This window comes from Atractosteus spatula, chromosome 20 (genome assembly GCF_055471065.1).
Source record: "Atractosteus spatula isolate fAtrSpa1 chromosome 20, fAtrSpa1.hap1, whole genome shotgun sequence".
Taxonomy (NCBI): domain Eukaryota; kingdom Metazoa; phylum Chordata; class Actinopteri; order Semionotiformes; family Lepisosteidae; genus Atractosteus; species Atractosteus spatula.
In genome coordinates this window covers 6,492,956-6,563,374 of record NC_142725.1, presented here as the reverse complement: position 1 = coordinate 6,563,374, position 70,419 = coordinate 6,492,956, and the positions used below count along the sequence as shown (strand labels likewise).

General features: G+C 47.2%; 4 protein-coding genes across 5 annotated transcripts in view; 2 read left to right on the top strand and 2 right to left on the bottom strand.

The window, feature by feature from the left end:
* Positions 1–19,172, top strand: part of rimkla (ribosomal modification protein rimK like family member A) — a 28,798-nt gene extending 9,626 nt beyond the window's left edge. Inside the window, exons 2-5 of the mRNA XM_088938070.1 lie at positions 6,058–6,288; positions 7,513–7,599; positions 13,127–13,330; positions 14,220–19,172. Coding sequence (XP_088794196.1) covers positions 6,058–6,288; positions 7,513–7,599; positions 13,127–13,330; positions 14,220–14,692 — 995 coding nt within the window. The 3' untranslated portion in view covers positions 14,693–19,172. The remainder of the gene's footprint in view (positions 1–6,057; positions 6,289–7,512; positions 7,600–13,126; positions 13,331–14,219) is intronic.
* Positions 19,173–29,358: 10,186 nt separating this feature from the next.
* zmynd12 (zinc finger, MYND-type containing 12) lies at positions 29,359–42,457 on the bottom strand. Its single transcript, XM_088937945.1, has 8 exons — positions 42,137–42,457; positions 37,067–37,208; positions 35,601–35,772; positions 34,701–34,870; positions 33,494–33,616; positions 32,337–32,433; positions 31,481–31,626; positions 29,359–29,588 (listed from the first exon to the last, which is right to left on the bottom strand). The coding sequence occupies exons 1-8, from the start codon at positions 42,244–42,246 to the stop codon at positions 29,478–29,480; spliced, it is 1,071 nt and encodes a 356-aa protein (XP_088794071.1). The 5' UTR covers positions 42,247–42,457; the 3' UTR covers positions 29,359–29,477.
* On the top strand, positions 42,454–48,574 carry ppcs (phosphopantothenoylcysteine synthetase). 2 transcript variants are annotated; one of them, XM_088937944.1, is made up of 4 exons: positions 42,454–42,518; positions 44,123–44,680; positions 45,106–45,209; positions 46,392–48,574. In XM_088937944.1, the coding sequence occupies exons 2-4, from the start codon at positions 44,134–44,136 to the stop codon at positions 46,713–46,715; spliced, it is 975 nt and encodes a 324-aa protein (XP_088794070.1). In that variant the 5' UTR covers positions 42,454–42,518; positions 44,123–44,133; the 3' UTR covers positions 46,716–48,574. The 2 variants fall into 2 exon arrangements, with proteins under 2 accessions (XP_088794070.1, XP_088794069.1); XM_088937943.1 differs by lacking the exon at positions 42,454–42,518 and adding an exon at positions 43,047–43,102.
* On the bottom strand, positions 48,567–67,105 carry utp3 (UTP3 small subunit processome component). The gene is made up of 16 exons (XM_088937942.1): positions 67,047–67,105; positions 65,915–66,002; positions 63,979–64,035; positions 61,688–61,744; positions 59,965–60,067; positions 58,266–58,334; positions 56,912–57,033; positions 56,361–56,513; positions 55,145–55,216; positions 54,402–54,442; positions 53,713–53,809; positions 52,739–52,870; positions 50,738–50,877; positions 50,198–50,258; positions 49,756–49,863; positions 48,567–49,017 (listed from the first exon to the last, which is right to left on the bottom strand). The coding sequence occupies exons 1-16, from the start codon at positions 67,061–67,063 to the stop codon at positions 48,928–48,930; spliced, it is 1,407 nt and encodes a 468-aa protein (XP_088794068.1). The 5' UTR covers positions 67,064–67,105; the 3' UTR covers positions 48,567–48,927.
* Positions 67,106–70,419: the final 3,314 nt, after the last annotated feature.

Below are 70,419 nucleotides of genomic sequence, written 5' to 3'. Positions count from 1 at the left end.
CTGGTTGTGTGCTGCTGTTGTGTGTGTGTGTGTTGCTGTGTGTGTGTGTTGCTGGTTGTGTGCTGCTGTTGTGTGTGTGTGTGTTGCTGGTTGTGTGCTGCTGCTGTGTGTGTGTGTGTTGCTGGTTGTGTGCTGCTGCTGCTGTGTGTGTGTGTTGCTGGTTGTGTGTTGCTGGTTGTGTGCTGCTGTTGTGTGTGTGTGTGTTGCTGGTTGTGTGCTGCTGCTGCTGTGTGTGTGTGTTGCTGGTTGTGTGCTGCTGCTGTGTGTGTGTGTGTTGCTGGTTGTGTGCTGCTGCTGTGTGTGTGTGCTGCTGCTGCTGTGTGTTGCTGGTTGTGTGCTGCTGCTGCTGCTGTGTGTTGCTGGTTGTGCACTGTGTGTGTGTGCTGTTTGTGCTGTATGTGTGTTGGGTGTGCTCTGTCTGCATCAGTGCTCAGCACAGTGGTTAAATAGCCTTGTTCCTGAATCGGGCATGATCATGGTTCAGCGAGGCTTAAATGCTTTGTTTTCTGATCAATCAGTATTTTTCCTCGGGACTCGATACACGGTTTAGCCGTTGCTGTGGGGCTCGAGCCCTCTGCAGAAGGGTGTGAAATAACCCTCTATCGGCGTCTCGGAGACAGCCGAGTTGGGCGCAGGAATCGAGGTGACTCTCCAGGCGCGCGCTCCCCAGAAACACCCGCGCAGCCACACCCCTGCAGCTCTGCTCCTGGCGCATCGGAAGGCTGCCAGCGGGTTTGGCTGGGGCGCCACAGGAGTGAGCCTGGGGCCGCGGAAGTGTCAGGACCTGGAATCGGGGTGCAGCGTCTCCGGCTCAGCGGCTGCGCGCCCTGCGGTGATCCGTGTGCTGTGGGCAGGGGTTTCATGCCGGGCCCGGCGCTGGAATGGAATCAGCACGGGCTCATGGTGACGTCGCAGCGGAATGTGGGGAATGCTGGACTGGGAATGAGAAGGGGAGTCCCCATTCAGCATCCCCAGATCTCGTGAGCTTTTCCAGGGAGAAAGAGCTCTCCGAATCCCAGGGCCTTGACACCTGCTATTTACACGGGCTCCATTCTGAGCTGAGATCTCGCTGGTTTAATACCTTGCCTCGTTGCTGGAGAAGAAGAAAGAGCAGCTGGAAATAGAGACGCGGTATTTCAGCGCCAGGGGTAGAGGTGCTCGATGGAAAGTGTGATTGTCTCTTCCGAACTCCGCTGCGCTGGCCCACACCTTGTGAGTGTCCGCTCTCGCCACCAGCGCACTCTCCTGTCCATCTCCTGAGACAGGGTACGCCTGCGCTGGTCCTTTCAGAGCTGTGGTTAGCATTCCACTTGGTGTGATTAAGATGCGCACAGGCTCCAGAGACAGGCCTGCTCTGATGTTGCGATGTTGTTTCTTGGTATTTGCATCCATTCATCACTGATGACTAATCGAATCCTCTGAATTGCACCTCTCTGGTGTGTCATAAATAACGAGTATAGTGCACACTAAGGCAGACTGGGGGCGATTTCCTCATAGCAAGAGGAGGTTGTAAAACCTACTCAATTCACCACAGACTGCTGAGCCCTTGAAATAGGACAGGGTACCTCTGGTTTGTGGATGAGGGCAGAAAAGTCTTGAGTTGTCATGCTGTTTCCTTCAAACGTTTTAACCTGAAGGTGTTATGGTAGTGTGGGCTGGGGAACATTCTGTGTGGAGTCTGCACGTTCCCCTCGTGTTTGCGTGCAGTCCCTACGGGTGCTTCAGTTTCCTCCCACCCTGCAAAAGCCATTCAGTTAAAACGGTGTCTGGTTTGTTCCGGTCTGTTGTCAGAAGGTCCAGCGCCAGGCAGACATTCAAGAGTTAAAGCCTGTTCTCTCTGAAGGCAGGAGGTCTCGACTCCACATATCTGTAGAGCTGCTTGTCTGAAATGCAGGATGTTAGAGTAGACGTTCGCTTTTTTTTTTTCGTTTCCTGGACTGTCCGTGGCTCGGTGATCCGTGCAGAACACGTTTGATTGTCTCCGGACTGGAAGGATCTCCCCGTTTCTTCCTGGGGCGCTCTCCCAGTCGGCCTCAAGACAACAGCACAGACCCACCCTGATCCCCGTCCTCTCAGATGTGGCTCTGTCCTTTGTCGTCCCCTACATCGCCATCTTCGAGGAGAGCTCAGTGGAGCCCTGACGGCTGACCCCGTGCTTCTGGTTTCTCAATTAAATTCAGCATTTTGTTCTTGCTTATTGATCACGCCTGTTAATTGCAGGAGCCAGGCAGCAGCAGACTGCAGCTGTCGGGCAGGTCTTTGTGTTGTAATAGACTCACAGAGAGAGGCTGGAGAGCCTTCTCCAAACAAAAGCTTTAAAATATTTTTCCTGCTTTCCTCTCGAGTCAGTCACGTGATTTAAAAACCAGATGTGTGTTAAAAGGTTCAAGAATCTAATATCTTCGGGCCAGGAAAGGCCTGTGCGTTTGGATCTAGCACAGGTCTCACTTTACTGGGATGATCTAAGGGTCCTTGATTATAGTGACGCGCAGGGTTTACAAGTTCGGCGTTATAGATTCTTTGAGTCGTTTGCCGTTCAGACAGCAGCTCTCCAGATGGGTGAAAATGTTTTGTGAGAAAATGCAGTGATATTGGGGCCTGGCTGGGTGGTTATTTTGGATGCCGACTGACACGGCACATTCCAGCCATTCTCCGGCTGTGACCTCAAGCCCAAACGCGCCCGCTGCTCTGGACACGGATGAGAATCGCACCCCCGGCTTACTGGCCATGGGGAGAGAAACAATAGACGAGAGGAAGTAGGAGCCATGTAGAAATCATAACAATAGCGTGCTGCTCCAGAACTGAGGAGGGCCAGACCTTGTTTTGAAAGGTCTGATCTGGGATCAGAGATTAGAGGTTCTATCCTACTGACATTCTGTCAAAGGCAGCTTAAAACTGGGCGATGTCAACATTTCACCCAGGGTTGTGGATATCCATTTTTTAACTGCTTCTTCTAATTCAGGGGGCGCAAGGCAGGATACACCCTGGGCTGGACGCCAGTCCGTCACAGGGCACACACAGCCACAAACACAAACACTCGCATCAGGGCCAGTTTCCCCAGAGGCCGTTTCACCCGGAGGACAACCATGTGAACCAGGGGAGAACATGCGAACCCCACACAGACAGCACCCTGGGAATCGAACCCGAGACCCTAGCGGATAAGGAAGAAGACGTGCATGAAAACCAGCCCGTGCTTGTGAGAATGCCGCCGGCGGGGCCTGGTTATGGGAGAGCTGCGCACGTGCCCCGCTGCACGCAGATCCCCGGCTGGCACAGCAGGCGACTGGAATTGCTGACGTTTTCCAGATGGTTATTTTCATCTAAGAAATCGGAAATCGTTACTTATCCTGTCATCTGCCCCCCCCCATATCTGTTCCAATCTGGGTCTCTCAAATTAATAACTTAATATAGCCCAAAGTACGAAAAACGTGCACCCTACATCACGCCACAGGAGAAATGGTTCGGGGGGCCAGTTAATGGTTCATGGTTCTGTTCTCGAGGTGTCAGCCATTGTGCTTCTCTCTGAGATCCAGTGATTTTCTCAGCTCATAATCCTAGAAAGACACAGCTGTGAGAATCGGAAGATCTATTGCCCTTTTGCTTACTTACCCCCCCCTCTTGGTATGTCCGGGGGGGGGATTGTAGTTCCAGGGTGGGAGCTTGACTTGAGAGATCTCCAGGGTTGGAGTACAGGGGGTGTCTTGACTGATGTCCCAGAGGAACAGGGAGTCTGTGAGGCGCTGTGGCAGCTTGGGCACCTGTCAAGGCTGGCACAGGTACCAGCTCAAAAGCAGCACCTGCAGGCTGTCCTACTGGGGTTTGATGTCTGTGATTAAGGTAAAACCTGCAGTAGGCCAGCCAAGCTAATGAAGTAGCCAGTGTTGCCCTTCAGGACGCAGGGCCCATCGGTGTGTTCAAATGTGGTGACCATTAAGGCACAAGAACAAGGATTTTTACATTTCTGACAGCCTAATTGCAGAAAACCATCGTTGTTGTCGTTTTGGTCTTGAACACTTTGCACGGGACTTGAACCTCTCTCCTGTGCCCAGAGGCACCCTCACAGAGTTGCTACATGGCCTCGCTGCTGCTGCCAGGCTGTCTGATGCAGCAGGTGTCCAAACCTCTGACTTTGTTGAAAATGATTAACTTTGGAAAACGTGTTCATATATTGATGTTTGGTGAGTCAAAGGAAATTGGCACAGACTACTAAAAAGGTGGAATTGCACAGAACAAAGATAAAACCAACCTCTTTTCTTACAAAAAAAACTAATTAAGGACTTGCACAGACATTATTTTTTTAAATCCGCTGGCTAGGAGTAATTAAGCATTAAAATTAATTAAGCAGATTTTCAACTGTAATTGCTGTTTCATTGTCCTCACTTTCTTGTACGTTTCATCACCTGTCCCTTGGAATTGCCCAGATACCGTGTGGCACCCAGTTTTGTCCAGCTCTCCTGTCCAGTCTGGGGTTGTCCACAGCGAAGCGAAGCGCCGTTAAGCAGATGTGGAAAGACAGAAACTGCTTTCATTCAGCCTGATGGGAGTGTTGTGTCTCTTCTGTCCAATCCACTGGCTCATTCTCCAGTGTGCGGCGCAGCAGCACTGACGGCATCTACCACGGTCCTGGGGCACAGCGCACCACTGCCAGCCTGTACACAGGGCCCTGGGGCACAGCGCACCACTGCCAGCCTGTACACAGGGCCCTGGGGCACAGCGCACCACTGCCAGCCTGTACACAGGGCCCTGGGGCACCACTGCCAGCCTGTACACAGGGCCCTTGGGCACAGCGCACCACTGCCAGCCTGTACACAGGGCCCTGGGGCACCACTGCCAGCCTGTACACAGGGCCCTTGGGCACAGCGCACCACTGCCAGCCTGTACACAGGGCCCTTGGGCACAGCGCACCACTGCCAGCCTGTACACAGGGCCCTGGGGCACAGCGCACCACTGCCAGCCTGTACACAGGGCCCTGGGGCACCACTGCCAGCCTGTACACAGGGCCCTTGGGCACAGCGCACCACTGCCAGCCTGTACACAGGGCCCTGGAACCCAGAGAACACTGTGCTTGGTCATCTTTTCCGTGGCGAAGCTCTGTTCCCTTCCTCGGCAGCAGACAAGGTCTGTTTGGAGTTACTGAGGGCACTGAATACATCATAACTTAGCAATGAGTGGTGCTCTGGAGTTCATTATCCTCAACGGACCTGTGGCAGGCCGAGACGGCGCAGCCGAAAAGACTTATCGGGACTCCAGAGCGGAGCGAACTCCGCTTGGACGGAGACCAGATTCCGGAGCAGCGCGAGCTGGCTGAGGAGAGGTTTCCAGAGCGGCGCTCCGGGCCGGTGTGGAGCGGGGAGACTGGGGATAGCTGAACAACATGCACTTCCTGAATCCAAAGCTTTCACAATGAAATCGGACACTGAGGCCGTGAATATTAATTAGACAAACAAAAAAAACAGCCAGGGGATTTGGTGCTGCAGCTCATCACAATCATTAAATGACTTTATTGGCAGAACGTCAAATGCTTTCAGTGTGGAAGCACGGATGTGGAAAGGTGCCGAATGGTCATCTAATCAGATCCGTGCATTTGTCATGCAGTGCGAACGGGAATGTGCTGAGCCAGTGACAGTGAGGGTTAAATTCCACGTTATTAGCTGGAACGCTAGCAAAAAAAAGCAGTGGGTCATCATTCAGGATAGCAGGCTGCTGCCAGAGGCGGGCCAGTAATTACCTTGCATTCCCTACACAGGCTGAAAATGCTGAAAAGCTCTTTTCCATGCAATTAAAAGAGACTGATTGTGTTGGGGGGAAATGCACCAGTGAAAAGGCAGATCTCAGGCTTTGCAGCATCAGGGGAAGGAGCCTGTGGGTGTGTATCTGAGATGGAGATCTCTGTGGGCTGCCTGGCCTGGACATGCTTGATCGGAGGCAGCCAGCGAGTCTGTATTGGTGCAAGACCGTAAAATGGCAGGAGCTCGCCGGCTCGCCTGTGGTCCTGTCCTGCCAGTGCAAACAGACTGACCGTGCCCCGTCCCTCTCTCTCTCTCTCTCTCCCTCCAGGGCTGCGTGTGGAGCAAGAGCTGGTGACCTCGTACCCGCAGGTGGCCGTGGTGCGGGTGCCCACCCCCTGGGTGCAGTCGGACAGCGACATCACCGTGCTGCGCCACCTGGAGAAGCTGGGCTGCCGGCTGGTGAACCGGCCCCAGGCCATCCTGAACTGCGTCAACAAGTTCTGGACCTTCCAGGAGCTGGCGGGCCACGGCGTGCCCCTGCCCGACACCTTCTCCTACGGTGAGCACCGAACCCTCCTGGCCCCAGACACTGCTCTTTTCCTGAAATAGCACTAGAGCGTATGTGGCTGTTTGTAAAGGAACGCCAAAAAACAAAATCCCAACACGTCATCTTAAATGTTTTGACTTGGAGGTCACTACATGACGGAATTGATTGCACTGCTGTGAAATGCACTGCTCGCGACTTGAAATCTTCCAGATTTTTTTTTACCCTGAATATCCTGCACAGCATACGCACGTGACAGCAGGTCTTCAATCAGTGAGGAGCACAGTGAGGAGCACGTCCTGGCTTAATAAATAAAAGAAGCTCCGTTCCTTTCCTGTGCTGTAAGCGGGGTCTGGCAGCAGTGCTGGGCTTGCAGAGCGCATGACTGTGATCTTGATAAAGTGCACTGAGGGGGCAGGCTTGCAGCTGTGTGCATACCACTGAGACTGCCTACACATACGACTCCAGAAAATCCTAGTGGAATAAGAATCGCTGATTAACGCCGCAATGAAGTTTGCAGCCTCCGTGACCTATTTATGCTGTGATTTGGATGGTGGTTTCTGGGAGGTATATGTAATGATACTGACAGGGGTGATTCACACTTAACCCTGAAGGACAGCTGCAGGAGTTTGTGCTGAGTAATCAGAACTGTGGGAGGATGCGCAGAGGTGCAGTTATCAGGCTTTACTTCCAGATTGCTTAACAGATTCAAGACTTCTTCTCCCTCGGTTTGATATTCAGCCGACTGCTTTACTGCAACAGCCCAGACAGCTGGATCACTGGGACATCAAGGCACTGATTGTCCCCCAGTGACTTGCTTTTACCTTGCAGCAAAGCCAGTCAAAATAACAGTTTCATGCAGCTGTCCCAGTGACACTCCGATCAGGTCTCAGCAGACCTCTGGAGAGCTGCCGGTTGCCCCTTGTGGCATCACCTTTGCACCAGTGTGAACCCAGTCTGTGAAGAGCAGCTTGTGAGGTACCCAGCTGTTCAGCCAAGAGCATTCGATTAAAGCTTAATGTTCACCTGTTACTGTGATGTGCTGACGTCTAGTTCACAGTTATTGAAATCCTTAATTGTGACTGATCTTTTTCCCATGTTTTCCATAAGCGTCTGAATTGTCCTCGGTGTCTTTCCGTGGTAGAATATTCCCGGGCTTGTGAGCGAGCCCCCGGAATGCCTTGCTCCTCGAAATGTAGGGGCGATGGGCGCTGACGCCCTGTCTTCTTGTGTGCTCAGGGGGCCACGACAACTTCCGCAAGATGATTGACGAGGCCGAGCCGCTGGGGTACCCGGTAGTGGTGAAGAACGCGCGTGGACACAGAGGTGTGTGGTACTTTCTCTCTCTCTCTCCCTGCCAGGCCACCTCCTCCTCCACTGCGCCTAATCCCACAGGCTACACTAACCGCAGTGCTCATTTAGTCCCTGTGAGAAACCCCGCTCTGCTCTGCAGATCACAACAGTATCCTGGCATCAGGGCTCCTTGCCCCTCTGGGTTGTCTTTTCCCCAGGGGTCCAATTTACGTTTCTGTCCAGAAAAACAGCAGAACGTGGACCAGGGACATAAGTGTAAGTGCATTTAAAACCAAAAAAAACAGCAGGCACTTTGCACAAAGGGTTGTGGGAGTGTGGAACAAGTCACCCAGCTGTGTGATTGAACACAGCACCCTGGCTTTTCTCAGGACATGGCTGGCTGAGATCCTGGGAGCAATAGGTTTTCTCTAATTGATAACCTTTTACTGCATTCAGTCCTGAGTTTTAGAAAAACTCTAGTTATTTCCGATAGCTTCAGCACACAGAACGTTTGTGTAGTTTCTTCTCTGCTTGTTTTTTTAAAAATTTGCTCCCTTATTTCTGACTATTGAGCTCTTAATTGGTGATGAATTAAACGCTTTTCCTCCTGCTTATGTGCAATATTTCAGCTCACACTTCCTTGCATGTTAAGGAGGGGAGTTTTTAAACTCACAAATTGGCACAGGGTTTGTACCACTTACAAATCTCATTAACCTTTTTATGAGCTGAAAGTCCTCAAATAGAAACTTGGGCTAAATGAGCTTGTGATTAAAAAAAGCAGTAAGAACCGGAGGTCAGAGGGGCCAGGACTGCGAACCCAAAGCTGGTTGTTAATGATGTTTGTAATGCGAGCAAAACAATCTTAAAAATATGAATGAACTGTTCAGTATGTCTGCAATTCTTAAGACACCTTGAGTTTCCACCAGAATACATAGGTGCTTTATATTATTAAGAGCACTGGTTTATCAGTGTAAACCAGTACTCTTAAACCAGTGACCCGTCCTGTCCACAGCTGCAGAAATATTCCAGCATAAGATAAGCTATAAGATATGGTATATCCCATGATTCCTGAGAACTGCAAAGTAGTAGCACACCAGACCTTTTCCTCAGTGTGCTGTTGTTGAGAGAGAAGGCTATTTTGGGTGAGTTTACGAGATGCATAACTGCTCATGCTGAAGGCAACAGCAGACCCGGCTGATGTGGCAATTCAAACATTGAGGATTGACAGGCAGTGCTTGAGAGAAAACGAAACCTGGACGTACAATTTAGGCCACAAGAAGCTACGGAGCTGCTACCCACATGGTGCAAACGGCGTTTGGCTCTGTGGTCCCATTCTCTACGGACATCTATGAACGTTTGATGGAATCGATACTGCCTTGTTGGAGCTCTGATTGTTGCTTAAGGTTGACACTCTTGCTAATTGAGGCATTTTCTAATATTGTGAATGGACAGTATGTTTGTTTGTCAATGGGGTTAGATGAATTAGTGCCTATTTATTAATTGAAGAGACCTATAACAAAAAATGTAGCTCTCATCCTTTTGCTAGAATGAATTAAAAGGCCTTATACAGCCTGCTTGGCAGAGCTAACTGAGGAACAGATGAGCCCTGGTCCTCAGTCTTTTCATATCTTCAGGCAGAATTCGTCTCTGCGGCAGGGGCCTGCTGCTCCCCTGGGAGTAACAGGGATCGATCTCCAGAGACTGATTATTGATGAGCTCTGACAATAGCTGATGCAGGCCTGAGGCCGGCTGCCCACTGCGGCTGCAGTGTTGTCGCAGAGAGCCGCCTGCACCGGGCGCAGATAAACGCAGGGCTCTCTGCAGATGCCGGCTGGCGCCGATAGTGCCGTTTTGTTGGACGCTGGCCGAGATCAATGCCCCGCGCGTAATGAAAAGCCCTTTCTCTGAACGGCGCGCGCCGGACTGCCTCGGTGGTTTTAACAAACGGACAGCTTTTCTCAACAAGCGCACACTTGTTATCCCCAGCGGCAGGAGACGCCAGGTCCTCTCCCTGAGACTGCCTGTTCGCACGCCAGTCAAATATGAGCACGCAGCTCGAACAAGCCAGTAGAGGACTATCGCAGAGAAACGAGGACTGTGATAAAGATGCTATTTATAGTGGAAGTTGCCGTTCGCGGTGTCAGTGCCCCCGTCAGCGCACGCTGTGGCCCTGTCCTCACTTTCCCCTCGAGTGCAGTGTGGCGGTCACCGCCTGGGGTGGGTATCTGAGGGCAGTGCAGGCTTGTCCCCGTTTGTTGGCAGGCAGACAGGCCAAGAGGCTTTTGTTCTCCTGGCGTTCTCTGTTTTTCTGTGCCAGGGCCCTGATCAGCCCAGCTGAAGAAGCCAGCCAGCCAGCTGGTTGCTGGACAGGGTCCCACCAGTGCTGGGAGCTGGGAGCAGGGTTAAGGCCGTCCACATCCTCTCAGATCCTAGCTTACAAGACCAGACTCACCAGGGCTCGTTCAGTATGAAACATGAACCGTTGCACCTCGTGAAATATTCGCACTGATGTGAGTCAATATGTGTGGAGGATAATAATAATAATTGCTTACACTTATATAGCGCTTTTCTGGACACTCCACTCAAAGCGATTTACAGGTAATGGGGATCCCCTCCACCACCACCAGTGTGCTGCCCCACCTGGATGATGCGACGGCAGCCATAGTGCGCCAGTACTCTCCCCACACACCAGCTCTCAGTGGGGAGGAGATAGCTGATGTCCCAGTGCAGTCCAGCGAGGGTTTGAAGCGAGTTTTAATTTGTTCCGAAAAGGGCAGGCCATTTTCTGGAGAGAACCCAGGGGGGACTCGGAGAGCACGCATCCTCCCGGAATCCCGGAATTCGGTCTTTTTTCAGGAAGGTGTACAGTCTGACAGCCCGCCCTGGCCACTCTAGTGCTGCCGTGAAGGGGTGATTAGAAGCGATCATTGCATAGGATTCAGAACCTAGACAAGGCTCTTTCCACACATGGCTCAGTGGCTGTTTTCAACAAGGTCAGCCCTGCCTTTCAGTTATTCTTAATATGTCACATCAGACAGATGCCTGTCTCCCTAAATTTAGAATGAACCCCAGGTTTTACATACGCCTCGTTTACACCCGGGCAATTACCAATGAGAAAACGGAACTCATTTTTAGTTATAAAGACAGATTTAATGCAACTCTTTAATGTTCTTGGGCAGCACGGTGACACAGTGGTTAGTATTGCTGTGGTCATGGGTTCAATGCCTGGAATGCTGTCTGTGGAGTTCTCCCTGTGTTCACCTGGGTTTCCTCCGGGTGCTCCGGTTTCCTCTCACAGTCCAAAGACGTACTGGTACATAAATTGGGTTCAGGGAAGATTGGCCCCGGTGTGAGTGTGTGCCTGTTTGTGTCCGTGTGTGTGCTCTGCTACGGACTGGCATCCCGTGTAGGCTGACTGTGCCTTACACTTGTTGAGGCTCTGGCTCCTCCATGACCCTGTATTGGATAAAGCTGATATCAAATGGATGCAATGCTCTCTAAAATTGTTTCATTCTGGAAAATGAATGATTTTAACGTGGAATGATGCAGTGTGTTTGTACTGTTGTGGCGAGGGGACTGCATCTGTTCATAGCAGGGAGCAGTTCTTCTAACTGGGGCGATGACCTGCCTGTAGGACACTTTCCAAACCGCACAGCAAGCAAAAAGGAGACCTCTGCTGACACGTCACAGGTTGTCCTTGCCGAGTCCTAATTTCAGGCGGGGACAGTTCCGAGTCCTGGTCTGAGCTGGATCAAAACCTCGCCCCACCCAGCAATCACAAATTCCCCAGCCAGCGCTCGATGACTGCTTTGCGTTTTGAGCTGCTTCTTCCTTTCTGCCTGCTGGCAGCCCGCCGTGGAGCGCTGGGCCTGCAATTTGCGGCTGTGGGGGGGGGGGGGGTTTGTGATTTTAACCGCGACTGTGTTTCACGCGAAAATACCGTTGAATCGCTGCCACTGCAGTGAAGATTTTGAAGTATTTTAGAAACAACATAAAAGCAGTCACATATTATGATATTATATATGTTATGAAGTGGTGGTGTTGTGAGCACTTATGTAACCTTGTAACCTCCCTTATAAATGTTTCCCTTGGTAAATGTAGCTCAGAGTTTTCACTTCTGCTTTGACTGTGGGTGTGCTGTGGTTTCACTACCTCCTCACTGTGCCTCTTCACAATCCTGTACTCAGGATTGTGGGAACTCTCATACACCACGCTAACATTTCTAAGGCCTGTTTACTACAGCACAGCATGGTGTAATTATAGTCAAGTGTAGTAAAACACAGTGAAGGGGTGTTCTAACCCCTTGTGAAACCCAGGCAGAAGAGCAATAGCATTGTTACGTTTGCTGAGGTCAACTTTAACAAGGCCAGACTGTGGCTCTGTTGCCTAATCCTCACCAGGACGGCCTCCGCGCCTCTGATCATCAGTAAACTCGGCTGTTTTTTTTAAGATTAGATTAAAATAGGGTCTGCTAACCTGGAGCCCGGACTGGTTTGAATGCTGACCACACAAAGAGAATGCATTTGCTTTTGTTAGTTCACTGCAAACAAACTCCTGGTGCCTGGCTGTGTGAGAGAACAGATGAACTTGTGGCGAAGCACGATGAAGCAGTTTCATTAGGCATGAATCAGAAATAGGTCCGATAACGCCCCACACACCCCCAGCTGAGAGATCTCCTGAAGAATAGGAAGCTCAGCTGAGGGACTTTCAAAGACAAGAGAAGCGCAGGTCAAGTGCCTGTGGTCCTGGGCGTGAGTCAGATGAACTCCTTGGCCCGTATGAATTCTTGCTGTTTTAGCTTTGCCCTCGTACCAGACTGCCAGTGCTGGGTGTGTTCACCTGCAGTGCACTGGAGCCTTTTGGGACTTCTAGTTGTTTAAGTTCTGAGATTTCTCATCCAAAAGATCAATTCGATTTTTGTTTTGTTTAGCAACCCCTTGCCTCGCCCCCCTGCAGGAAATCGTGAGCGCTGTTATCTGCTCATTTACTGCTCCTCTCTGACAGATCACACACAACAGGCTCCTGATGGGCATTTCTCCAGATAGCTGGTCTAGGCTGCAGATTAAACTTGTACGTGACCACTCTGTATATATTTTGGGCTGCCCAGCGGACAGAGAAATAAAATGAAATGAAAGAGCTGGACCTGACTTGTCCTTACAGTCTAGAGTCCCTTTAAGCCAAGGATGCTGGCCTGAGCTGCAGTATTCAGTTCCCAGGAATTATAGAGCCATGGTTGTTGTTGGATTAAAAGGCAAATAAAGTAAATGCATACCTAGTCCTAATAAATCTCATAATGTTCTTTGATTAATTTGCTATTGATTTTTGCGAAACACTAATTAAACTACTTTCATCGGCACAAATCCGCCCAAACAGATGTAGTTTGTGCAGCTTGTAGGGGGTCCAGGCTCAGAACAGAAAGCCCCCAGAACTGTCCGCTCTTCCGACAGGCAGTGGGAATAATGTACGGAGCAGTGCGTTCATGTACACCCCCCCCCCCCGGGTCCAGAGCGCTGGCGCCGTGGCGGAGGGTGTGACGGGCCTCGTCTCCGCCTCTCCGCAGGGAAGGCCGTGTTCCTGGCGCGGGACAAGCACCACCTGTCCGACCTGTGCCACCTGATCCGGCACGAGGCGCCCTACCTCTTCCAGGAGTACGTGAAGGAGTCCCACGGGCGGGACGTGCGCGTGGTGCTGGTGGGGGGGCGTGTCATCGGCTCCATGCTGCGCTGCTCCACCGACGGCCGGATGCAGAGCAACTGCTCCCTAGGTGAGTCCCCTGCGGAGATGATAATAATAATAATAATAATAATAATTGCTTACACTTCTATAGCGCTTTTCTGGACACTCCACTCAAAGCGCTTTACAGGTAATGGGGATCCCCTCCACCACCACCAATGTGCACCATCCACCTGGATGATGCGATGGCAGCCATAGTGCACCAGTATGCTCCCCACACACCAGCTCTCAGTGGGGAGGAGAGCAGAGTGATGAAGCCAGTTCAGAGATGGGGATTATTAGGAGGCCATGATTGGTAAGGGCCAATGGGAAATTTGGCCAGGACACCGGGGTGACACCCCTACTCTTTTCGAGAAACACCCTGGGATTTTTAATGACCACAGAGAGTCAGGACCTCAGTTTTATGTCTCATCTGAAGGACAGCGCCTGTTTACAGTATAGTGTCCCCATCACTATACTGGGGCATTAGGACCCATACAGACCGCAGGGTGAGCGCCCCCTGCTGGCCCCACTAACACCTCTTCCAGCAGCAACCTTTTTTCCCAGGAGGTCTCCCATCCAGGTACTGGCCAGGCTCACACCTGCTGAGCTCCAGTGGGGCTGCCAGCTGTGAGTTGTGAGTTGCAGGGTGATACAGCTGCTATATATGACAATATAACTGTCACTGCATGTCTGCCTCAAGTAGTTATTACAACTAACTTCCTGACAGTATATTATTTTATACTGAAAAGCTAAAATTGAAATTAAAATACTTTTTTTTTTTAAACTGAAAAGCAAAAGCCAAGCTGTCTTCAGGCTCACAGCAGAGAGAAGGAAGAGACAGTAGACTGGTTCACGAGGTGATTCAGTCAGGAGCCGGTGGCACAGACCCAACCGCGCAGAGCGCCGGGAGCGACTGACGGCGACTCTTGTCCCGACAGGTGGCGTGGGCATGATGTGCCCGCTGAGCGAGCAGGGCAAGCAGCTGGCGGTGCAGGTGTCCAACATCCTGGGCATGGACGTGTGTGGCATCGACCTGCTGCAGCTGGCGGACGGCTCCTTCGTGGTGTGCGAGGCCAACGCCAACGTGGGCTTCATCGCCTTCGACCAGGCCTGCGGGATGGACGTGGCGGGCATCGTGGCCGACTACGCCCTCTCGCTGCTGCCCAGCCGCCTCACCCGCAAGATGTCCCTGCTCTCGGTGGTGTCCAGCGCCAGCGAGACCAGCAGCGAGCCCGAGGTGTGCCCGCCGCCCAGCACCATCCCAGAGGCCGTGTGCACCATGAGCGTGGGCTCCACCTCCAGCGAGAGCGACCCCGAGCTGGCCGAGACCCGCGACGCCCCTCCGCCCCCCGACCCCGCCTACAACATCAACAAACTCCTCGCCAACGAGATCAAACTATTGACTGAGTGAGCCGGGCACTGCCCGAGCCCACAGAGCCCTGGCACACTGACACACACACACACACACACACACACACACACACACACACACACGCGCGCTTACATACAGACGACACACACGCAGACATAACCCAGGCTAGCGCACACGTACATGCCGAGATTCATGCCCACACACGCACAAACGCATGCGCCTTTCCATGCTAGTCCATTGACAAACATCCACACGGAGGACTGACAGGCTGCTCCCCTAGTTGACCTGCTGTCTGCCCTGTGAAGGAGAGTTTACAGAGCAGCCTGGCACTAGCAAGGCGAGTGCTTAAGTGCATGGTGACAGAATCATCATTTGACCGCCTGAGAGCGAAGGCAAACTGGCAGCAGATTTGCAGTGCGTTTTAATTGGTTTAGCCCAGTAAAATGCACCTGGTACCTGGTACTATGCACACTTTTATGAAAGGTCAACTGCAGAACCGCAACTAAAGATACTCACCTGACTACTGACGTACTGACGGATAACTGAAATGGTTTAGGTGAACTGGATTGTTTTTAACTTTTTTTTATTCTGTGGGGGGGTGGGGTGGTAGTGGTGTTTTGTAGGAGAAATGAACTTGAGGAGATTTTGAGAGCAGTTTGAGTGCAGAGTCGCCTGCCAGGTTTTACAGCTCAGCTCTCTGCTACAGCAAGTCTGGCTCTGGTATCTAAACGTCATCCTGGGCTTTTGGCTGAAGGAGTCTGACTGCTGCCAACGGAAACAGCAGCCAGAACAGCTGTAGCACAGAAAGCACCTGCTCTCCAGCCATTAGGAGGCGAAAGGAAGAGAGAATAAACATTTTCAGCAACACATACCTTACACAGTGCGACTGACCACTTACACGACCCTGACACTGAAGTGTCTTTCCCCAGACTCTTTTGTACTCAAACACTAATTTTATCAAGATAAATGTGAAGCAGTTTAAGTAGCATCAGCAACCAGTGGTGTCATTTGGGGTGTAAGAAAGCAGCAGATGGTTATTTGTACTCAGCTGACTGACAATAAACAGGATTGGGACCGGTGACTTCCAAGTTATTGTTCACCGGTGTGGCTATGAGCATCAGATCTCACCTTTCACTGGGCCTTTTACGCACTTTAAGAAAAACGGTTTACAGGTTTCCCAGACAGCGTGGAGGTGTGAGGAGTGCACTCTGATCGAGCTGCCGGGGGTGGACGCAGAGCTGTCCCGCTGTGCGCAGCGAGGACGGGCCTGGGCCGCTCACCTCCGGCAGTCTCCCGGACCAGCCCCGTCCGCCCGCCGTCTCGCGATTCCCCACCCCTTTCCCCCAGCGGTCAGAGTGACTGAGAGGTGAACCGCGCGTGCCCGAGGAGTGAGCGCGTTGGGTTTGCAGACCTGCGACTTTTCTTCCACTCTGGTCTCCCACCCCCATGGGTGGGCACGGGTGGGTTGGGTTGGTTTCAGCTGCATTAGGGGGATTTCCTGCATGAAAGCTTCATCTTGCATGACCGTGACCCCCCGGGGGTCCGCAGACCTCCACGAACCGTCAGTGTCAGTGTGGATGCAGACCTGCTTCTCTGTTGGCTGGCGATGAGCACAGCCCACCTCTCGAGCCACTCATGAGACATGAGCAGTGAGGGGAATTCCCCAGTCTGATGCTCTAACTATGGCAGGATCACCCTGACCCTGCAAAATGATAAACGACAGGACCTGGAGTAGGTCTTGCGCCGATGACTTCAGTGTAGCATGAACCGAAGTCTGGATTCAAGCTAGTCTCATGAACCTGAACCATCCCTGCAATGCACACACGCCTGTTTTAGTGGCAGTATCTGTAAAGGGAATTCCTGCTCATGCAGACTCTTAACCTCATACAACACTCTGGGAAGCAGCCTGGACCTCAGTCCCCTTCGTCAAGGCATGAGCAACATATCCATTCGTAGCTAGAGATCTGCCTAAAATGTGTATTGACAAAAAAATCCACTTTTTAAACTATGAAAAACACACAGTGTACCAAGAAGGTTAACATGCTCTTTCTTCTTTGCTTGTTTTATAATGTTCAGTGTTTTTTTTTTAATTTATTGTATACTTTTTTTTAAAGGAAAACCTTCGTTTGTGTGCACTAATGTGTCTCAATGAAGTGAGACCGCTGTGAAGCTTGGTCTTTGTGAGAAATCTTCCTAACAGCCTGGAATCCACCAGGAGTCTACACAAGGTGATAACTGTGAGCTCGCCAGTGGGTTGCTTTCTGGGTTAACTAGTGATCCCACTGGAGAGAGAAAAGGTGTCAGTGGTCAGTGCTGTACCAGCAAAAATAGTTATTGTGTAGATGGATTATATCTTGAAGAGGACTGTGAAATTAGTGGCTCACCAGAAGTCTGTGGGATGTGTAGATAACAGCTCTCTCTGTTAGCTGAATAGTGCCAATTGTGTGCATTTTCCTGCTCTTAACCTTCTTAATCCATTTCTGTGACTAAATGTGATCTGTGTGATTCTCTGTCTTTGTATCTTGCTTACACTGTGACCAGGCATGCAGACTGCTCGATTCAGAATCGCTCTGTCTCCGATACATCGGGGAGCAGGGATATTGGAAGCCCATTAGTGAGGCACTGCGGTCTGAAGCACGTGCGTCACCGAGCCATTTCCCACACGATCTGCTTTTCTTCAGCAAAGCGACATTTTAGGAGCTGTTTTTTTCTTGAATGACTAGTTTATGTGGCTGCCGGTCTAAGCAGGAATACACTCAGAGGCTCAAGCAGAACAGCCACCAAAATACAGCAGAGAATACTCAACAAGAGGATGATCAAAAGGCAGAATAACAGGATACATCCGTTCAGCATTCTTTTATATAACACTACATGCATAACTGATCACAACCACTCTGAGTCCGGTTCGTTTAGACAGATCCCAAAATACGCAGTTATGAAGAGTCTCATGCTGTGATAGTTCTGTCACATGAACGATGCCCATATTGTTGCACTGATCTCCTGGTAGAATGGTCTTTTGGAAGAAAGTGCATTTCTTCGCTATCAGCAATCAGAGTAACCAGATCTTTGTTTTTTAGTCGAAAATGTCTGTCTTAAATTCTGCTCCCCATTATGAAGCTCTGAAAAACTGAAAACTGCACCTCACCTTCAAAGACACATACAAGGGAATTCTTGCAACATCTGAGTTTACCAAAAGCTACCCAGTGGTCATATTTACTACTTACAGGCTTTTGTGAACTCTGAACTCAAAATGCCAAAAAACACAAAACATTTTCATTTTCATTTTCAGTATTGTGCATTAACAATGGAAACTATTGCATGTCATTTTTTTAAATAATTAGTCCTTCACGGTTTTGAGTAGCCTTGAGATATTTGAGATGGAATATTTCCATTAGTCTAAAATAGCAAGGACACGCTGTGGAGGTCACAAGCTTCACAATGAAATGACTTGCATGAGCCTTGTCATTTGAAGGTTGAACAATTTGAACAATGGAAGGTTCACGCCAGTCTTAAGACAAGTTTCTCCTTTCAGTGTTCAAATTCCAAGTACTAGAATACTGGACATGTCACTGCTGTTGTCTTGCGCCTTGATTTCGAGAAGCAAGCAGCCACCACACCTCTTCCTAGCTGTGTTGAGGGACAGCAGTTATTGGTTTCTAACACTTCACACAGATTGGAACAGTGGCTTTTCCAAAAGTTCACCAGTTCCGGATCTCAGTAGCTGAGTTTAGATTTAAACCAGCTTGGCAATTGAAACTTGTTATCGAACTGCTTCTGGTCTTTCTCACTAAGGTTTACAGAACAGACGTCTTTATAGATTCAATTCTGTCTTTTCGAATATTTATGCAGTTCGACGGTTACACTGCAATGCCATTAAAAAGCAGTGTAAATGAAATAGCACTTTAGATATCTCTTTATGTGAGGATTCCATTTAACAGAATCCCGCCCCCTCAAAAATGCATTGGAATGTAATATCATTTCATTTAGCGCATAGTGATACTTTAAAGCAAGGAAGACGGCAATCAATAAAATTCAAACGCCTTCCTATCCGTGAATCTGTTTGAAGTGTGTTAATGCATTTTCATGTGCTCATCTCTTGCAACTGTTGTCTGGCAAGGTGGTTTTTTTTTAAAAAAAAAAACTGGTTGAGTTCCAATATCCACGTTTCCTTCACCCATCCTCTGGGAAACAGGATCTTTTCGACAGGAATGTCTCAAAAACTCCGAGAGCACGAGATCCCACACGACGGGCTAAACCCTTTTCAATCCATTATGAGACCATTCGAATCCCCTCTGGACAGTATGGCTTAAAACGGGTGACCTGTTGCCTGGGGCTCCAGTCATCTCATGGGTCAAGCAGTTTTAAAGATGGTTTTGGACTGGTGAGAAAAGTATACTGAGTGACAACTTTCAAATTCCATTTTTTTTGTGTTCTTTTATCATTTCTGTTGTGTTGGATGATGTAAATAAACCCTGTTTTTTTAGGTTAAATAAAACAAGTCATTATAACGGAATACAAAGTAAAGCGTGTCTTGTCTTTTTTTTTTAGCTCCTGTTAGTGACCACAGTTATTTTCTTCTTCTGCACTGGCCTCTCAAGAGGCCTGCTTTACAGGCAGGCCACTGTGCCAATTTCCCAGGCAGCTGTTGGCTTTGGGGTTATGCCACTGATTTGCTGTTATTGTCACATTTGTTAAACCTCAGACACAGCAGCCAGTATTCACATGATGCTGGATATGAACAACTTCCAAACTACTTCAGTGACGGATAAATAAAACCAACACAGAGTAGGTTACTGTAAAGCAATTCAAATCAAAATCAGCTCCTGTTTTTCTGTTTTATGTGCACAGATGATTACAACTAATTTTCGGATCATGGTAAATCAATAGGTGTAAAATGTCTCCAATCTGTCACATCTGACTCGCTTGAGTTATTGAGGCACAGCACTGAATGATGTGTATTTCTGTTGAATACCAGGAAGAACTCAAGCTTTGATGATCATAATAAATGAGCAAAACATGTTTTTAACAGCCTTCACAATGACAGGCTATGAGCTAGTCTCCTGTCCCTGCATCCTGGACAGCACTGCTCCTCCCCTGTAACGCCAGGACACAGCGCTGAGCGCTGAAGCAAACTTGGCCCTTAAGTGGTGCCTTTGCTTCTGTTGTTTTCTGTGTAATTCCTGTGAAGCTGCTCGTTGGCAGACCTCACCCTCCTTCACGTGCGTCTTATTAACTTGGGCTCGAAACCAAGGAGCTGCCGTGTCTACCACGGGCCATGGGCCTGACGGTGGTGTTTGCCTGTAATCTCGAACCTCTAATCTCGCCGCAGTCTCCAATCTCTATCTCACCTATAATCTCGAACCTCTAATCTCGCCGCAGTCTCCAATCTCTGTCTCACCTGTAATCTCGAACCTCTAATGTCACTGCAGTCTCCAATCTCTATCTCACCTGTAACCTCTAATCTCACTGCAGTCTCCAATCTCTATTTTACCTGTAAACTCTAATCTCACTGCAGTCTCCAATCTCTATTTTACCTGTAACCTCTAATCTCACTGCAGTCTCCAATCTCTGTCTCACCTGTAATCTCGAACCTCTAATGTCACTGCAGTCTCCAATCTCTATTTTACCTGTAACCTCTAATCTCGCCGCAGTCTCCAATCTCTGTCTCACCTGTAACCTCTAATCTCGCTGCAGTCTCCAATCTCTATCTCACCTGTAACCTCTAATCTCACTGCAGTCTCCAATCTCTATCTCACCTATAATCTTGAACCTCTAATCTCACTGCAGTCTCCAATCTCTATCTCGCCTATAATCTCGAACCTCTAATCTCACCGCAGTCTCCAATCTCTATCTCGCCTATAATCTTGAACCTCTAATCTCACTGCAGTCTCCAATCTCTGTCTCACCTGTAATCTCGAACCTCTAATCTCACCGCAGTCTCCAATCTCTATCTCGCCTATAATCTCGAACCTCTAATCTCACTGCAATCTCCAATCTCTGTCTCACCTATAATCTCAAACCTCTAATCTCGCTGAAGTCTCCCATCACTATCTCACCTGTAATTGTGAAACTCTAATCTCACCGCAGTCTCCAATCTCTATCTCGCCTGTAACCTCTAATCTCACTGCAGTCTCCAATCTCTGTCTCACCTGTAATCTCTAATCTCACCGCAGTCTCCAATCTCTATTTTACCTGTAACCTCTAATCTCGCTGCAGTCTCCAATCTCTGTCTCACCTGTAATCTCAAACCTCTAATCTCACTGCAGTCTCCAATCTCTATCTCACCTGTAACCTCTAATCTCACTGCAGTCTCCAATCTCTATCTCACCTGTAACCTCTAATCTCGCCGCAGTCTCCAATCTCTGTCTCACCTGTAATCTCAAACCTCTAATCTCGCTGCAGTCTCCAATCTCTATCTCACCTGTAACCTCTAATCTCGCTGCAGTCTCCAATCTCTGTCTCACCTGTAATCTCAAACCTCTAATCTCACTGCAGTCTCCAATCTCTGTCTCACCTATAATCTCAAACCTCTAATCTCACCGCAGTCTCCAATCTCTATCTCACCTGTAACCTCTAATCTCGCCGCAGTCTCCAATCTCTGTCTCACCTGTAATCTCAAACCTCTAATCTCACTGCAGTCTCCAATCTCTATCTCACCTGTAACCTCTAATCTCGCTGAAGTCTCCAATCTCTATCTCACCTGTAACCTCTAATCTCGCTGCAGTCTCCAATCTGTCTCACCTGTAATCTCAAACTTCTAATCTCACTGCAGTCTCCAATCTCTGTCTCACCTATAATCTCAAACCTCTAATCTCACTGCAGTTTCCAATCTCTATCTCACCTGTAACCTCTAATCTCACTGCAGTCTCCAATCTCTATCTCACCTGTAACCTCTAATCTCGCTGCAGTCTCCAATCTCTATCTCACCTGTAACCTCTAATCTCACTGCAGTCTCCAATCTCTATTTCACCTATAATCTTGAACCTCTAATCTCACTGCAGTCTCCAATCTCTATCTCACCTGTAATCTTGAACCTCTAATCTCACTGCAGTCTCCAATCTCTATCTCACCTATAATCTCAAACCTCTAATCTCGCTGAAATCTCCCATCACTATCTCACCTGTAATTGTGAAACTCTAATCTCACCGCAGTCTCCAATCTCTATCTCGCCTGTAACCTCTAATCTCACTGCAGTCTCCAATCTCTATCTCACCTGTAACCTCTAATCTCACCGCAGTCTCCAATCTCTGTCTCACCTGTAACCTCTAATCTCGCTGCAGTCTCCAATCTCTATCTCACCTGTAACCTCTAATCTCGCTGCAGTCTCCAATCTCTATCTCACCTATAATCTCGAACCTCTAATCTCGCTGCAGTCTCCAATCTCTATCTCACCTCTAACCTCTAATCTCGCTGCAGTCTCCAATCTCTGTCTCACTTGTAATCTCAAACGTCTAATCTCGCTGCAGTCTCCAATCTCTATCTCACCTGTAACCTCTAATCTCGCTGCAGTCTCCAATCTCTATCTCACCTGTAATTGTGAAACTCTAATCTCACCGCAGTCTCCAATCTCTATCTCGCCTGTAACCTCTAATCTCACTGCAATCTCCCATCTCTATCTCACCTATAACCTCTAATCTCACTGCAGTCTCCAATCTCTATCTCACCTATAATCTCGAACCTCTAATCTCGCTGCAGTCTCCAATCTCTATCTCGCCTGTAACCTCTAATCTCACTGCAGTCTCCAATCTCTGTCTCACCTGTAATCTCTAATCTCACTGCAGTCTCCAATCTCTGTCTCACCTGTAATCTCAAACCTCTAATCTCACCGCAGTATCCAATCTCTGTCTCACCTATAATCTCAAACCTCTAATCTCACTGCAGTCTCCAATCTCTATCTCACCTGTAACCTCTAATCTCGCTGCAGTCTCCAATCTCTGTCTCACCTGTAATCTCAAACCTCTAATCTCACCGCAGTCTCCAATCTCTATCTCACCTGTAACCTCTAATCTCGCTGCAGTCTCCAATCTCTGTCTCACCTGTAATCTCAAACCTCTAATCTCACTGCAGTCTCCAATCTCTGTCTCACCTATAATCTCAAACCTCTAATCTCACCGCAGTCTCCAATCTCTATCTCACCTGTAACCTCTAATCTCGCCGCAGTCTCCAATCTCTGTCTCACCTGTAATCTCAAACCTCTAATCTCACTGCAGTCTCCAATCTCTATCTCACCTGTAACCTCTAATCTCGCTGAAGTCTCCAATCTCTATCTCACCTGTAACCTCTAATCTCGCCGCAGTCTCTAATCTCTGTCTCACCTGTAATCTCAAACTTCTAATCTCACTGCAATCTCCCATCTCTATCTCACCTATAACCTCTAATCTCACTGCAGTCTCCAATCTCTATCTCACCTATAATCTCGAACCTCTAATCTCGCTGCAGTCTCCAATCTCTATCTCACCTGTAACCTCTAATCTCGCTGCAGTCTCCAATCTCTATCTCACCTGTAATTGTGAAACTCTAATCTCACCGCAGTCTCCAATCTCTATCTCGCCTGTAACCTCTAATCTCACTGCAGTCTCCAATCTCTGTCTCACCTGTAATCTCTAATCTCACTGCAGTCTCCAATCTCTATCTCACCTATAATCTCGAACCTCTAATCTCGCTGCAGTTTCCAATCTCTGTCTCACCTGTAATCTCAAACCTCTAATCTCACCGCAGTCTCCAATCTCTGTCTCACCTATAATCTCAAACCTCTAATCTCACCGCAGTCTCCAATCTCTATCTCACCTGTAACCTCTAATCTCACTGCAGTCTCCAATCTCTATCTCACCTCTAACCTCTAATCTCGCCGCAGTCTCCAATCTCTATCTCACCTATAATCTTGAACCTCTAATCTCACTGCAGTCTCCAATCTCTGTCTCACCTGTAATCTTGAACCTCTAATCTCACTGCAGTCTCCAATCTCTGTCTCACCTGTAATCTCAAACGTTTAATCTCGCTGCAGTCTCCAATCTCTATCTCACCTGTAACCTCTAATCTCACTGCAGTCTCCAATCTCTATCTCACCTATAATCTTGAACCTCTAATCTCACTGCAGTCTCCAATCTCTGTCTCACCTGTAATCTCGAACCTCTAATCTCACCGCAGTCTCCAATCTCTATCTCGCCTATAATCTCGAACCTCTAATCTCACTGCAATCTCCAATCTCTGTCTCACCTATAATCTCAAACCTCTAATCTCGCTGAAGTCTCCCATCACTATCTCACCTGTAATTGTGAAACTCTAATCTCACCGCAGTCTCCAATCTCTATCTCGCCTGTAACCTCTAATCTCACTGCAGTCTCCAATCTCTGTCTCACCTGTAATCTCTAATCTCACTGCAGTCTCCAATCTCTGTCTCACCTGTAACCTCTAATCTCGCCGCAGTCTCCAATCTCTATCTCACCTGCAATCTCCACTCTCTGTCTCACCTGTAATTTCTAATCTTACTGCAATCTCCAATCTATCTCACCTGTAATTTCTAATCTCACAGCAATAATGGGGACTCCCCTCCACCACCGTTGTGTAGCTATGATTGGTAAAGGAAATTTGGCCAGGATGCCAGGGTAATGCCCCTACTCTTTTCAAGAAACACCCTGGGATTTTAAAAGACCACAGAGAGTCAGGACCTCAGTTTTAAGTCTCATCCGAAGGACCGCGCCTTGTGTGCCCGTCACTATACTGGGGCATTAGGCCCACACAGACGGCAGGGTGAATGCCCCCTGCTGGCCCCACTAACACCTCTTCCAGCAGCAACCTTAGTTTTTCCCAGGAGGTCTCCCATCCAGGTACTGACCAGGCTCACACCTGCTGAGCTCCAGTGGGCTGCCAGCTGGGAGCTGCAGGGTGATTGTCTACAGGGCAGCAGGGACTGACAGCCGAGGTGTCATTCCTATTGGAAGGGCAGTGGCCTGACCGCAGGTTTCTGGTTACAGGTGTTTTGCCAGTGCCCTGGAGCCCGTGCAATGACATCGATAAAACAGGAGAGTGAGTCTGAGCGCGCTGCATTGGAAGCGATCGGTAAGGGATTGTAAAAGGACATTTCGTATCAGCTCAGTGATTATAATTAAACACAGTGAACATGAGAAACCAACCTGTTCTCATCCATCCATTTTTTAACCACGAGCAATTTGTTAAACAAATACACCGTCAGTAAAATCAGAAGCATTGAAATCAGATGCTAATTTAAAGCAAGAGTCAAGAGTCTTTTAAAAATGTTTTATACCTGCATTCGTTTTTGTTGGCAGGAGCCTTTTTTTGTAAATTGGTGGTTCACTGATCGTTATATAACTCATATTTGACTTTTTTAAAGAACGTAGTAAGAAATTAGCCATTATAATTGATAAGATTTTACTGTGCATCACTCGGGCGCTCAGTAGGTACACTATGTGCAACATACAGGGAAACTCAGTCAAATTGAGTTGGCTTTATTTCGCCTGGTTTGTCTTTTTAGATTAACGAATTATCATGAATATCTATATCTTAAGATATTATATCTAGCTAGATATGATATATATATCTATCTTTAGATATGTTTAATATATACACAAACATGTTGAGCTGACTTTTAGAACAACCTGTGACCTATAAAAAGGCAATACGGCCTATTTCTTTTATTAATGCATTCATTATTCATTATGGGTCATTAGGAGAGACATTGTTGTGCTTCACCCTTGATAAAAAATTGGGTTCAGGTCAACCATATTTCTCTGGTTTTGCACAAAAAACCCACAACATGGCACAACTATTTTCTCCTTTAGCTCAAGTGGGGATCTGCGTCAGCATGTGTAGGCTGCAAAGGAACAAGTAAAGGTGTATTCTAACACGTGTTTCTTTTCAGCATGGAATCAACCTTTACTTGTTCAGTGCAGTTTTTGAGCTTTTTTTTTAAATAGACAAACCATCTCATTTGCATGTGATAAATCCGCCACCTTAGAACTTGACAGATGTTCTGCAAAAACAAGGTTTCACAGCCAGAAACATTCAACAATAATAAAAGCTGTTTAATCGGGTGATGCACTTTTATCTCCAGCCAATAAGTACAATGACAGTTATAATGTAGCACACAACGAGAATATGTTGTTCCTGCTACTACAAATATTGTGCCAAAATGGATTTCTTACCTAAACAAAATGACCAACGCAGGTGCAGTCAGAACAGTGTGAGCAGATAAACTGTTTCGGGCTCTCAGTTTCCTATTTAATCGTTACTCATGACGGGACAGGAAGGTGAAACCAGATAGTTTTGGGGTTTTGGGGTTGACCCCTGGTGACTTCTGTGGGGAGTCAAAGTCGCAGTTAATGTAATTAGCAGGTTAAATGTGCACATTCTGACCGGACATTGCAGTCCAGTAGACTTGAACAGAACCTGGAGATTGTACGAAGTTACTCAGAGCCAGATACACTTCCTCCCTGCTGCTAAAGGCACAGCTTTCCTGAGGATCAGTACCTGCACACAGTGCCCTTGAACAGAAGTCGATGATTATTGAAATGGGGCAGAGTTGTGTGCTGGCGCAGCTCTCAGCATTGCTGCCTGACTGGGTTCAGTTCCAGACTTGGGCTTCTGTCTGTGTGGAGTCTGTATGTTCTCCCCATGTTTGTGTGGGTTTCCTCTGGGTGCTCCAGTTTCCTCCCACAGACCTTCATACTGGTTAACTGGCTTCTGGGAAAACTGGCCCTGGTGCGAGTGTGTGTGCCTGTGTCTGTGAGTCTGTCTGCCATGATGATGAATTGGAAGAAAGGGTTAGGGGATGGATGGATGGACTATTGTGATGAGCACACTCCTTAGGTGTACACGCAGTGCTTCATTTGCAAATCACACCGTGCCTGAGCTCAGTGTGACCCGGACAGAGTGGGCACGTCAAGGGTACTGGCGATAACAGAGCGCTTAACACGCCTGCAACGCATTTTCATCCATCACCGTCAGTGACACGATTGCAAGGCAACGTAATAATTTGAGATGAGTAATTTCACAAACCATAATGCCTACTCTATTTCTGAACCATGTCCACTACGATTGACCTGCCTTCGGGTCCACAGAGCTCCAAAAGTGACTGTGATCGCCCACTAGCCTGTACCTTTTACATGATGGGGCTCAGCGCAGTGAGCCGGTTGCAGCAGTGACGTCACATACTCGACACCTAGACTGCGCAGAATTCGGCAGGGAGGTGCAACAGTACTGCCGAGGCGCGTTTTGTTTCTCAAACGAGTAGCCTCATTTTTAGGCAGGTTTTAGGAGCGACTGTTACATTATTCACGCACTGACATTCTGAACACAGACAGTCTGAGATAAGCAATGTAGCGGGCCTGCTCTGGGCGGAACATTTTAATGAGGAACTGGACCCACGTCAGCTCCACATGCAACTCCTCACAGAAGGTGTCTCGGCCCACAGTCGAACCCAGGACCCCAGCGCTCTGAGACAACGGTGCTAACAGGGCTGTCACCGCGCCGCCCGAAACATACGCCAATAATTAGAAATGGCAGAACCACGAGAACAGACATAAATTAATCGACGGTGCACCGCACAGACAGTGCGGAAATAATATTTAGAGACGTTAAACCATAATTAAGTAGCAGCCAGTGTGGATTAGCGAAGAAACCCAACTAGGCAGAGCTGATTACAGGAAGCAGAAACACGGCTTTTGCGGTGGATGATGATGGAGTCTGTCGGCTAGTGCCACACAGAGCAGTCCAATGCCGTATCCCCAGATAGTCTGCACCCCCCCCCCTCTCAAAACCTTTCCGGGACACTTCAGCCAGCTCCTGCAGGGCTGTTGCAGCCTTTGCTTAGCTCGACCTGGAGAAGAAGGAGCCCCTTGTCTGTGTGTGTTTATATCGGTTTCTCGGCGTATTTAATGCGTTCGCTAGGGATTCCAGTCATTTAAGAACATGACCTCCACCATGTGAAGGAAAGTTTAAGTTATCTTTACACAAGACAGGGGAACCCGAAAGAAAGCACACGAAGGCTTTTCTTCATTTCGTTTCACATTTGGAGCCTGAGAAAAACCGTGCGCCCCCCGAGACAGCGGCGCGTGCGCATTTCGGGGTTACCGATTCCCAGGGGATACTGAGCTGGAAAAGACACCCCGATACACCGATAGTACAGCCTGCTCTGAGCATAGACACGGGGGTCCTTTTAAAACCCCGGGCCTGCAGATGGTTCTGCTGGTTCTGCTTGGGTAGTTGCTTTTCCAGAACGGCGTTTGCCTCAGAGAGAGAAGTGTTTTGCTTTTGTCGTTTTCTTTGTTCAATGCTCGGTTGCGCGTATCAACACCGTGTTGGCGATAAAGGTGGTACTGACCTGCTTTGGTTTTGCTGCCGATTTTGAAACGTGTTTTAACGCATTGTGGTGCGCGTCCTGTAACCTCAGGGACATCAGCAGCTGGCGACTGATGCAGAGGCTGGCCAGCCGATACGCTTGTAATCAGGCCATCCAGTGGTCGATTGGACCGGGCCGGGTGGTACTTCCTGCCCCTCCCAGGCGACTGAATGGGTCAGAGACCGTCCAGCAGGTACCCCCCTCCCCCACTCTACGGCCTGATCGTCATTTTATTATCTGCACCGTTGTTATTGTGGTGATTGCAGTCAATCGTGTAGGTTGTTGAAAATGAAGAGGTACTGTATTGTAATAATCAACGAGACCCATTTTTTCCTTGTTCTTTTCCTAGTCTTTGTCTGCTTCTGTACAACGATGGCATGACTTTCTTGGCCAGGTCGTGGGTGTAAATGAGAAACTGGCCTAAAGTGATTGACGCAGTTAAACGGAGGATTCTGACTGTTTTTAGAAGTTACAGTCCCTGCGGTTTGGGGGCTGGCGGCAGGGATATTCCTCATCTGCCCCCCAGTGCCCCACTTTTCATTATTATGTTTGAGACAAGGAATATTGTTTTTCAGCAGCAACAGCAGGAAATCTTGTGTGGCAGCCTAGTTTTTTGACCTTGTAGTATTCTTGTTGCTGGATGCATTTCACACAGACTCTGCAGCACAGGGGGCTCATAAGAGAGCCGATTAAAACCACTGTGGAGCTGAAGATTTATGACCTGTAAAGGAGAGCCTGTATTCCTTTCACTCTTAAAAAAACGTCTCTGCTGAAGTCCGATAACATAGTGCCTTACTATTCTTTCTTTCAACAAGACTGATCTATCAAAACCGACACTTATTCGACTAAACACGGACGTTGTCAGTAATGCACACAATTGCAGATAAGCAATTCTTAATCCATAGTACTGAAAGACTTTGAAGTGCAGAGAGATCATGAATTGAATTTGGTAAAGCTTGCATTACTTGGGTGTCAGGAAAAATGAAGTTTGTACCCCCAGTTGTGTTTCTGCGCCCATCCGTGTTTTATCCAACAGGTGCAGGGTACAACCTGGACAGGTTGCCAGTCCATCACAGACAGACATCAGGGCCAATTTTCACAGAAGCCAATGAACTCATCCGCTTGTCTTCAGACTGTGGGAGGAAACCGATGTGAACAAGGGGAGAACATTCAAACTCCACACAGACAGCACCCCAGGTCCAGAATTGAACCCAGGGCCCCAGAGCTGAGAGGCAGCACTGCTGACCACTGTGCCACCCGTCAATGTGTCACTCAACTCAATATTTAACGTTATCTACAACACTCACCATAAGACCCAGCAAAATTCTTCACACAGAAGACGGTTGACAAAATAAAGGTGGAAGACGAGGTTTTTATTTTGAATGTGCCCCTCCAGTTGCTGGCCGGGGTAGTTAGGGTTGGCACAGTGGGGCGGTGTGGTTTGGCACAGCGGGGCCCTGTCGTCGCTCAGGCGCTCCTGGACTCAGCCAGCTGTAGGAGACGCTCGATGGGTTCCGTCAGGCCGCAGTCTGGCACCAGCTGGCTGCAGCGGAGAGCTTTCCTGCCAAACTCCACCACCTGGCAGAAGAGCAAACCCAAACGTCAGGCCTGGAACCCGTCTGTGTAACACGGCCCTCGTCTTCGCATGAAGACGCCCGCCTGAGGCGTTCGGTAAAGAACACGGCAGGCACCTAGTCCGCCGGCTTCCAGTCAGAAGAGCCTGTAGGCCTGAAAATCTGAACCTACGTTTCCACCGCAGTGACTGACAATTTCAGTACATTCTGGATGCTCTCCAGTGAGGTTCCTGGTGAAACCTTTTCCTCTCTCTTGTTTAGAACCAGGGAGGGTTTTCAAGTCACCCAACGTGTTAAGATCAGGACATGAGCAAACAATCTCCTTTTAGTCACTGATTCCCTTTCTGACAGACTGGCACAGAGAATCTTAAAATTTGGTTTGCCAAGGTCTGTTTCTCTTTTTCAGCTTAAATTACCCAGAAAATGCTGTGTGCTCCTGAAAGTAATGGGATGATATTTCCTCACTAGCACTAGTGTCTCCACTAATCCATACCCAATATTATATAATTGAAACAGACACCCTGCTGTGCTTGCTATAGACGTACATTACATATAAAAATACCAAGAACCTCAGCAATGAAGCCTAGTTATAACTGCTGGCTCAGGTATAGGCCGCTGATTAATCCTGGTGAGAGATACCCTAATTTGTATTTATTTATTGAAACACAATAATTTGTGTTTATTTATCCCGAGTCTGCAATCATCAGAAAATGGTTCCAGATAGATTCTTTAGCTTTACCCGACAGAGTTAGTTTTTCAAAGGAAGCTTGATCTGTTATTAGATTCAGCCAGTGAGTCTGGGACACATTTCCCCTACATTTCTAATTCATTCATGCAACTGAGGTTCCAGTGCAGACGATAGGACCAGCCCACCATAAGAGAGAGCTGATTTGTTACCTTTTCAACAGAATTGATCTCATGAAGGATGGTGCCAGAAATCGAGAATATAGCTGAATATAGCTGTCCAAGACAATCTTGACAGATTTCTGAGTCCGTCTGGCTCACTGTGAATGTCTTTCGCTATAGTACAATCTGTTCTATGCAGGACTTTAGCATTGCCAGTTCTCCTGAAGGTGTATGTGCAAACTGATTTCCATGGCTGAAGATGAGGATTGTATCTAAGATTCTTATCCCACTTCTCCTTTGGTAATGTATATCTATTTTGTGCCTGAGGAATAATTAATATACTATAGATGTAATGCATCACAGAATTGAAGAGGTCTTAATTGTTATTCATTGCATCCTTTCACCACAGATACTGGAATGAAGAACGTTTTTCCCTTGAACATTCCTGCAAGATAAATGTTCTTCATCAAACAAGTAATTTTAATTGAGTGATGCCTGACAGGCTATTCTTGTTCCAGAACATAAATATTAATGGCTGATTTCTAACATGTATTAGGGTTGTTCCATACTGGGGACAGAGTGCGGGGAAGAATTTTGTATTTCAGCATCTCATTTACTTTGCACCCGGCTTTGAATGTCTCCGTTATGCATGAATTATTAAAGCCGGTGTGTTTTTATACTGGTGCTTATGTGGGGAAGGTCTTAAGTTAATTCCAGAAATGACAGGGTTCTTTGGGGAAGATGGAGTGTAGTTCTGCCTCGGTCTAAGGTTGGTGCTCCAGCAGCAGAATCTGAATCCCTGAATCTCTGATTCACGCACTGCAGCCCTGGTGAAAAATGATTTAAAGTCCTCTCTGTCTGCAGTGCAGCCCTGGAAGTGTAACAAAGAGCTGGCAGGAACCCAGGAAGTGTCCGGCCCCAAATACTTCAACCTGTCAGCCCTGCAAGCCCCATTAGTCTCTGCGGCTTTAGTCATTAGCGCTAATCCCTTGCCAAGACAGCGCAAGAAAGCGCCTCAAGCTCTGTGCGCTCCCATGTGCGGTGTCCTACCTTCGGTGCGTCGGTGCCCAGGAAGTGCAGCAGGGCCAGGGCGTGGGCGGCGTGGGCGGTCTGGGTGGGGTCCGGCCGGGGGGCTTGCTCGCGGATGTCAAGGATAGCGCCCAGGACCTGCTGGGCCTCAGCCTGCTGCGCCTCGCCTGGGACAGAGGAGGGGGGGTGGAGACGTGACCCTGCTGGGGTTTAAAAGCCGAGGCGAGGTGAGCTTGCAGCAGAGGAAATAAATCAGGCCAGCTGTGCTTGCTTGTTAAACCGCAGGCAGCTCGAAGTCGAGTTTTCTAGTTGTTTTTTTTTATATAGCCCTGATCTTATTCCAACACGCACAGCCTTGCAGTAGAGGATTGGGGTTTGCTGGACACCTGGGGGGCTGCAGGGCTCCAGAGCCCAGGGGTGCTGCAGCTTCTGCCCAGGGTCACATTGTGGCCCACGTATGAGCATGAGAGAGTGGGATATGGGCACCGGTCAGGACATTTTCAATGAAAACGCAATTGCTTGTTCTAACGCAAACCTTCAGCTACTCTGTAATGTTGTTTCTTTCCCATTTTGTTCCTTATTCCAATATGGCTGGCAGGCCCACCTGTTGATGAGACCCAGGCAGTTGCCCCTCCACCTCTCTCCCAGCCGCCCTGTACCCTCCCAGTGAGACACTGGGGGAGGGGAGGTGCAGGAGATTCATTTCCCTCACATCACCCCTAGAGGGCAGCGTTCCACCGCTGGCTGGTTGCCTGTGATGCCCGTGGGCAGATCCAAGGCAGCAGCCCCGATGGGGAAACACACGTCTCGCGAAATGGGAACAGTGTGGTCCGGGATAGGGCAGGACCGAGCTGGACGCTGGAAGGCGTGTACCCACTGAGAGAGTGCTCCGGTGGGGGGTCAGCCAGCGCGCTGGAGCTGCGCTCGTGGGCCTCCAGCAGGCTGCTCAGGTGTCTGTGCCAGATCGCCGTCACCTGCAAACAGAGTCCCTCAGCGTTAGGGTGCTTTGCTCCCGGCCCACACATAGCCTACACAGCACCGGTGGTAATGGAAATAATAATAATAACAAAGCAAAACTCTTTTCTTAATGCACAGTATTCTCCTGTCGGCACGCACATGTTTCTATGGCAACTGTGTATCTGTGCAGCGCTGGCAGACTGGGTGCCTTGATGCCTGTATCTTCATTCCCCTGGGTGTCTGCATTGCTGTGCGTGAAACTGCCGATGCCTTCAAGCTCCCAATCCCACTGACAGCAGTAAGACGTATCGGAATGGTAATCCTTCGCAATACAGGGTGGTGGAACGAAAGCAGCAAATAACCTATTAAGTGGTGATTTTTTAAGAAGTATTTTTGAGGTCATCCCTGTGACTATGCACAGAGATGCCATTACACTGAAAATACACAGCAATCTGGGAGGGGGGTGGGATTTCTGACCTGCACACTTGAGTTACACAGCGATCAGGTCTGGCCCTGCCCACGCACAGCTGTGGAAAACCTGCATGAGCTGTTAAAAACAGAGGCCTGAAGACACGCAAGGGCTCAGATCAGAAGAGTTTTCTTCAGAGCTATCCGCTGTTACAAAGGATTTCGTTAGAAAAATGATTATTTTTGCCATCTGAAACCCCTCAAGAGGCCAGTGAGTTGGCATCTGAACACAGGTATGTATCTGCTAGCACAGTGAAAAGCAGCCAATTAAAAAAAAAACATATTTCCAAGCAGAATTTTTACATCTGAGAATTCAATGGCCAGTTAGTGACACAGAACATTTTTGAAATGTGTTCAGCTCAGACCCTTCAGAAAAATAGTTATCGGATATCAAGTCAAAACATCCCACGCAGCATTTACAAGGACAGAACACGCTGTGGGTTCTGCTGCAGGGCAGGGAACAAGGCTAATCAGAGCCCACAGGCAGACACACGGGAATCCTGTGGGGAGAGAGAGGCTTTGGGAATAAAGAATTATGGCTGATCAGGGGCTGGGAAGCAGTCAGACTATTTGAAACTTCTGTTACCCAGATTTTGTTCCTCCTCTCACCTCTGTGTACAGGGAGTCCGCAATGTCTATCTTGTTCTGCCGGAAAAACACATTGGCCATGTGGAAATAGCCCCCGCTGGTCACAATGTGGTCACTGCCAAACTCCTCACTAGCATAGTAAACCTGCGTGGTACAGGGGCACAGAGAGCTGGTCATGCGCAGATCACTGGACAGAAGGCACGTGGCTTGCACCCTGTGTCCACACAGTTATTAACAGCTTTACGGTTACGTTACATTAGTCAATGGGTGTCATAATCACAGAACTGTTGGTGTCTCATTTACTATACTAATGATGAACAAGACCCAGATATCTGCAGTACATGTGAATGTTGATTTTAATCAAAAGCAGGAGAAACTACAGGCCTACTTGTTTAAATCACAGGGTCCAGTAAAATCTCCAGGTGATGCTGGTTAATCAGCTTCACCTAAGCAGCTATTTTTCCTTTCATATGGAAATACTCCAGACTTGTGCTTCACCTTAGCAGATGAGCGCACATACAGAAGAGATGCCTGAATGTCTCTGAGCTCAAATGTTTCCGAGCAAGAGGAAGACTGTGTTGGCCCTCTGGGGTCTGGAGATGATTTCTCATGCGATTCCTCAAGAAATGGCTGGATGAGTCTCTGGGACTGATTAGCTACTGGCAACCAAATAAGTAAGGTTTGCCAAATGGTCTCCGTGATTTATGATCTCTTTTATCTTGTTAAATCAAAATGGTGATTATCGGTCATTTTGTTGTTTTCTGTCTCAAGCAAAGCAATTTAGTGCTAAGCAGTACTTTACCACCTTTTGGAAACTCAGTGTTTGCTGAGCTCTGAACTAATAGGGAAAGCAATGATAAAAAGGTAAGATACTTTGTGCATGAGTGTTGGTGTGGGTTTGTGTCAGGTGCTGGGGTTTCCTCTCCTCTCCCAGTCGTGCGGGATATTCTTGATGGGCCATGATGAACTGTCCCCTGCTGGAGGGGCTTCAAGGGAATTTTATATGTGGTGGTTGGTTTTCCCCAGGACGACTAACTTCTAAAAAATACAGCTGACGCCCTTGCTACAGACACTGTCAGCCCTGCTGCGTTCTGTGATGCAGGATTTAACGAGAGCACAGCCAGCACAGAACTGATTAAGCCAAATGGGCCGGGTGCTCGCCACTCATCTGTGGCCTTTCTGATGTTCTGCACGCGCAAGGCAAGGCTGCCTGCTGGCCATCACTCACGTCGCTGGCGAGGTGCTCCAGCGCCCCCTCCAGGTCTCCCTTGGCGGCGTGCAGCAAGCCCAGGCTGCGGTGCAGCGTGTGCCGGAGGCGGCGGCTGCACTCTGCTTTCTTCAGCACCGTCCACTCGGCCCGGCACAGGTACTCCTCCGCCTGGGTGAGGTTCCCCAGGCCTGCGAGGAGGAGACACACACACACGCAAACGGCCGTCAGCCACAGCCGGCCTGATCCAGACGGACCCTCCTCTACACGAACCGAGCTTTGCCGGCTCCGTTCGAACCGCCAGCTCTACAGTGGAGATGTGGGATCGAACTGCTGGCACAGGAGGAAGGGGTGGGCTTAACACTGTTAATAACAGGCAATAGGAGACAGGATACTTTCATATCTAACACGTATGCTCCCAAATAAGCAGATAAAGACCTGCAATTACATCAGGGTGTTGAATTAAATTCGCTGCCTGACTCACCAGGCACTGATTAATTAGCACATGGGCTTAATTCTGACTTGCTTGGATCTCTCCATCTGCAGCAGGCAAGGAGGGGTGGGAACTCGGGGTCTAAAGGCTGCAGCCCCTTTGATCCAGCTTCACTGACTCACCGTTTGGCAGCTCAGTGGTGTGCAGTGCTCTCCAGGGCTTCTAGGCAGATCCACCAGATTTCAAACCCACCAGGGGCAATTGTTTCATCTATCGCACCCTCATCATGATCGGCGGTGTTTTAATAATTGATGGAATAATGGCTAGCTTTTATGAGGGTGTTACTGGACTTTAAATAAAATGGCGTTTATTTTAGTAAATGCATCACATGCTGGTCTTTTCACCTTGCTCGTGTGTAAAAGGAATCAGAAGAGCTCTGTGGGCTCAGTCTGGAGTGCATGTAGACGTGAGGGAGGCACAGGGCTCACCGGTGCAGGCCTCCGCGAGCAGCAGGTAGGAGGGGACGAGCTGCAATGCGCTGGTGCCGTGGATCTCCACACAGCAGCGCAGGGAGAGCAGGGCGGCGGGCACGGCTTCCTGGTGCTTCCCCTCGAACAGCTTCTTCTGCGCCGTGGCCCGGGACAGCTCGATCAGCTGCTCCTGTCCCCCGCACAGCACACAACACGCCTTGAGCACAGCGGTCAGCACACAGGCCGCAGGCCACAAATGGGTCACAGGTTATAGGTCACACACAGGCCACAGGTCACATGCGGGCCACACACGGGACGCAGGTCATACACAGGTCACAAGTCACACCCGGGTCACAGGTCACGCACAGGTTGCAGTCACATGCAGCACAGCCTCAGACAGGACTGTCAGTATCAGAATATTATGTCCCAGAGCATAAAACTACTTAGAGAACTTCCCAATCCTTTATTATAATGTACGAATGGGTGTGTGCTGAAAACTGGCTTCCTGTGTAGAATTTGATCCTCATGGAAGTACCTTAGAATCCAGCCTTTTAAGAGCTGGGGCAGTGTGGGTACAGTCTGTGAGAGCCTGGGCAGTGTGGGTACAGTCTGTGAGAGCCTGGGCAGTGTGGGTACCCGTCTGTGCAGTATCTGGGCAATATGGGTACCTGTCTGTGCAGTGTGGGTACCTGTCTGTGCAGTGTCTGGGCAGTGCGGGTACAGTCTGTGCAGTGTCTGGGCAGTGTGGGTACAGTCTGTGCAGTGTGGGTACTTGTCTGTGCAGTGTCTGGGCAGTGTGGGTACAGTCTGTGCAGTGTCTGGGCAGTGTGGGTACAGTCTCTGCAGTGTCTGGGCAGTGTAGGTACCTGTCTGTGCAGTGTCTGGGCAGTGCGGGTACAGTCTGTGCAGTGTCTGGGCAGTGTAGGTACCTGTCTGTGCAGTGTCTGGGCAGTGTGGGTACAGTCTGTGCAGTGTCTGGGCAGTGTGGGTACAGTCTGTGCAGTGTGGGTACTTGTCTGTGCAGTGTCTGGGCAGTGTGGGTACAGTCTGTGCAGTGTCTGGGCAGTGTGGGTACAGTCTCTGCAGTGTCTGGGCAGTGTAGGTACCTGTCTGTACAGTGTCTGGGTAGTGTGGGTACAGTCTGGGCAGTGTGGGTACCCGTCAGTGCAGTGTCTGGGCAGTGTGGGTACAGTCTGGGCAGTGTCTGGGTAGTGTGGGTACAGTCTGGGCAGTGTGGGTACTTGTCTGTGCAGTGTCTGGGCAGTGTGGGTACCTCTCTGTGCAGTGTCTGGGCAGTGTGGGTACAGTCTGGGCAGTGTCTGGGTAGTGTGGGTACAGTCTAGGCAGTGTGGGTACTTGTCTGTGCAGTGTCTGGGCAGTGTGGGTACTTGTCTGTGCAGTGTCTGGGCAGTGTGGGTACCTCTCTGTGCAGTGTCTGGGCAGTGTGGGTACCTCTCTGTGCAGTGTCTGGGCGGTGTGGGTACCTGTCTCTGCAGTGTCTGGGCACGATGGTGCTCTCTCTCCACCTCCAGAGTGTGGAAGGGCACAGCGGTGCGCAGGGGGATCAGCAGCTGGCAGACCTTCTCATGGATGCCCACCCAGTCTGCTCCCTGATGATCCGAGTCGCTGCCCAGGCAGAACACAAACACGCCATGCTAGACACCTCTCTGCCAGCGTGACACAGAAAGAAACTGTGGACATTTTATTAAGACAAGAACAAGCTGCCTCTGAAAGTCTTCAGGCAGCCATGGGTGGCAAACGAAGCATTTTCAATGAGGATTATGTGGCGCACCTACAGTAAGAGCAAATCCTCACTAACAGGAAGGAAGCTATCCAGAGGTCCTCCACCAGCCACGGTAACAAGGGAGGAGCCTGTGGACAGCCCATAACGACCTGGATTAAATTACACTCATCATGGTGACCCCTGCCAAGCAGGTGTCATGGGAGGTTAGTTGGAGGCAACATGGAATGAGCTCAGACATCCGGGGCACACTATCCTCGGATTACAGCTGATCAGCTTCACCGTGGTAAAACTAAAGCATCCCATTTAGGAAGCGAGACAGGAGGGCAGATGTGTCTCAGATCTCTTTTGCTTGCAAAAGTAAAACAACTGTGCAACCTTCTCTTTTAACTGACGGTAAGGTAGAAGTCAGTGAGGCTTTGAAAGGGGACAGTTAAGATCAGATTTTTATAGAAATGAAGAAGCTCTAAACACAGACAAAGCAGAATTAATAACGAAGGTTCTGGAGAAAGACAAGTCCCCTTTCTAACCAGTTACAAGTGATCACATCACTGTAAATGCGATCGCTGCTCAGGGTCATCTGAGAGAGCAGCAGCCCCTGGGTTCATCTTCCTCAGGGGAGGGGAGAGATACCTGGTTTTTACAGACAGGTGTCACCCCTTCAGCCAAACAGGTTAAGGCCAAAGACATTCTAATCACATTTACTTAATTAAGGGTTTGTCTGGCCTGCTGAGCACAGATCTCTCTACACTGGAACGACATTAGCGTGGCATGAATATTTTACTGCGGTGTAACACACTCTTGTGTCCTGTGAAATCCAGTGCAGCTCCAGTGTTTCTCCTCACTGCTGCAGTAGATGGGGCTGAAGCAAATAACACATGAGAGCAATTTAAGCCTCTTGTCCTCTTTGAACTGCACAAACATCACAGAATGGCACTGTCAAAAATGACAGACACTCTTGTTTTTCGTCAGTTGGTGAAAGATTTTTATGTGAAGAGCTGTAGTATCGCTTGTACAAAGGCATCGGAAACAGCTGATACGTCTGCCTCCTTACAACTACATTCAAGTTGCAAATGTTTTACACAGCCAGTGTATTTTAATACGAAACCTCACAAACTATTTACGGTTTGAAATTGACTCAGCATTACTTTAAAATGTACTCGCTGGGCTGAGATCAGTCCAGTCTGTCTGTGTAAAAAATGTTTTGGCAGTGCTTAAGTCCTCTAGGAACAGTGTTAAAATGTCAACACACAAGAATTAATTTCAGTGTATGCAGAATCTTTACATATCAGGTCTCCAGAATACGTTTCTGAGCTGTTTTCAGTTTGCAGTGATTTTACAGCTTACATAATATCTCTAGTGACACAGTTACAGCAATGCCCTGAACTTTCTCACATCCAGAAGAATATTCAGCTGGGATGTAATATTTAGACAGCTATAAAGAGTGACAATATACTTTCTCATCTAGAGAGAACAGTTAAGACAGCCACTGAAGCCTTTTCAGTTTTTTTCACCATTAATACAGTAATTAGCAATGTCTGCACGAATACCCAGGGAATTTCCCAGCATTTGCAGTCTTTAGGAGCCAGCAGACTGGTCCCCAGCCTCAGACAATTCCCAAAGAGCAGCTTCAGCCTCGTCTTGGGTGAGAAAAACACCATCTATCATTCCACTCTGGAGTCAGTGGCCAGGCTGGAATCAGAAAACAGGGACTGTGGACAGACTGTGACCTGCATTTTTAAACAAACTGTGGAACAGAAAACCAATTTAACATTCTCCAACTTGCAAGGCCCTGATTGGACTAGCACTAATTTAATTAGTGAATGCCATTTAATTAAAAGAATGTCTGCCTCCGTATGACCTAAACTCTAGTTTGGGGATTTCAGAATACAGGGATATCTGTCATTCCCAATGTCATGCAGAGAACTGGGAGATAGGGACCCTTGCCCCTGATCGCTGGAACGATCTACACTGGCAGGGGCTTCTGTGAGTGCAGGTAGTTCTTAAACAGCTGAACAGGTGTTCGATAGTATTGCACTTTCTAATAAGACATCGTTGGCTCCTGCTTTCTTTACAGCACAGGAAGGGCTCTTTCTTATTTGCAGCTTCATAGATATGTGCTGACACACCTTTTATGTTTCTAACTGTAGCAATCTGCTGCTTTCAGCTGCTGCGTTTCCCTGCCCCCCCAGTTTAGACCTGATGTCTTAATTTTGTAATCCCCCCCCCACTGAGCTGTCTGTCAATCTCTATCTCCGTCCTGTGAAAGTACCAGCCTTACGGACAGAGGAGAGCACCCCACCACCTGGGCAACTCTGTGCTCTGCCAGCACCTTGTACGGAAGGAGACGGGCACAGTGTGGTCCTGGCACAGCTTGGCATGGTCTTGGCACGGCACATCTTTTTGAGATTCACCTAAACAAAATCATGTGCTTTCACAACAGGGCCAGCACACTCTTACTGTGTTGTGATTTAAAGTGGAATGCACCTCTTCTTTATTTATGCCTATCTGCTGTATTGAATTTTACAGGCAAGGATGTTGGAGCACGGTGGTACAAATGTACAGTATTCACGACAGAATGGCTACTTGTCTTTTTAAATATAGCTAATCATCCGAGACCATGCCGCAACAGAGCAGATCCTATCTTAAAATGAAGTAATTGCAAAAGCTGCTGTCGCTGCTAATTAACAGGGGCTCCGGCATCACTGGTGCAGTGGAGGTGCAGTGTGGTTTTGCTCAGCTTCACTGCGACGCTGTGCGGAAAGACCGCGTTGGGCTCCACTTGTGAAGACCGCATTATTCTAGCTGTCAGAAACACAGCACACTCCTCCCGAGCCGGGAAGCTCTCGGCCCTCTCAGATACAGCCTGCTGCTTCACCAACACCCTCAGCCAACATGGACGCCTTTCAGCCGGCAGGGGTTTAGCGCTGCTTTTGGCACGAGGAGGCGTTTATGCTGTATCTTGGCAGGAAGACAAGTCTCTATTAAAGCCAGCAGGAGAATGGGGAGCGGGGGGGGTGCTTTTGTTTTCTCAGCCTTCTGCAGACCTGAACGATGTGCACAACTTTCCATTGCATCCTAAAGCACACAGTATCCACAAGCAGCAGGGATGAATGTCAGCCAATAGACGGGTATCACACACAAGCACTGAAAGAGCAAGTGAAGACCTAGTGATAATAGCAACTGGCTATGAGGGACATGCTATATCAACAACAGAATTTACAGAACTTCTGATAGTGGGCCAGCAGCTACAATACCCTGCAACTCACAGCTGGCAATCCACTGAAGCTTAGCAGGTGTGAGCCTGGTCAGGACCTGGATGGGAGACCTCCTGGGAAAAACTAAGGCTGCTGCTGCAAGAGGTGTTAGTGGGGCCAGCAGGGGGTGCTGCGTGGGTCTTAATGCCCCAGCAGAGAGAGGGGGACACTATCCTGTAAAAAGGATCCACTTTTCAGATGAGATGAAAAACCGAGGTCCTGACTCTCCGTGGTCATTAAAAATCCCAGGGAGTTTCTTGAGAAGAGAAGGGGTGTTACTACTGCGTACTGGCCCAATTTTCCATTGGCCTTTACCATTGCCTGTAAAATTCTTTTAGGGGAGTGTCCAAAAAAGCGCTATATAAGTGTAAGGAATCATTATAATATATATTATATTATTATATATTAATACAATGGATAACATATAATAATAATAATAATAATAAGCTCCCTGTTCAGTCCAAATTACAAAGCACATTAACTCATGCAGAGGGATACAGCACTAGGATTTGAGCTGGGAGCTTCTTCCACTGAAATGTTTCTATGCCTTAAAGGGGGCAATGTAGCAGCTCACTGAAGAAAGGTCTTGGCATGTCAGACACCACAGTCTATAGGTTCACCCTCTGTTAAATCTCCTTGCGGATTTCTCCTTATATCCAAGCCGCCCAGCCTTGCTGGTGATTCTGATCCCCTGGGATCCCTCCAGAAACGGAGAGCAGGGTTCCTCTGATCAGTTACTGTAGCTCAGCACGAATGGCCTGCTCTCTTGCAACCTCTCCTCTATTCCTTGAGATTCATGTCAGCCGAATGGTGTTGCACAATCCGGCGAAACACACTGAAGTCAACCCCCTTAGCTGAAGGGAAAGAATTCCATGCTTAACTCTTGCGTTTCTCGTTGCTTAAAGGCATTTAACAGAACCGGCCACAGGACAGCCCTACTGTCCACGTCGACAGAAACTGGGCAGTTAGGAAAATCTTCAGCGAACCTGTTGTGGTAAAACAGAATAGCTAATTCCCCTCATTTATTTTCTTAAATTACACTTTATGTTGCTCTTCAATAATATAATTCTGACTTTGAACGAAAAAACAAAAGATTATGTTTCCTTCGGTCCTTTCCCGCTGTTTGAAATTTTATGGTGGTGGAAAAAAAAAGAAGAGACTTTGATAAACTGCTTTCCAGGACGTCGAACCCATTGAACCCCTGAAGTGTTTGCGAGAGAGACGCGTTTGACTTGGGCGGTGTTATAATTTAGGGAAACACTGCCGCCTAGTGTTCGCCGGAGTCATGGCACGAACAGCCCACTGGAGCGAAGAGCGAAGATACCCGCTGCACCGCCAGCAGATTTGAGAAATCCGATGGATTATTTATTTATGCACCGATTTTGCAAGCCTACGTAAAACTGAGTCTTAGATGCGTTCTAAGCTATTATTATTATTATTAAAGAGGATGAATGAAAACAGGCTGGGAGAGACTTGAAACGAGTTCGCCCCTGCTCGGTTAAAGTAGAAGGGGGTCTCCTCGCCCTCCCGGGCCCGGGACAGCGGTGCCGACTCACCAGTAGTAGGTGACCCGGCAGTGGGAGCACTGGAGGCGCGCTGGTCTCTGGCACAGCTCGCAAAGCCGCTTCACCCCTCGGGGGTTGGCCAGGGGAGTGATCTCGGACATGGCGCTGCGCTGCGCTGCGCTGCCCACCTCCTCCTCCTGCACCCCTGGACCTCCTAAACGGGCTTCTTCAGGCTGAAGACACGTCCCGCATCGAATAGCAGCAGGAGGGACCCTGTTTTCCGCGGCTTCCCGAAACACAGAAGCGGGTCTGGAAAGTTGTCCCCAGACCTCACCGCAGGAATGAGCTGGCCTCGTCCCTTCTGCTCGTTTCCAGGACGCTTGAGACCAGTTACCGAGGAAACGACCTTTGAACTCCAGAAAGTTTTCAGGTGGTGTGTAAAATGTCCGACAGCAAAGCAAAGCTCAATCTCCGCATCACAGCAGACGTTTAGCCTAAAATATATTTCTTGAAGTGCTGAGCATACTTTCAGCCTTGTAATTGTTTTGAGATTTGCCCGAAATATAGTTCAATTCAAGTAATTATAGCATGGCAACGGTTTCTGTGGAAAAATTTAAAAACCTGTGAAAAAATACTTTCTAAAATAAAAACCGGTGAACGTCAAAGGGTGTTTTGTACCATTTTCTACGTCTAAACATCAAACTGAGAGTGTCAAAGGGTGGAGAAAGGATGATAAAATAGATAAAGTAGGCCAAGAATAAGAGAAAAATACAAATAAAGTGATATCAGATTATTACTGACAATTGAAGCGATATAGACAAAGTGAATGAAAAATTTAAAAATCTTTGACATGGAATTCACTGAAAAATCGTTTTTGTTTAATAATTACAAACGGAACTAATTATTCGCGGCTGGATGTTGTCAGGGGCGGTTATAGGTGCTCCCGGAAGTTGTTGTAAATGTCAAACGGGTTGCCATAGCTCCGTGGTTTCCGGTCCGTTTTGGTCGGCTGCGGCTGTAAGTTGTGTCTTGAAAATAATAATAGTAAAAAATAACAATAATAATAATAATAATAATACAATGATATATGTATTCGACATTACTCTAAATGTTTTAGTACAACGGTTTCCTTGCTAACATGCTAACAGCAAGTTTGTTGAACTGAAATAAGTCATAGTTACATTTCTACTCACTGGCGAAATTTCATGTCTCTGGAATGGGGCGACTATTTTTCATGGCTAAAAAGACTGTTTTAACTGATAAAGCGCTTGTGCAATCTTCGACTGCCGAGCAATGGGACGGTTTCGTCCTTGGTTGCCGCAGACCAGCAGTTCGCGTTTCTACTCTGTTCAGCCGGGCGAATTCAGGACAGACGGCTGTTTTAACAAACTGTGTCTTGTGAAGCTCCAGTAAGATCAAGGTTATAACTACTGGCGCTAAATCGCGTTACTGCGACTTGAGGTGATGTTTTCCCAGTTTATTTGGAGGAAGGGACTGACTCTCGTCGGTACTGCGCGCAGATAGACTCAATAAACCACAAACAATTGCTTCATTATATTTGCTTTTTGATATTCCTTCGCAAATCTTTAATTGGGCGATTTTTACATTATTTGCTCAATCTCCTGCTTGGACCCGTGTGAAGCTGCAGGAAGACGTCTTCACACTGAACGACGCAAAACATGTTAACTGTCACCGGGTGGATATTTAAGACTACTGCTAAGTGCAGTGGTCAGGTTTCTGTTCAAAGAGCTTAAGAGGAACTTTGTGCAAAAACGTTCTGTAAAATATAAATATGCTTTTTGTTTTCATGTTTTTGTTAACGATAGTTTCACTTGCACTCCATATTGGATAAATCTATTTCTAGAGCACGAGTGCTTGGATCCAGGGGTGTGATATGTGTGAATGTGGCAGCTAGTGTCCTGCTGCAGGCTGACCCAGGCTCTGATCTGTAATGGCTTGCCCCCAGTGTGCAGACCTGTTGCCTGCAGGACTGGACCGGCTCACTGCCCTTTTCTGATCTTGCAACCCCTGCAACAGGTCAGAGGTCAATGGCAAGCCCCGGAAGCCCCTCTTCTCCCACGCCGGAGGGCCGGCTGGCCGTGGAGTTCGCCGTGCCGGCGCAGGTGGAGGCGGCGGGCCGGCAGATGGCGGCGTTCGCCCAGCGCCACGGCTCCGCCGGCCGGAGGGTGGTGCTGGTCACCTCCGGGGGCACCAAGGTCCCGCTGGAGTCCCGCACCGTGCGCTTTCTGGACAACTTCAGCAGTGGGCGACGGGGGGCTTCGTCCGCGGAATACTTCCTGGACTCGGGATACGCGGTGGTGTTCCTGCACCGGCACCGCTCCCTGTACCCCTACTCCCGGCGCTACGCGGGGGTGAACCTGCTGGACGCCCTGCGGGTGGAGGGCGAGGGCGAGGGCGGCGCCGGCGGCTCCGGGCGGGTGGTGGTGGACCACCGGGCCCTGCCAGACGTCGCCGCCGTGCTGCAGCGCTACCAGGCGGTGAAGGAGGCGGGGCTGCTGCTGCCGGTGGAGTTCAGCACCCTCTCCGAGTACCTGCACCTCCTGAAGGCCGCCGCACAGGCTCTCAGCACCATAGGTACGACGAGCGGCGCTCCTGGTGGTACCGGTGACCTTTCCTGCCGGGTGTGAGAGCTCGGGGCTCCTAACTTGCCTCCATCGGCGAACAGAGATCTCGGGATTAATCCTGCGGTTGGGGATTTTGCATTTAAACAGTGGACTTCAGGAAACAGAGTAAATATTTCTTGTCTTTATTGCTAAAAAAAGACATCACTCTGATAAGGAGCAAGTAATTATTCCCTGCTGAAAAGAGAAGAAAAGAAACACAACGTTTCGGCTGTGGAGCCTTCTTCAGGCTGAGCTTGAGGTTCTGTTTCTTTTCTTTTCCTTTCAGCATGGAACCTTTCCTTGTTCCTTTGCATGCTGACGTAGCCCCCCTACTTGAACTGCTTCATTCCTGGTAGTCAGGGGTGTCTTGAACAGTCTCTTGTATTTAAACTCCAGGGTCAAAGGCCATGTTTTACCTGGCGGCCGCTGTGTCCGATTTCTATATCCCGGCCTCCGAAATGCCTGAGCACAAGATCCAGTCCTCCGACGGGCCACTGCAGGTGAGAGAAGCAGCTGGACTTTAACAGCAGTGTCTAGAGCTCATTCTAATGTTGGTGGAAAAGCCACAAGGAAGTGTGTAAACCTTTTATAAGACAGCCCTCAGAAGATACTGTCAGATGATGTCAGTTTAAACTTGATTTTAACCAAACCTTCCCAGATTAAACCTTTTCTAATAACAAGAAGGTGAGCTGCTTTTCACTTCACATCACAGCTGCTGAGTGTCTTGTTTTAATTAAAACCCCAACTAAAGGTTACAGATGTCACCTATTACGAATCCCACAGACAATTTAAATCTCATTTCAGTCCTACAGTTTGCTGATATATTTGCATATGGTTGTGAATTTTCACCCAACGTTGAATGAGCAGTCTTGACAGAGCTCTTTGCATGTGATGTACTGTATACAGTACAGTGCACAAGAATAACAGCTGGTCACATTGTTATGGTTAATAATAAGCATCCAACACCTACAGGGCAGTGAATACATTTTGTTACACTGAGATCTAGTAAAGAGGCAATGAGTGCATCTCAAAAAGAGAGCTATGTCTTTGTTAAATAAAGACGAGAATGTGGAAGCCCAGTCTAAGAACATATAGCCAGCAGCCATATCACTCTGCAGCTCACAGCTGGCAGCCCACTGGAGCTCAGCAGGTGTGATCCTGGTCAGTACCTGGATGGGAGACCTCCTGGGAAAAACTAAGGTTGCTGCTGGAAGAGGTGTTAGTGGGGCCAGCAGGGGGCGCTCACCTTGCGGTCTGTGTGGGTCCTAATGCCCCAGTATAGTGATGGGGAATCTATACTGTAAACAGGCGCCGTCCTTCGGATGAGACGTAAAACCGAGGTCCTGACTCTCTGTGGTCATTAAAAATCCCAGGGCGTTTCTCAAAAAGAGTAGGGGTGTAGCCCTGGCGTCCTGGCCAAAATTCCCATTGGCCCTTACCAATCATGGCCTCCTAATAATCCCCATCTCTGAACTGGCTTCATTACTCTGCTCTCCTTCCCACTGATAGCTGGTGTGTGGGGAGCGTTCTGGCGCACTATGGCTGCCGTCCCATCATCCAGGTGGGGCTGCACAGTGGTGGTGGAGGGGAGACCCCATTACCTGTAAATCGCTTTGAGTGGAGTGTCCAGAAAAGCGCTATATGAGTGTAAGCAATTATTATTATTACGTCCTGTCCTGCAGATCAGCATGAAGATGGTGCCCAAGATGCTGTCCCCGCTTGTGAAGGACTGGGCCCCCAGTGCCTTCGTCATCTCCTTCAAGCTGGAGACCGACCCCTCCATCCTGCTGGTGCGGGCCCGCCGCGCGCTGGAGACCTACCGCCACCAGGCCGTGGTGGCCAACGTGCTGGACACGCGGCGCGGCTACGTGGTGGTGGTCACGCCGGACTCGCAGACCGAGCTGGGCCTGTCCGAGGAGGAGGCGCGGATGGAGGTGGAAATCGAGGAGAGGATCGTCTCCAACCTGACCGCCGCCCACACCAGCTTCATCGCGCAGCAGGGCTGAGACGAGGGGGGGGGGGTTGCGCCGGACTGGTCTCTGGTGCCACACTTGTACATCCCAGACTGTTCCCCTGCAGGGCTAGAGCAAATCATTGATTTCCAGTGCTAATCTAATCTCCTTAGGTTTCAGATTAAAACAGGAGTTAAAGCTGTGGGCCAGAGTCTTGCAATGGAGTGGAGAAAGCAAATCTCTCCTCTGGTGTCAGACATTTCTAGGAGCAATAGATTTGTAAGTGAAGCCGATGCCAGCTCTTGATTGCAAAATGGAACAGGGCCAACAGCTACGTTTCTGAACTGAATGATCCTGTGTGAGTGCGGGTTAAGAAAATGTTTTGTTGTTCAGTTGGGTTGAACAGTTTTGTCTGTGCTCCTTTCATTTTGAAGAGAAAGCCAATATGTAAAAATGTGGATTTCAAAAATGTGTGCAGGCAGGCAGTATTGGATTGTGGAATTTCAGTTTCAAAAACTGTACAGCAGGAAAAACATACTTCCATCCAGGAGGCTTTTTTAGGTCTTATGACTTGTGACTAAAGCCTTTGGCTGGACTAGTTTTGAAGCCTGATCTAAAGCTATATCCATTCCTAAGGTTACCGAGAGGATCTAATAATATTTTGTGCACATAGGCTCAGTCTAGTTCCACCAAACAGTTGGCCTCTTTGGAATTATAATAATGCTAAGAAGAATGAAGAAACATTTGACTATTTGCACAAACAGTTGCCTACTAATCCATAAGCAATATGCTGTTGTATGCATTCGTAACATTAGAAAATGAGGTAGCCTCAATTTCAGCTGTTCAGCTGTGTGTACAGTGAAAAATTTAGCAAAGGAGAAGCTAATCCCCATGATATGAAACCAGGAGACCCAACCTGAGCACACATTGCTTCTAAAGTAACTGTTTAATTCTCTTTTCCCTTTGTCCATTCTAATACTTAAAGTAAAAAAAGAAAATTAAAAACAGCTCCGTATGCTTTCAAACCGAGATTCCATCATGCCCAGTAAACAGTGAAAGAGTAGGTTTTATTTAAACTAAATTAAATCCAATTAAAAAAATATCAGTTCTAATTAGTACTATATCACATGATGAAAAATGTAGTTTCTACATGAAAAGGTGGACTTCATGCATTTGATAAAATCCTGACAAAACATTTTTGTTGTGAACATGGTCATTTTTAAGTTAACTGTGTTGGAATAAGATGTTAAATACACCTGTCACACTGGAAACATTAGGGAAACAAGTTAGACTGAAAACGTCAGCCATTTAATGCAATGTAAACAGTATTTCTGTACAGAAGAGTTTTTCACTGTGATCTGTAAGATTGCCTGATGACAGCTATGGTGACGTATTACTGTTGACAGTATTACTATGATGGGGACGTCCTGGCCGATGCACATATTTTGGAAGAGTGTTTACAGGAAGGGTCATAAGGGTGTTTGTGATCCAGGAGATGAGATTCATCAGTGACTGTGGAACAATAAGGAGATAAAGTAATGCAGACAGGAGGAACTGTAAGAATTAAGAAGATGCTATATAATACCTTTAATAATAAATGACTGGGGCTCAGACCAAAGCAATGTGGCTTTGGATTAAGAGGTATTGTTCAGTGGGCCATTAACTGGGAAGCCTTACTGTTAAAACGTGATCATAAGAGTAGTTAAACTGTCAAAAAATAGTACAATGTTAATTAAAAACAAGTTGGCTGTACATTCGGATGTATGAAGAATACATTAATAAAAATCAAATCAGTGGATTGTACTATTCATTAGTTAAGAGAACCATACTAAAATTTTTAAGATTGTTAGATGACCCATGGCATGTGACTAGTAAAAGTGAGAAATATAATTAAACAATTTCAAACCTTGAAATGGTTTTATTTGACAGCAGTAGGGTTCTAACCTGGAAAGGCCTTCTGCTCCACTGAGTTTACAGAGTGTATTCTCATACTTCCATTTTATTAAACATTAGCAAAAACTGCATATAAACATATCTCAAACTAAGCTGTACACTTTAAAACAGTTCATACTTCTTCAAATTACCTTACGAAAAACCTTAACAGCCGTAGTCACACTATGAGTGCAAGATGACAAGGATTCTTATGGTGAATGAGATTTCTGTCCTTTGCTGGAAGGCTATGGGTTCGTCCCTCCATTCTGAACACGATGACTGCCCTGCGTCCTCTCTGTCTCCGTTCTGCACAAGAACACAGCCGCTTCGTCCTCTACTTGAGCTTGACACTCTTCTTGACTCCAGCACGGATGCCAGACAGCTCTCCCCCGTATCTCTGCTCCTCTCTGCGAACTTCCCGAACCTGGAACAACAACATGCTCAAGTTCTCTTTTTGTAATCTGCACTTGCACGTCTTCAACAATGATTACGTTGAGAAATGACCGTTTTCAGCTGGTCGGTGTATGTGGGTCCTGAGGGAAAGTATTAATAAATGCTAGTTTTCATAATGAACGGGTTCGTTCCATGCTGAAAGGTAAAGGAAAAAAAACACTACGTTTCTTTTTCTTCTTCACCCTTCAGGAAGAAATGAAACTGTTCCTCTGCAGCCTACACATGCTGATGCGGCTGCCTACTCGTTTCATAATCCATCTCAGCGCTACCTTGCCCTGATGAAAGAGTGCTCAGTTCCTGTTCTTTATCCTCTTACAGCTAAAGTTCAAAAAGTCTTGAGCAATGCCTTGTTTAGCCCTTGTGTTCACTGGAATGATTTTTTTTTCTCTTCTGCTGGCGTGTTTTTTTAGATGTTTTTTGTGCAACAAGCATGCACTATCGGCCAGTAACCTCGACTTTGAGATTCTTCAACTTCCTACAATGCTGAAAGATGTGATGAGATACACCCCATAAAAAAATGATGATAATAAAAGCGTTACAAACTAAACAACCGTATGCTTAATGTTTACAAAGAGGACTTGTAAAAGTCATTATAAATTAAAAAACGACTGAAGGACAGAACCTACTGCCAGAGTATGGGCCTAAACCTCCTCCAGATCCGTGCTCATTTAGACAACTCTTCACCAGTCCTGCCACTCCTGGGACTTACCTGGCCTCTCCTGCGGATCTTGGCCCGTCTGAACTTCTCTCGGTGCTTGACTCTCGGATTCCGATCAATCTTCTTCCTCTTCGGCGTGAGGCCTTTATTCTTAGCCATCTGCAGAGCACAAAACACACGGGCTGTCAGACGTGGACACAGGGGGGGGAACGGCCAGAGACCTGAGCCAGTGCCCCCAAATTCTAGATCTGAAGAACCCAAAAAGTTCAGTCAGGTGTTAGGTCACGGTGAAGTGAAACAGTGTTGAAATGCCAAACACACTTAAGGTTCAGGGAAAAGCAGAACTGCAGATTAACGCGTCTCAGATGGTTTTTCAACCAGAAATTTCACTGGTGTGAAGACGCTCGGATCAGGGGTTTTGGTCAATCTGCCTATTACTCTCTGCATGATGAAGTGTGCTCACAGAGACTGAATCTCTCCACTCCCAGCTCACCTGGTAAGTGATGGCTCTCTTCGCCTCTGCATCCAGCTCCTCTTCCTCCTCTGGCACGGGTCTAAAAAAAGAAAAAGATAAGAAGATGGTATTATTCTCTGATATGATTAGTTGTTCCTCTTTCTGACCTTCACTTACAGGCTGGATTTTATTTGTTTCCACCAGCACTTGCCGACAACCGACTGTAGCTCTTGTGTGTGATTTTAACTGCAGCAGTCAATTAACTTGACATATACAATAGGTTTTCTACTTGCAAAAATGACCACTTATCAAGCATGCATGTTTTTTTGAGTATGAAATTTTTATCTGAACTCCACCTTTTCCACGATTTTCAATCTTTGTTATTTTTTCAAATGAAACACTGGTGCTACTAAACTCCCAAGCCTCCCCCCTAAGGGAGCAGGACTCTGCAGAAGTAAAGAGCCCCACAGAGGAAGCCTTGAAAAGTCACCGAGTCTGCAAGGGTGCCAATCAGTGAGGAACACTGCTTTTTTTTAAATGTGGCTTCTTATTCCCTCCTTGTCCCCTGACCCCGCTCACCCCTCCTCGGAGTCCTCCGTCTGCTTCTTCCTCTTCAGTTTCAGCCTCTCCTCCATCTGCCTGTAGAACCGCAGGGCCTCCTGTTCGTCCATGTCAGAGCCAGAGTCTCCAGCCGGCTGCAGTTGGGTGCGCCGGGGCCCCTGATACACACACACAGAGGGGTGGACAGGAGCAAGCAGGCACGCACACGCACAGAGGGGTGGACAGGAGCAAGCAGGCACGCACACGCACAGAGCGGTGGACAGGAGCAAGCAGGCACGCACACGCACAGAGCGGTGGACAGGAGCAAGCAGGCACGCACACGCACAGAGGGGTGGACAGGAGCAAGCAGGCACGCACACGCACAGAGGGGTGGACAGGAGCAAGCAGGCACGCACACGCACAGAGGGGTGGACAGGAGCAAGCAGGCACGCACACGCACAGAGGGGTGGACAGGAGCAAGCATGCACGCACACGCACAGAGGGGTGGACAGGAGCAAGCATGCACGCACACGCACAGAGGGGTGGACAGGAGCAAGCAGGCACGCACACGCACAGAGGGGTGGACAGGAGCAAGCAGGCACGCACACGCACAGAGGGGTGGACAGGAGCAAGCAGGCACGCACACGCACAGAGGGGTGGACAGGAGCAAGCAGGCACGCACACGCACAGAGGGGTGGACAGGAGCAAGCAGGCACGCACACGCACAGAGGGGTGGACAGGAGCAAGCAGGCACGCACACGCACAGAGGGGTGGACAGGAGCAAGCAGGCACGCACACGCACAGAGGGGTGGACAGGAGCAAGCAGGCACGCACACGCACAGAGGGGTGGACAGGAGCAAGCATGCATGCACATGCACACACAGAGGGGTGGACAGGAGCAAGCATGCAACAGCGCACACACAGACATGGGAGAGAGGACTAGAATCAGATAAGAAGATTGCTAACCAGGCTGGTAATGAATCTGGTGGTTACCAGCACTGTGACAGTGTGAGAAACCTGTGGTCAAGTTCTCTTTTACTTCAGTAAATGAGAACTGTAAAATCAATCCTGGCCTCTGCTATTTTCCATATTTTCCATTACACCCAAGCTCTAAATTACAGAGGCTGATAAACTCTTTGAACCATTTGAACCTGAATCTGAGCTTTTAACAAGAAAATTCAATAATAGGAACAGGTATTAACTCTGCACTAAGAGGTACCATTTCAGAATAACCCTTAAAGAACTGGAACCGATGCAGAACTAACAGTGCCACACAATAAACTGATACAATGCAATCAACACCTATGTCTGTGCACTGTTGCCATAGCAGTAACAGGAGTTCAAAGAGGCACAGGAACAGTCATTAAACCCGCTTAAGACAAACTGACCACAGATCTACTGCCTAAATATCTTGATAACAAGAAAGCTAAATCAGCACACCACCTACACTAAGGACTAAGGGAAGTCAAAAGGAGAAAATTAAAACTTCACAACAATTCAACAGCCATCTATTAAATGTTTATTAATATTAAACTAAGAAGATAACTGAAAAGGGAACACAAAGTTCAATGCTCACAACCATAAGTGAAATGTATCTAGCCATCAGCTGACATTGTGTGAAACAAAGCTGTATTATTGACGGATAATAATAAAATCCTGCAGCGATATTTCTACCACAGAATTTACATTATTGAAGCACTCCTCTATTTAGAACCGCTGAACTGATAAATTACGATGTTTGTACCAGATGCGAGGTATTTTAAATGCCCAATAAAGAACTGGAGAACTGTTCTGTAGGGTGTTCTGTATCTGCAATTGTTTTGGATCATGTTGTAGGGTGAGGAAGGACCTACCTGTTAAGAGTGCTTGTAGAAATAAATGCAAAGTTTGAGAAGTGGAAAACAAAAAATAATGGTAACGTTACCCCCCATAGATAACAATCAAGTCTGCTGTGCTTTTGTAAGTCCTTCTCATGAAAAACGCCCACAGTGTACTTGTCCAGCAGCAACACCAGCTCCCCAGGTGTGTGGGGGGCCTCACCTTCTTGCTGATGCCAGTGGGCTGCTTGTTCTCTGAAGGCTTGCTGACAGTCCTGCCCTTCTCAGACTCGGACAGGAGCCGGCGCAGCTCTGAGGACACCCTGGCATCCACAGGACCCAGGTCATTGATCAGCTGCGGGAGACACACGACCAGCATCCGCTGTACTGAGCCTGAATCACATTGAGCCACCTGCCCCTTTTCTAACTGCTTCTGCCAATTCAGGGCCACGGGGGTGCCAGAGCTTATCCAAAAAAGGAACTGGCGCATGGCAGGATACACCCTGGACGGGACGCCAGTCGATTGCAATTTCACCAGAAGCCAAGGTCTTTGCAATGTGGGAGGAAACAGGAGCACCCAGAGGAAGCCCACGCAAACACAGGGGGGACATACATACTCCACACAGACAGCACCCCAGGAATTGAATCCAGGATGCACTGGTGACCACTGGGTCTGGATGGCTATACCAAGAGAGCTAAATACGTAGGGGGTGCCTTCACTACACCCCACTGCAGAGGGAAAGAAGAAAAGCGCAAGCATGGAGCTCGATCCGTTCTTTTAGGCAAGAGAGCCCACAGTGACAAGGTCAGACAGTGCCAGCTGGAGGTGACTGCAAATTGTTGGAGACAAGGAGAGGGAAGTGAACCCCAGAGACAATTCAAAATGGGGGGGTGGGTTAAGGGGCAGAGATTCTGAACTCAAACGACACCCCAGACCAGGAATTAAAGACAGGCGAAGCTGCAATGCCAACCACTGTCCCATCGAGTCGCCTCCATATTAAGTCAGGGAAGGATACATCGAAGGAAAAGATATTAATAATATGAAAATACTGAAGATTATAATCATTAGTAGAGTCTCAGCCCTGCACATCAAAGCATGACAACAGTGTGACACTGTGGTGCACAGCAGAGATGGATCTACGCCGTGAAAGCCCTGCAAGACGATCTGAGTTTTTGCAGGCTTTGGGTAAGACTCACGTTCCTGAAGGTGACCAGTCTCTCGATCACAGGGTGGTTGTGTGCAGGAATTCTCTTCGCCTTCAGGACCAGGTAGAAGCTGATGTTGGTGCAATAACTAATGAAAAAAAAACCCAAAGACAAAGACATTGACCGACACCCTCACCACTTCAACAAGCGATGTGAGAACTGTGGTCAGCGGGGAAATGGTTTCTCTCTCATTACTGCTAGGGATATTCAACCAACCCCACCTGATCGAAAACAACTGTGAAGATGAATATCTTGTCTGAACGATGCAACTGATATCCACCATATTAATAAACAAGGTTTAAAAGTGTTTTCCTTACAAAGAGATGATCTGAATATCCTTTGCTGTAGAGCGTAACAGAATGACTAGGTATTAGAAGACTGGAGTGAAGACCTGCAGCAGGAATACACTACTGTGTGCATTTCAGATGCTTAGAATTAATTACACCCCAATCACCTACAGGATATAAGGCTTTGCTAATTTTTAAGATACAGTAAAAAAAAATGAAAATTGAATCTGTATTTGTGCATCACGCAAGAGGCGACGAGGGGATCCCTGTTTTTATCTGCGGTGACACTCTGGAAGCAGGAAGAGCAGCAGGACACTGCCCAGCACAGTGGAGATGACGCACAGAGGTACTGTAACAGATTTAGGAGCAGAAGCCTGGTATTTAGAAACTCACTTCAGATAGAGCTGCTGTTTGGTCCTGAGGTACTCGGCACCCTGCGGAGAAAGAGGTAGAGAAAGATGTTTTTCTGTGAATGTAGAGTGAATGCAACACTTTTTTTAATACAATCATGGTTTTTGTCCTGGTCATGTTTCCTGTTAAGACAGTTCTCCTGTAAAGTATTAAGGTATTCTGATCATCCTGTGAAGGACTAAAAGATGCAGCTCTGAAAGCACAGGAGCTCTCAGTGGGGAACGACCCCATGTGCACAGGTCTAATACAGTCTAAAAACATGGACGGGCGTGATCTTCAGTCAGGATGAAGAGCGTTGTGCACTACTGCTCCCACGCTGCTCCATTCTTCATGTCCTGTACACATCCTTACTGGGCTCTCCTGCTGCTCTTTCCACTTGGACTATCACTGTGGATTCAGGGTGACCTGCTTCTGTCACAATTCCTGAAAAGCCTCCTCATGCAGGACAGTTTGTGATTTGCAGGGAGTGCGAGAGGGAGGAGAAATACTGCCGGAGGCAGGAGAATAAAAGTAAAAACAGAATTATCCCACCATGAAGAGGGGAAATCCGGTGAGAGAGGTGTATTAAGGTTACACCATTGTAATCATCGTTAATTATCTTACTTGCAGCATGCAACATTTACTACCTTGCTCCCTGTCGCAGGCCCTGTGTTGTAAATCAGACCTAATCACAGCACCGGCAGTATCCAGCAAAAACCTGATGAAGCACACAGTGAGTGTCTCACCTTCCCTTCAGGAATCTTCCCATCCTTCACCATCTGCACCAGGGGCTGCACCTCGTCCTTCAGCTCCGCCAGCTGCACAGAACGGACACAGCAGCTCAGAATCACTATAAGGAGCTCTACTGTCAGAGCAGGAAGACCAGGGGTCTCCAGTACTCATCCCACAGCAGAGCAGGAAGACCAGGGGCCTCCAGTACTCATCCCACAGCAGAGCAGGAAGACCAGGGGTCTCCAGTACTCATCCCACAGAAAAGCAGGAAGACCAGGGGTCTCCAGTACTCATCCCACAGCAGAGCAGGAAGACCAGGGGTCTCCAGTACTCATCCCACAGCAGAGCAGGAAGACCAGGGGTCTCCAGTACTCATCCCACAGCAGAGCAGGAAGACCAGGGGTCTCCAGTACTCATCCCACAGCAGAGCAGGAAGACCAGGGGTCTCCAGTACTCATCCCACAGCAGAGCAGGAAAACCAGGGGTCTCCAGTACTCATCCCACAGAAAAGCAGGAAGACCAGGGGTCTGCAGTAATCCCCACAGCAGCTCTACTGTCAGAGCAGGAAGACCAGGGGTCTCCAGTACTCATCCTATGGCAGGGGAAGAGCACCGTTGTACAGCAGGGATCCTGTGGATTGTAGGGCTGCATCAATCCCGCACACTGCTAAATGGCTCCGATTAAGAATTAAGCATTTCTGAAAATTGACACTTTCAATACATTTTGCTTTGACTGGTACAAGTTCTTGAGCCGGGAATCTCATCCAAGCCTTTCCTGATGGGATTCCAGTGAATGGGCCTCAGGAAACGTCAGGCTGCTGGACTTGGGTAAATGGTGTTCTTGTGCATGTAATAATACTTCACATCAATACAGGGAAACCTCATTCTACATGGAGTGACACACACATGCATTTCTAGTGAAAGAGAAAAGGCAGGAAGTTGGGCACTAATGAATGTAAGAAAAGATCCAAAAAACAGGAAGCTATTTGGCCCTTCTAGCCTGTGGGGTAATATTAATGTCTGTTTCCGTGAGCAAGCTGAACATTGTGTTTATACTTCTTCTCACCTCCCAGTCAGATTCCCAAAAATGATCAAGGCCTTTCCGTCGCAGTACAGCCCACATTCAGCCTGCCTGCAGACCATGACCAAGCACCCTGACCGAACCGCCGGGCCTGGACTGGGGCGCTGCTCTAGGCCCGGCGGGAGCCCCTGCGTGGGGTCGACTCCTCACCTTGGCCTTGAAGTCCTGGATGAGCTCCAGGAGTTCGGGGGACTCTTTCTTCAGCAGCTTCAGCTTCTCCTTCTGGGACATCTTCGCCAGGTCCTTGACGATCTTGCCCTCTTTCTCCGGGGCCTTCGCCTCCTCCTGCTCCGTGGCGAACTCCTGTCACAACAGCCCCGGGAGAGACCCAACCGGGAGTCAGAAAGTGCGGGAAGAACGAGGGAAGGTAAGCACGGCAGAATGACTGGCTCTTGTAGTGGAAATGAAAGCCAAAAGTTTGCATTGATTTCCCCCAACAGAGACCTACAGGAGCTTTGCAGGTTCCTCATCTGAGGAAGAGATGACCATGCAATGCTAAAAGGACATAAGCAAAATGTGCAAAAATTGTGCCAAGACTCCATAACTGCTTGGAATGCACTGTTCTCTATTTGTAAGAGGCTTGTTTTAGACTGAGCCTTGGTTCCCCAGTGCCAGGCAGTGGGGCTGTGGATGACAGCGACAGCAATGTGCTGCTCTTGGCCTGTGTTGACGGGCTGGTTCTCAGCGCCCCCTGCAGGTACCTGAAGGAGGTGCAGGTCATAGTCCTCCTCTCGCAAGTTTTCCATAAGCCGCTTCTGGATGTTCTTGGCTTCCTCCTCTTCCTCTTCCTCCTCTGCCTCGAGCTCCTCTTGAGGCTTCCCCTCTGCGGAGACAACAGTCAGGTTGTTTCTAGAGACACTGCTATTTTTGTCTGAAGTCAGAGTCACGTCAGTTAAACTGCCTTTGTGTTTCCCTCAGTTAAACACTTAGATCAACTCAAGGAAAGTAGCTTTCACTTTATGCCCGTCCAGTGTGGAATCGCCAATTATGTCTCAGCTCTGCGTGGGGAGAAGGATGACGCGCAGACATGTTCCTCCTACCCGCCCTCCTATCAGAGCCACCCACCCTGCCTGCAGGAGCAGTGTGCCTCTCACTTACATCACGTCTTCCCAGCACGTGCCTGGGAAGGTGATGGATTCCCATGTTTTGCTGAGAGCCAAAGAGAGCCCCGACCAATTAAATCACCCCTGGTGGCACTCTGCTGCCTGCGTGCTGGCCCTTGGGCAGTCCCAGTCGCAGCTCCGCTTCAACCCCTGACATCTGGGCCATTCCGTTTCACACTGCAGTCACGGGGAGAGCCTTTATTGTTTGAGCCACTCGGGAGTACAGGACTGCCAAATCCTTGGCAACGTGTCTCACTGTTACAGCTCTTGTACTCACACACGAGAGATCAGGATCAGGAACATTCGTTCTCTGAAAAGCACCCTGCCAGGCTGTGCACATCTTCTCTCACAGTGCACGCTCCACACCGAGATGCTGTCCAACGATATCCATAGCACAGCACAGCTTTTGGTTCTCTTTTACACCTTACTTGATAAAGCCAGTGAACAACAGCTGCCCAGCTGGCTAGTTATGTGAGTTGGGAGCGATTTCTGAATGGCTAGCACTCACAAACCACAGGCACTCCTGGCTCTGCACTGTCAATTTATGAACTGTTTCAACAGCTGGCAACAGTTAGCCTGAGACTATACAAACCGAGACGCTCCAGGAAATCATTTTTTAAATTATGGATCTCCCATAATCACAGACTGCCGATGACTTATGGAAATCTCCGCTGACCAATGACGTTACCAAATAGATTGTCCAGATTTTATTTGTTACCATTTAGGTATATTTAATTTTTTTTTCCTGTGAAGGCGCTGCTCATTTTGTGTGCCAAAACTGCAGAGAATATCAACCTAAAACAGGCTTTTTAGGCAGCCCATGTTATTTGATAGAGTAAGACAATATTCAAACACTACAGTGAAACGGAGAGTTGAGTTCTTAAAAATCGACACTGGAAAAAGACGAGGCTGAGCTGCCAGAGGACACAAGGCTGATGAGGCAAAAACTTACTGGTAGTTACGTAGTCGGTGTCGTAATACAGCTTCTTCCTCAGGCCCCAGGCCATCTCATTGGGAAGGCCTGAAAATGAGAGTGAAATTGAGCTCGAAGAATATCCTGTATTACACTGAGCTGTTTTACAGCAGTAGTGTTGGACAGAAGAAAAAAACAACAGGAACAAAAAATATACATATTTGCATAGAAAGTCAAGTGTTAAGTAACGATACGATACGACTACAGGTATTATCACAGTTATCATTACTGCCACACTGCTCCTATGGGATTATTCGGAGAAAACGTACTCTGCCCTGTCAGGACAATGTCCGGAAAAAACCCCTGTTGTATTTGTATAAACGCACAGGTCACATGTAAAATAGTGGTATGGAAAGAAAGGCTGTCCAGGACTATAAAAAAATTAACATAAAATGTAAGAAATCTAAACAAAGCGATGTAACAAACTAAGTTCTTATGAATGAAATACTAGCTGGTATTTTTATGAATACCAGTGCTGAGGTAGTGAACTTCCACTTTACCACAGGACCTGGAAAAAGACAGACATCGTACAGAGACTGATGTCAGCCTTGCAGTTGCATGATGAAGGTGTGCTTCTCAGACACACTGAAACGTTGTCGCTACACGCTGCGGCAAGTTGACGTTCCAGCAGGGACCGAAGGGGGGCGACACCTTGTCCATGAGGAGCTGGATGCTCAGACAGCACCATGGTCTTTCGTGTAAAACTGTGTCCTTAATTAAAGACGACTCATGTGGAATTAGGCACTGGTGTGTAGCCTCTCAGGGGACATCTAAACAAGAGCTCTAAGAAAAGTCTGCTCCAAACCTCAAATTGGGAAGATAATTAGGAGTCAGTTAGAGAAGACGGGACAAATATAATCTGTATGGGGGCAAACAGAGGGAGGTGCTGACAGGAGTGACTTGGCCCCGAACCAGTGCCCTCAAGGCAACCCTGGAGGCTAGGAGGAGAGGAGAGGAGCCCCAGGAGCAGATGGAGAGAGAGTGGTCACCCCTAAAGAACACAGGTAGGGAGGTGAACCCCCAGAGGGGGCTGGAGCTGTCAGATGGGAAGGGAGAGCCTGAAGATGCCTAATTCAACATGGAGAGAAGAGCAGTAGCAGGTGGGCAATCCCCTCCCTTCTGCAGGAAGGAGGGTGCAGGTCAGCGTACAGGAGCTGGCAGGTAGAGCACTCCCAGCAGGCCTTGCTTTCAAAGATGCCTGTGAGAGCATCCCCACAGGAGGGGGGAAAGATCAATTCAGTCCAGGAGGGTCTTACTGTTAATAATTCTGTTCTTTTTAAGAGCGTTTTTTATCTAGCTTATTTGCACCCGTGGTTCTGGCATCTGCTGTTTTCAGACAAAGACAAGCTGGACTATAGCACATAAGTGACAACACGCTGTTTCCACAACAATGTTCAGTCCCGTTCTTACTCCATAACCATTTTCAGTTCCTCTGGCTTATCCGATATTGCAGTACGTATTGCTGTCCAATGTTAATTCAAAATGTCGCTCTCATCCACAGGCACACTAGAATACTTAAGTTAGTTTTGTTAGTGATTCTGGGATTCTGAACCTCTCTGCCAGGGAAGTAGATCCAGTCCGATGGAGCTATGAGCCGGAGGGTCTCCAGTGGAAACTCCTCTTTGAAGCGGCCCTCATGTGGAAAGTGATCGCACTCACCATGCACGTCCTCACTCACCTTCCTCCTTCCTCCCTTCCAGGTCACTCTCCATATCCGTCTCCTCCTCCTCTTCATCCCCCTCTTCCTCCGACTCGGACAGCTCCAGACCCATCACCTCCTCCTGCGGATCAGGCAGACAAGAGGGAATCCCTCAATCCTGCTCCACGGGAAGCAGTGTGGAGCCGTGGCTGGGGGTTCACATGGCAGGCGGGACCCTGGAGCAGGGTACTTCACTCGCACAGCTCTAGTAAAATGCCAGGCTGTGTACACATAAGCAGGCCCCGAGGTCGAGAGACAGGATCCCCAGTTCTATAAAGTCTACATTCAGTGCCACCCGCCCAGGAAACACATCTCCAACATGCTGAGCTAGAGACCTCCCTGTCTGTGGGCCGTCACTGCTGACCACAAAGGAGTCTAACAGGCTACATAGCGGCATCTAACCGACTGGTGAGCAGCCCAGTTATTTATGTTCCAAATACAGAAGTCCACACACCAAATACATCGGCAGGACTTATTACGTGAGATCTGAATGAATGAAGAACAACTTTAAACAGCGTTTTTAATAACAGCTATGGATTTGTTAATGATGTGCATCGCTGGTGCTGGACAGAAACCAAACCAAAGATACTTGTTGAAAATAGTGCAGATATTCTAGTAAAGAGAGGAAAATACATTAAAAGCTATGTAAATGTGTATTAACATTAGAACTTTCAGAATCCAAACATCTTGCAAACCAGCACCTTATGTACAGCATTTTCTAGCAATTTCAAATCATTTGCACATCTTGTGTCTTCCGAGTTGTGATGCTTTCAAATGCTGCCAATAGTATGCACTTATGCTTGCTAACACCAAGCAGAGGAGAGAAAAGTAAATGTGTGCTATTAACCATCACCCGAAACCTGAACATTATAAAGTGCCTTGAAAAAGGAGAAAAGTGCAATTGTGTTGAAGAAATTTAACATTGATGATATACAACATCAAGGTCCAGGAAACAGATCTTATAAAACAGGGATATACTGTACTTTGCATAAAACAAACTTGGAGCATTCAGATAAACTGTTTTTTGAAGGCAGTAGAGGAGCTGTAATATACAACTATATAAACACAAAACAGTGCATAGTGGTCCTTTGCAAATGTTCATTTCTAAGTAATTTATCAGTTACAGTGAAGCCCAGAAAAGCGAACAGTGTATAAAACCACACCTGCCTCTCTGTAAGAGACTTCAAGTGGTCTATACGTGACTATCAAGTACAGAACAATGTCTTAAAATACTTCTAAGGTACCAAATAATTTTGATCTACAGAATACTTATGAACATTGTGGAGAAACGCTTCTTTAACCGACATATTTGCTTAAAAACAGCACCCTCCGTATCCCATGGATGTAGAAGGGTAACAGATGTTACTGTAAAATAAGGAACAAGTAATAGGTTAATTCCATGCTGAAAAAAAAGAAGAAAGAAAACACAACGTTTCGGCCATGGAGCCATCTTCAGGTGTGAGACCACACGCCTCACACCGCTCACACCTGAAGAAGGCTCCACGGCCGAAACATTGTGTTTTCTTTCTTCTTTTTTTTCCAGCATGGAATACACCTTTACTTGCTCCTTTGCAGCCTACACATGCTGACGCAGCTGCCCACCTGAACTACTGTAAAATATACTTCATCCATAGACAGACAAACAGATTCCTTCCTATTTCCTGCACAATAATTGAACGTCTGGCGTCTACAGGCTCCTCACCTCGTCGGCAATGTCCTCCTGATCGCTGTCTTCCTGGACCCCACGAGCCATCAGCTTCTGCAGAGCAGAGGGGAGGAAGATGATGTCAGCACTGTGCTGGGGGCAGAGGGGGAGGGTCACTCTCACACTGGTGGAGCAGAGCTGTGGTCACTCTCCCCACAGCGGTCACTCACACCGATTTCTAGATTTGTTGTAAAATAAAGATACAAACCCCAATCTGCCCTGACTCTAATCATACTTTTTTTCAGTCGGTTAACCTGAACTCCTAAAACTGACTTCAGTTTTAAAACCCAGCTCAGTATCTTGCTATATCTTTCAATATCTTGCTATAAGTCAGCACAACCGAGTTATTTGAATAACAGTTATTTTCACCGATGAATTCACATCATGTGATCATTTCACAGGCATGAAACAGAAGATTCAACAAGACACAGATTAGATAGGACTTAAAGAGAAGCTGAGAAAATGCCAACCTGACATCAATCTTAAACTAATAATCTAGTATATTTAAATTTGAATCACACCTCTGTCTTACTTTTTCCCATAAGCTGCAGCAAAGAAAATAAAGATAACTGATGGTGTCAGCAAGTTGCTTGAACAGGATTGTGCAAATCAACCACAAGTGAACACTACTGCACATCAAATAAACCGCAGGAGCTGGTCTATTGAAGAGGATCCAGCTCCAGTCCAGACTGAGGAAAACTAAGCACTTGAACTCAAAGGCAGGGTGCAGTGTGTCTGTGTCAGAGGGCAATGCTAACCAGGAAAGTCTGGGGTACAGGAAGAGACAATTCACCTCAGCACAAGGACTTCATTTTCCAGCTTCTGGACATGACTTACCTTGTCCTGTGTAACTTCCCCCAGAAACAATATCAACTTATTTATTGATTATTCTCTATTAGATAAAACAGCACAATGAACTGATGCACACAGAGCTGCTTGGAGCGGATCTGACTGGAGGCGACCGACACTTGCAGTTCAGTGCTCTTTCTCCACACACCCTCATGTCTGGCCTTTCAACACAGTTACAAACTTTTTCAAAGCACTTTTTCCAATTACTTCTATGAAAACTTCTTCCAGAACTCATCAAAGACTATTAATTAATTTCTGCTAAATCCATATATGAATCACAGCTTCTATTTTTTACGAACTGTGGGTAAATGTAGTTACCACAAATGAACTGAACGCTTTTGACTAAAAGTCCAAAACAGATGTCTGGAGGGACTGAATGCAGCGGTTAACTGATAAATAATAAACTATTTTATATAGCGCATTTACAATTAGCTTCTCAAATAGCTTCACAGTAAGAAAAAAAATGGAGAAGAGTTAGAACAATAAAAAAACAAGGGCTTGGAGTGTGGTAGAAAATGCAAAGGAGCAGACACAGGCATCAATAAAGTAAAAGCCTTGCTGAAGCAGGTTCTGAGTCTGGATTTGAAAACACTCAGGGTAGATGTTTCTCTAATATTGGGGATAGAACTCCAGAGCTTTGGGATGTAGCAGGAGAAGGCACTGTCAGCCATAGTATGTAGACGGGCTTGGGGGACAAAGAGGAGACCAGAGTCAGACAAAGAAAGGTTGCGAGGTGGGAAGTAGGACAATAATAAATCAGACAGGTACAGAGGTGCCAAGCCATGCTGAGCCTCATAGGTGAGCATGAGGATTTTGAGGTCGACCCAAAACCTGATAGGAAGCCAGTGCAAGGACTCCAGGATAGGAGTAATGTGAACAGTTGCACTCGACCGGTCAGGATTCTGCCTGCCGAATTCTGGATATAGTGAAGTGTGGATTTAGATACCCTAGAAAATAGGGCATTTTAATCAATTCTAGAGAAGATGAATGTGTTGTCCAGACTTAGGTGTCAGGATTAGTATTAAGATAGAGTTGAGTACCATCAGCATAGAAATGATAGTTCAGACTATGTGATCTTAATAGCTGACCATTTGGCAACATGTAAATACCGAATAGTCTAGTATCAAGCCCTGAGGAACACAGGATTTAATGAACCAAACTTCAGAACTGAAACCTATAAGAGGCAAAGTATTAGTAATCAGTTAGATAAGAGTTGAACCATTTAAGAGCAGTGTCAGAAACTCCTAACACAGTCTCAAGATGAGAAATTAAAATTTCACGGTTAAGTGTCAAACAAGCCCTGAAGTCTAAAAGAATATTGATGGATAGAGAACTGGAATTAGAAGCCATAAGGTTGTTAGTGACTTTAACCAGGGCAGCTTCTATGCTGTGTGATTATCTGATGGGTGCAGTTTTGGTCTGTCTGCAGCGACACTCACCTCAATCTTCTCATTGTGAAATTCATCCACCTCATCCTGGAAAAACTCAGAAGAGTTCTGTGGAAAGAGCAAGAATTATAGTTAAACCTTCCAGCGCTGGACTCAATCAGCCCAGCATTGACTGTCTGGACACCAGTGTCATTGTTACTCTGCACACCAATCCTCTCTCACAAGGCACCTCCAACAGCGTCCTCACTATTACTGGAGTAACAGAGTTACACCTCAGTCCTATTACCGAAACTCATTGTTTGTATGAGACTTAAAACTGAGAGCCTTTTGTGACTCTGCCTCCATACCTTCTAGTGGATAAAACATCTGTAGAATAATTAACTATACAAGAAAATGGCTTATAAATTTGTGCAGTTTTAATACAATAAAAAAAAATGTTCAATTATTTTTAAAGGCAATGGACTGATGTACTGATATACTGTATAAACTGATAAATAGTGACAGTGAGAAATGTTTATGGATTCTTTGCAAATATATTACTCAGAACATGTCCAGCAGGGAATCACTAATCTCAGACACTTACCAGTTTAACTCAAAGACTGTGCATTTGTAAATAAATCTTTTATTAGAGTTTCTTTCTTAATACATATTCGCTATTTAGTCAACTACTCATCTACTATCAGTTTTGTCTTGCAATACACAAATCCACATTAATAAAATGATTTTAGTCTTTCACAACTTAAGAACATAAGAAAGGATACAAACAAGAGGAAGTGATTTAGCCTGTAAAGATTGTTAAGTTGACAGTAGCTTAATGATGTAATGATCCAGGTGGGGCTGCACACTGGTGGTGGTGGAGGGGAGTCCCCATTACCTGTAAAGCGCTTGGAGTGGAGTGTCCAGAAAAGCACTATATAAGTGTAAGCAATTAATCTCCTGTAGCCATTCCTGAGAACAGCCAGAATATCAGCTTTGATAGCACGACTGAGTAGGGTGTTCCAGACTCCAGCACCCCTTTGTGTAAGAAAGGATTCTGATTTTAATGCATCAGAATTTGACAACAAATGAACATTGAACATCACACAAAACATGATAGAAATAAGCAGTATTCCAGTACATTACAAATATCTCTGACAGGGCAGGATTCATATACCAAACTATATTCTGATTCAGATCAACCAGCTACATTTTTTAAATTGTTGAAAGGATTAGTGCAGGATTAGTGGATTAGTGCACACCTCTAACATTTTCTCTCTCATGCATGGTCTGAAGATTAAGAATTAATATAGAAATCAGTGAGTGAAACATATCACACAACTATAAAAAGTGTCAATTCACTTTTCACTTTGTACAGACATCTGCATACTCCAGTAAACACAGACATTTAAAAATTTCGGTTATTTCAGGAAGAAAGCTAATGAGGATTTTTATTTCATATATAAGCATGTTTCTGAGTTCCAGAGTGGCTCATTACAGCCTTCAATGCACAGAAGAACACAGAGATCCCAAGAAAGGCAGAGTAATTAGCTAGTTATTGTTAACTTGTGGATACAAGGGGAAAAATAACTGGCAAAGCTAAATGTATAATAAATGATATGTAATGAATAGGAAAATGAAGTTGTTCCCTCAAAATACACCCCCTTGGTCCTAGTTTCACTGGCCCATATCCATCCATTTAATTCTTTACAGAAATGGCACTGTCTGCCTGAGAAAACCATTTGCACATTGGAGGTGTCCACATCTCTGTCGTATTCAGAGCAGATACTGTCTGTATTCACATCAGCACCAGATCGCCGGGTGTACTGCAGCACAGCTCAACACAATCTGAACCCTTCCTGACTCAGAGCCTCCCCGTCTGGGACAACCCCCTCAGCCCTGCTGCTGAAGCTGACCGCAGCTATTCTGGGTGAGGCTCAGGGGTCTGCAGACTCTACACTGCGAGTTAGTGTAGAGCCACTGTGAGGCCCTGTCCTCTGTGTCTGTGTACCTTGTCAGGGACAGGCATGTTCCTGTAGGCTGCAGGGTCATCGCTGTCATACTGCTCCTGCTTCTTAGTCTTCTTAGGACGTACTGCCCTGAATTTGGAAAGAAACAGAAGATGAGAAATTGTAAGATTTACAGTATGATCATTTACATCATATCAGCTGAAAGACATCTCCCACAAGTTAACACACTTACAGTATGTACCTCACTTCACCTTTACACACCAGTATTAAAAAATATGGATGCACTAAATGACGTATGCTACAGAAAGAGAGTGTTCTCACAGTCCCCACAAACGCCTGTTTAATCGCTGCCTGCACATCTTTAAAAATAGTCACCACTGCCTGTGTAGAAATGGCTTCAGGAAACGAGGAGGATGCGCTCTCACCTCAGGTACTGTACAAACTGCATCACAGAGGACTACAAATGGACCTTATCAAGAAAAACTTTTCATCTTTCAGTACTTTCCATTTCGGGCCTCTCGTGTGCTAATTAAGCATTCTATTCGGGAATTCAGTTAACTACAAAGATACAATTAAGATGAATAACGTCGATAACAGCACCTTAATTCCTCAATAGGTTGGGAAACAGGTCAATATTCATTAACCGGAAAATGACCCACTACAGAAGACAGTGCAATGTAACAAACCCTGCACTTACTACTTAAACAACTGTTAAAATGATGCTGACAAGGACAAATTCGAGGATATATCTTTGTATAACGTTATATTGCAATTAGCATTCTTTACAACACAGCCTCTTCTACGACATCAAACCAGTACCTTATGACCCTACCAGTCCAGCCTTCAGATCTTTTTAGTGCTGTACGTCTGGCGTCAGGCTTTTTGTATACAAGCAACACAAACACTGAGTGCCTAAACGAAACACTCGTACTTCAGGTCGAAAAGAAACATTGTGCAAGGCATTATGTCTACTAAATTATTTCACGTTTACACAGCGACAGTGTGCCTGCCATAGAGGCTTTTAAAAAACTAAATGCCTTCACTTCACTTCAGCAGAAACTATAGGTTTAAGGGTTTACACTATCCTTTCTCTTCTTCTTTCCACTTTCAGTCACACATTTGATGAAACACAAATATTAATCATTTAAAACTATTCTGTGATTATTTACTTACCTGCGTACTCTCACCATACTGACTCCAAACGCTGCCTCTACCAACGTGCTTCCGGTTTCATGAGCACAGGATAAAACCCTCCGGAGGGAAACACGGTGCTATGTTTTTTGCGAAGATCTAAAAAAATACAATTGAACGAGTTGGTCGTTTTGATTTAGCTTTTTAAATGAATATGGCGAAAAATTTATGCAGGTACTGTCACGGAAAGACACTATGTGACTCCCATCTGCAGGATATTTGTAGCTTTTGAAGCAGACTACGTCACCTAGCAATTGTAAGGGGGCTAGGACCTTTTCCCTCACAACAGGTTCTTTATACCTCTCAAAACCACCAATGGACCACAGACCATCATAACACATTAGTACTGTAAGCATGTGTTTTAATAAAGTTGACTTGATCCACATAGCAGATGGGTGTTTATAATGCCAGAGACAATGGTGTACATAAAACCAAGACAAGCAAAGCGGGCAGATCTTATGCCATACCAGCTTCTACTTTTCTAGCTCACTGGAACAGGAAACTGCACAAAACAGACTCAACACTACAAAGACACACTACTCATGTGAATAATGTAACCAAATTAAACAGAACATACAACTTCCTACCTGCTAGAACTACCTATTGCTATAGTAGTACATCATTGCTCCTTTTAGACACTGTACTGTGTGACCATAGAAAGCATATGAGCAGAAAAGCAGTCGGAAGAGATGTATACTCCAAATAAACAAGATAAATAGTCCCCAGTAAACTCAGGCAAAAATGCCAGAACAGAAGAGAAAGCCCAAGAGCACCACATTCATGAATAAGTACTGTCTTGTATCTTGGGCTGCCTCCTTCCATCCAAGCAAAGAAATGGGTGAAACTTTGAGGTCTTTAGTTCTGCCAGTGCCAAACTATGCTCTATGCTCTATGAAGCCCCTCTAGCCAGGGCTCAGGACTCGTTATGAGGAGGGGTGTAAGTGTCCCTGTGATGTCTTGGGCTAATGAATGAACTGGCTGTATGCAGATGGCCAGGTGTAACGATGCACTGTCTACTCTTACCCTGTTTGTGGAGCCCCTCACCCAGTCACAGGCATAGTTGGACATCTCGCACAGTCCCACATGTCTCCTGGGAACTGTGTGGTGATAAACCGTGATAAAGGTAAAAGAGTAATGCAGTTCAACTAATATCACCCAAATGGGCCTAACAGGTCTAACGGCCCCCTCTTGTTTGTTATGCAACGTCTCTTATAGGCTAATTAAATCCTCAGTAAATCTAATTAACAATTAACTCGACAATTTAGGCTCCCCAATCCTGTGGTTTCCTTGGTCAGTCAGGCCTTTTTTCAGATTCTCTGCAGCTTCTGAAAAGTCATAATATTCAATTTCCACATGAAAACACTAGAACATGAAAACACTTATCGTTTAGAGTGAAAACAACTCCTGAACACAAACAAAAGGACCGAATTCAGGAGTTTACCAGTCAATCAAGGATTTCAATAACTAATGTAGAGCCCAGCTAAAGAAACAAAAAAGGTGAAGTAGCACTTTAAATTTAAGAGAGGCTGTGAAAATTCTACTAAGAAGAAGAACAAAGAGTTCAGTTCAGTTTGTTTGTCATATGCATAAGTGCGATGCAATGCTTGTTTGCATGTATGCCCCAAGACATTAACATATTTAACCCCCTGCCGTTTTCCTTGTTTACTCATGGTTGTGTGGCCAGACACAGCTCCAACTCCATCTATAAGTATGCTGGCAATACTACCATCACTGGCCGAATACTCAGGTACCATCTAATTTGCCTCCTGACCAACCTTTCGGAGCATTCCATTATGGTAGATGTGAGCACTACTGGTCTGTAACCAGTCATTAAACCAGGTTGCAGTGTTTTTCACCGGCAGTGGTATAATACAGCACACAGGAAGGGATAACTGCAAAAGTGGAAGACTGAAAATATCCACAAAAACCATGGAGAAACCCATCCAGCAATGCAGTCCAGGCCGGTCGCCCTCCGTATGTTCACTCGTCTAAGACTTGTCTGGACTCCATGACAGACATGGCCGTGTCATCATCACACTGCGTAAAAGGCATTCAGCTCATCCAGGAGCGAGGGTATCTTTATGATTTGTTATAGACTGAATACCCCGCCACATTTGGCTCCCATCGGAAGAGTCAGCGTTTCAATATTGAGTCTGTATCACACATGGTTAGTGTCCATGAAAAAACCTTATGAGTCCTGCTGAGTATCTAAAGAACGTTCATGGTAAAGGCCTTTAACCCACAGGCAAGGAAGGGGAGCTGTTAAAATGACGTGTTGATTGCCAGGGGCTTTTCGTTTACGTTTCTGCCACTGACTCTCATTGTGCCACACACGATTACTGAACATCTTTGTCTTTCATCCTTTGAATGAAAGGCTTGTTCTATATGTTATATCTCTGTTTAAGCTGCTTTTGATAAAGTAGACCAAAGCCGACTGATCAATATTAACAGCAGAGCACGACTTTATTTGTAAACCACATTATAACGCAATATTAGCTTAATCAAAATCATCTGCTAATCTTAACCTTTAGGAATGATCAGAATATTCATAGGCCACATGGCAGCACTGGTGCCTCAGAGTGGTGGGACTCCGGGTTCAATTCCTGGGGTGTTCCCCAATTCTGATTACCGTTTTGATGTTTTTCCCACGTTCACTTGGGATTCCTCTGGGTGCTCCAGTTTCCTTCCAAAGTCCGGAGGCAAACTGGTGGGTTAATTGGCTTCTGGGAAAATTGGCCCTGGTGTGTCTGTCTGCCCTGTGATGAACAGGCTGTACCCCGCCTTGCACCTGTTACTTGCTGGGATAGACTCTGGCTCCCCTGTGACCCTGAATTGGATGAGGTGTTAGAAAGAGGATCAATAGAATATTCAATGAACATTGGCTCATTGAATTAGTAATTAAGGGGGACAAGAGCTTTCATATACTTTCAGTGAGATTAACACAACAGGCACAATACTATTTTTTTAATACCAATAAACATTTTTTATTTACATTTTAATCTAATAGAATATCCTATTCTACATTATTACAGCTCTTGTTCAGTGTTTGATTGATGACGTACATTTATTATTTGTTAAGCAAAAGAAAACAGATTCCTATAGACTAAGAACTCAAAGGACGAAAATTAAAACCCTCTGGTACAATTGAGCTTTGTGAAGATCGAACTTTTCAGAAACAAACTTGTACAGAGAAACGTTGATGCTATTTGTATTAAACTGTATTAGAACAAGTAAAGGTTCATTCCATGCTGAAGAGAGAAGAAAAGAAACACAATGTTTCGGCTGTGGAGCCTTCTTTGGGTGTGACCCCCGGGTGTCTACAAGCACTAAAAGTTTACAAAAACAATGTAACAGA

Coding starts and splice junctions, on each gene's coding strand:
- zmynd12 (XM_088937945.1), bottom strand. CDS start 42,246: ATGTCCGAGATCACTCCCCTGGCCAACCCCCGAGGGGTGAAGCGGCTT. Junction 35,773..37,066: donor CCCAGACACTGCAGAGACAG/GTACCCACACCG, acceptor TGCGGGGGACAG/GAGCAGCTGATCGAGCTGTC. Junction 34,871..35,600: donor GCTCGCGGAGGCCTGCACCG/GTGAGCCCTGTG, acceptor TCCTCCTCGCAG/GCCTGGGGAACCTCACCCAG.
- ppcs (XM_088937944.1), top strand. CDS start 44,134: ATGGCAAGCCCCGGAAGCCCCTCTTCTCCCACGCCGGAGGGCCGGCTG. Junction 44,681..45,105: donor ACAGGCTCTCAGCACCATAG/GTACGACGAGCG, acceptor TTTAAACTCCAG/GGTCAAAGGCCATGTTTTAC. Junction 45,210..46,391: donor CCTCCGACGGGCCACTGCAG/GTGAGAGAAGCA, acceptor CCTGTCCTGCAG/ATCAGCATGAAGATGGTGCC.
- utp3 (XM_088937942.1), bottom strand. Junction 61,745..63,978: donor TTCACAATGAGAAGATTGAG/GTGAGTGTCGCT, acceptor TCTGCTCTGCAG/AAGCTGATGGCTCGTGGGGT. Junction 49,018..49,755: donor AGATCCGCAGGAGAGGCCAG/GTAAGTCCCAGG, acceptor TTGTTGTTCCAG/GTTCGGGAAGTTCGCAGAGA.